The sequence below is a fragment of the Anabrus simplex genome, chromosome 1 (genome assembly GCF_040414725.1).
Source record: "Anabrus simplex isolate iqAnaSimp1 chromosome 1, ASM4041472v1, whole genome shotgun sequence".
Lineage (NCBI taxonomy): Eukaryota > Metazoa > Arthropoda > Insecta > Orthoptera > Tettigoniidae > Anabrus > Anabrus simplex.
Genome location: NC_090265.1, coordinates 896627874 through 896697402, shown reverse-complemented (window position 1 = coordinate 896697402; position 69529 = coordinate 896627874). Strand labels below are relative to the sequence as shown.

The window sequence follows — 69529 nt, the reverse complement described above, 5'->3', positions numbered from 1 at the left end:
GAAAATTCAGAGGCTGTGACTTAATTAAGGCCACGGTCACTGTATGTATGTATGGTCGGTATTCAGCCCGAAGGCTGGTTTGATCCTCCACAGCTATGCCAACAGCAGTCATAGATGGCCTAGGCATCACTGAAGAGGAGTACTAGGGAAATGAGGAGTGAGGTAGTTTCCCGTTGCTTTCCTCACCGAGCCAGAAGTTCCTCACCTATCAGTCTGCCAAGTCCACTGAAATGCTCGCACCAACCGACCCTATGAGTGATATTTCCATATATACCATTTATAACAGGGACTGGCTGCATAAGGAATGGTATTACTAGCATCGCTCATACCTCAGTCACTTCCATACTGTCAAAGCCAAGGATGAGACTGAGACAGGTCAGTGAAAGTAACAAATTTATTCTAGCCCATGCCAGAAGACATAGTGCACTGTAAACACTACATCTCACCAGCAAAGGCATACACGGTCACTACCTACTAAAATTGTCTCCACCATTTCGACTGCGCCGTCGTTCATTATATAACACGAAGATCATCCCTGATTTTTTGTCGGTATAATTTAGATACAAGCCGGCCCCGTGGTGTAGGGGTAGCGTGCCTGCCTCTTACCCGGAAGCCCCGGGTTCTATTCCCGGCCAGGTCAGAGATTTTTACCTGGATCTGAGGGCTGGTTCGAGGTCCACTCAGCCTGCGTGATTAGAATTGAGGAGCTATCTGACGGTGAGATAGCGGCCCCGGTCTAGAAAGCCAAGAGTAACAGCTGAGAGGATTCGTTGTGCTGACCACACGACACCTCTTAATCTGCAGGCCTTCGGACTGAGTAGCGGTCGCTTGGTACGCCATGGCCCCTCAAGGGCTGTAGTGTCATGGGGTTTGGTTTGGTTTTGTAATTTAGATACAGTACACTCTGTATCTCTAGTATGTAAGCATCCACTGATTAATGCAGGAAACTAAATTTTTAGGAAGAGAGCCAACAATTTTGTGTGTGTGTGTGGGGGGGGGGTGTTGGGAAGGCGTCAATTTTTACTTACTCCACTGGAATTAAGCACAGGGTATTGGGGCACATCGGTCAAATCAGTACATAATACCTTTTATCTTATCTTAACCTCGTGCACAATATGGGCCTTCGCGTTCTATTCTATTTTGACCGTTGGATGTGGGGTGAGTCAACTGTTGATGCATTTGACGATGGTAATGATGCAACTGGGATAAACATTCATACGTAACGTTATCAGCAATGTAAGTAAAGATAAGATTGTTTATTTGCTTCCCATAGTTATAATATTTTCACCAATACCAACCAATCCGTCCTGACTTTGAAGTAAGGAAATATTTCTGAAGAATTGCCAATAGTAATGGGAAGAAGCAGTTCACATCTGGGAAGTTCATTCACTCTCGCTCCCAAGAAAGAACTACTTCACGAACTACTTCCCGAACTACTTCAAAATGTGTAACTTTCCCGCCAGAGTACTCTGCAACCGCTGAAGTAGTTCGTCCGCGAACAAGTTCCTTCTCATTCCCTTCACACAAGGCTTCATCGCTTCGCGAGCTTTCCAGAACGAGGAAGTACACAAAGCGGACAACAGGTAGCACGCAGGTGCACTTCTCTATAACATTCGTAGATGCTACAGAGATGAACGTTCCTATTACCGGTTAATGTCAGTTCACACTCTCTCCTCCCGCCCCCAAGCCCTCAGGAATGTAAGCGTAGGAAAAATCTATTTCTTTTCAAAGATAATCAAAATTTCTGTTAAATACTGTCGACTTGAAAATGAGATGTTTTAAACGCTGACCTGTTATCGCAAGAGAACCCTTTTCTTGGTGGTGATTTTATCCCCTGACTGAAATTTAAATGTATAACATCTGAGCGTTGATCAACTTTTTCTCGCCGGTGGCGCTAAACATCAGACTCCAACACTCTCGCTCCCAAGTAAGAATTATTTTACGAACTACTTCGCGAACTACTTCAAAATGTGTAATTTTCCTGCCAGAGTACACTGCAACCGCTGAAATAGTTCGTCCGCAAACAAGTTACTTCCCATTCCCTTCACACTCGTGAAGTCCTACAGTTCGCGAAGTAGTTCTCGAGAGACGAGTAAACACTTCACAGTTCGTTGGAGTGAAGTAGTTCCCGAGAACTAGTTCGTTCGCGAACTACCCATCACTAATTACCAAGAAAGCTGAGAACAGCCTTTGAATACTATGTCATTACAAGAAACCTACCATCTAATACTACAAATTACCAGTGAATTCCATATGCAACCTGGAAACACTAAACAAACTAAGAACCGATGTGTCACAGTGCAGAAAGAACCCAACAGAAATGGAGCTAGACCAGTGACGTTAATATTCCCCCTGACCACACACACCATCGTGCAGCTTAGTTTTTTTTTTTTTTAATCGGGTGCGCTAATCACTCATAAGCCCATACTGCAATGACCATCCGGGATTCGCAGAGTGCGTTTCTATAGCTTCTATTGCTGCGGTTGGCCAGCGGATTCCTGACATAGAATTTATCCATGCAAAAGCAGAACCACCGGGCGAGTTGGCCGTGCGCGTAGAGGCGCGCGGCTGTGAGCTTGCATCCGGGAGATAGTAGGTTCGAATCCCACTATCGGCAGCCCTGAAGATGGTTTCCCGTGGTTTCCCCATTTTCACACCAGGCAAATGCTGGGGCTGTACCTTAATTAAGGCCACGGCCGCTTCCTTCCAACTCCTAGGCCTTTCCTATCCCATCGTCGCCATTAGACCTATCTGTGTCGGTGCGTCGTAAAGCCCCTAGCAAAAAAAAAAAAGCAGAACCAAAACTCGATGTGTACGGTATCTTGTCTACCTGTGCCTAATTGCTACCACTTATTTGTGCTAAGCTCCTCACTTTCATCTATCCTATGCGACTTACCTCGGTCAACACTTGTTCTTTTTCGACCCCGACGGTATGAGGTTTGCAAATCATAGGGAGTCTTTCGTTTTCACGCCCTTCGTGGTCCTTGTCTTTTTTTGACATATACTTTCTATTTTCGAAGTGTCGGACCGCTTCCATTCGTTTCTCTGTGATTAATGTTAATAGAGGATAGTTGCCCAGTTGCACTTCCTCTTAAAACAGTAATCATCATCATCACCACCACAACCACCACCACCACCACTCCACTCTACCTGGGCCTATTCAAAGAAAACAAGATTTAAAATGTCACACACACACACACACACACACACACACACACACACACACACACACACATGTGAGTAGTGTTAAGCAATGTCCTGCCTGACAGGTGCCAGCTACCTTTCCATAAAACGGTAAAAGATTTGACTGTCCTTAATGATGAAAATCTATCAAGGAACGAGGAGATATTAACTGTTCGTAAAACCGAGCTCGATAGTTGCAGTCGCTTAAGTGCAGCCAGTATCCAGTATTCGGATGATAGTGGGTTCAAACCCCACTGTCCTCAGCCCTGAAGATGGTTTTCCGTGGTTTTCCATTTTCACCCCAGGCACACCTTAATTAAGGCCACGGCCGCTTCCTTCCCACTCCCAGCCTTTTCCTGCCCCATCGTCGCCATAAGACCTATCTGTGTCGGTGCGACGTAAAGCAACTTGTAAAAAAAAAAAAAGTTTTTAAAAAGATGTAGAGCTGCAAACATTCTTTGAGCAGGAGATTTACTAAGCAATCCTGTTAACACTTGCTATGTGAATCCCTTTACTGTTGCTACTGCAAGGCATTGGAACACATTACCTGAAGAAATACGTTACCGTACAACAGGTGTAGGGGTAGCGTTCCTGCCTCTTACCCGGACGCCCGGGGTACGATTCCCGGCCAGGTCAGGGATCTTTACCTGTACCTGAGGGCTGGTTCGATTACAATTGAAGCTATCTGACGGTGAGATGGCGGCCCCGGTCTAGAAAGCCAAGAATAACGGCCGAGAGGATTCGTCGTGCCGACCACGTGAGACCTCATAATCTGCAGGCCTTCGGGTTGAGCAGCGGTCGCTTGGTAGGCCATGCTCTTCGGGGCTGTTGAGCCATGGGGTTTGGTTTGGTTTTACAACAGGTGCGTCATTCAAGAGGCAGTAGGCCTATAAGAAACATTTGTGTAATTGAGGATAATAATAATAATAATAATAATAATAATAATAATAATAATAATAATAATAATAATAATAATAATAAATAATAATAATAATAATAATAATAATAATAATAATAATTCTTGTACCAATTAATGGGTGTGTAAACTGGAATTATCATTACGTGTCAGTACTTTCTTTTTGTACAACTTGCTTTACATCGCACCGACACAGATAGGTCTTACGGCGACGAGGGGACAGGAAAGGCCTAGGAATGGTAAGGAATCAATCAATATTATTTGCTTTACGTCCCACTAACTACTTCTACAGTTTTAGTAGACGCCGAGGTGCCGGAATTTAGTTCCTCAGGAGTTATTTTACGTGCCAGTATATCTACCGACACGAGGATGACGTATTTGAGCACCTTCAAATACCACCGGACTGAGCCAGGATCGAACTTGCGACGTTGGGGTCAGAAGGCCAGCGCTCTAACGTGTGAACCGCTGGGAAAGAATCGGCCGTGATCTTAATTAAAGTACAGCCTCAGCATTTGGCTGGTACGAATATGGGAAACCTTGGACGTGCCATTATTATTACTACTAATAGTTTTATTATTATTATTATTATTATTATTATTATTATTATTATTATTATTATTATTATTATTATTATTATTATTATTATTATTATTATTATTGTGGGTTATATATAAGCTTATTTCGGTTGGTTATTTTAACCGATGCGTAAATAAATGCTTTGTGGTATGTAAATGAGTATTAATTTACAGTAAATACTGTATGTGTATGTATACGTATATACTGTACTAGCAAGGTACCCGTGCTTCGCTACGGTATTATACTGAAATTTATAATTGAATGCTTGTTGTTTTAGATATATAATCCGCCGAAATTCGCGATCTGACACGTTTTCAGCGAGAATCCACCAAAATTCCCGATCTGATTCGTTTTCTATTAGATTACGGCACGTTTCCTCCCATTTTTCAATCTTCCTTTCCAGCAATCGATTTCGTACTTCCCGGGCTAGGCTCAGGTATTCTTCCCGGTCAGTTGGGTCCGTAAACCTTTGCCATACTGTATTTTCCTATAATCATTTTTAATCTGGATAAAATCCTTCAGGAGATCCGGCGTGGTGTCATATTGGGTGCCTTCGCGGCACTGAACCCGCGGCCGGACTGCATTCTTAGTCATTACCCGTCCAGGAGCCGTTTCCAGCGCGGTCCGCACATTTGACGACGGTCCGGAACATTATTATTATTATTATTATTATTATTATTATTATTATTACTATTATGTGTTGCTGGGATGAATGATGACGGGGAAAACCGGAGTATCCGGAGAAAAACCTGTACCGCCTCCGTTTTGTCCAGCACGAATGTCACATGGAGTGACCGGGATTTGAACCACGGAACCCAGCTGTGAGAGGCCGGCGCGCTGCCGCCTGAGCAACGGAGGATCCTTATAAGTACATTAAGAACAGTAAAATCAATTGGCCTTACCTCCTTTTACACCCCACCGCCGTTAGGTTTTACTGCCAACCCCCCCCCCCCAAAAAAATTAAAAGAAGGCGTGTTTCTTTATGTTTAAGGGAGATTCCAAACACCAATGTTCACGTCTATTACCTTCAGTTTTGAGATATAAGTATCCCCATAAATATAATTTACTTTTGTCACTTCATTTCAAACTACTCTCCCCCCCCCCCAAGTGAATTTTCCCGTAAAAAATACTTGTTTCTTTAATAGTGAAGGATCTTCTAAATACCAATTATCACGACTCTAACTTCTTCATTTTTTGATTTATGTGTCCTCATGAAAGGAATTCAACTCCTTTACACTCCCGCCCCCCAAGATGCCCCCCCCCAAAAAACGCGTTTTTCTTTGTTTTTAAAGGAGATCCAAATACGAATTTTCACGTCTGTAACAACTTTAGATTTTTTTAGATGTATATATTCTCATACAATTAAAGTCAATTAATTTTTCAATTCTTTCACCCCCCTCCCCCCGCTTCATTGGATTTTCCGAGAATACGTGTTTCTTTACTTTTAAAGCAGATTGCAAATATCAAATTTCACGTCTGTAACATCTTCATTTTTAAGATATCAGTAGCCTAATTAAAAGAATTCAACACCATTTTCAGTCACTTTTACCCCCCTCCACCCAAGTGGTATTTCCGAATTTAAAAATACACGTTTCTTTATGTTAAAATACCATTTTTCACTTCTGTAACATGTTAATTTTTTTAGATATACTGTAAAAATTCTCATTTTAAAATTTCACCCCTTTTGGGTTCCCCTTAAGTGGAGTTTCCAAAAACAAATCACCTATGTTTCTTTACATTTACAGGAGATTCCAAACACCCACTTTTTACGTCTGTAACATTTTACGTTTCCAAGATAATCTTTCAAAAAATTCACCCCAATTTGTCACTTCTGTTTAACCGCCATTAATAGGATTTTCCAAAAACTAAAAAAAAGTACGTGTTTCTTTATTTTTAAAGGAGATCCCATATACAAATTTTCAGTTCTGTAATATCTTCCGTTTCTGAGATATATGTATCCTCATTAAAGGGATTCAACCCATTTTTCACCCTTTTACACCCCTCCTATTGGGATTTACAGGAAACAAAAAAATGCGTGTTCCTTTATTTTTAGAGGAGATTCTAACTACCAATTTTTACATCTGTAAATTTTAAAGTTTTAAGATGTAGACACATTCATTTTAAAAAATTCACCCCCCTTTTCACCCATCAACATTTGGATTTTCCTAAAACGAAAAAATACGTGTTTCTTTACATTTAAAGTAGATCCCAAATACCAATTTTCAGGTCTGTAATATCTTCAGCTTCTGAAATATAAGTAGCCTCATTAAAGGCATTCAACCCATTATTCACCCTTTTACACCCTTCCTATTGGGATTTTCAGAAAACAAAAGAATACCGGTTTCTTTATTTTTAAAGGAGATTCTAAATACCAATTTTTACATCTATAAACTGTAACAGTTTTGAGATATAGATACACTCATCTTAAAAAATCACCCCCTTTCACCCCCCATTAATTGGATTTTCCAAAAACAAAATAATACGTGTTTCTTTATTTTTAAAGTAGATCCCAAACACCAATTTTCAGGTCTGTAATATCTTCAGTTTCTGAAATATAAGTAGCCTCATCAAAGGCATTCAACCCCTTTTCACCCCTCCTATTGCGATTTACCGAAAACAAAAAAATACGTGTTTCTTTATGTTTAATGAAGAATCTAAATACCAATTTTTATAGCTGTAAACTTTAAAAGTTTGGAGATATAGATTCACTCATTTTAAAAATTCACCCCCTTTTCACCCTCCCATTAATTGGATTTTCTAAAAACAAAAAAAAATTCGTGTTTCTTTATTTTTAAAAGAGATCAAAAGTACCAATTTTCAGGTCTGTAATATCTTCAGTTTCTGAGATATAAGTACTGGTATCCTGATTAAGGGCATTCAACCCATTTTCCTCATTTTCACCCCTTTTCACCCCTCCTATTGGGATTTTATGAAAACAAAAAAATACGTGTTTCCTTATTTTTAAAGAAGATTCTAAATACCAATGTTTACATCTGTAAACTTTTAAACTTTCGAGATATAGACACACTCATTTTAAAATTTCACCCCTCTTTTCACCCCCTTAGCGAAGGAATATCCAAAAATCCTCTCTTAGCGAGCACCTACATCTTAATATGAATATATCCCCAAAATTTCATTTCTTTACGTCCAGTAGTTTTGGCTCTGCGATGATGAATCAGTCAGTCAGTCAGTCAGTCAGTCAGTCAGGACAAGTTATTTTATATATATAGATATGTGAGTGCATGTGTGTGTGTACAGTAAATTTTGAACAATATTTAAAATTGACTAAGTAAAAAACAAGGCTTTATAGCATTCAGGGCTCCAAGTAAAGGAAGACATTGTAAATAAATAAATAAATAAATAAATAAATAAATAAATAAATAAATAAATAAATAAATAAATAAATGTCCACCCACAACACGGGTTCGATCCTGCAAACCAGGTCATAGGAGATGAGCGAGGAACCAGCTATTCCACCCTTTTCCTCTAGTGAAGGCTGAAATTGAAAAGGGTATGAAAAACGCTGGAATTAAAATAGATACGATAGAAAACAGAACAGGATTCAGAGAAGTAACACGTAAGACAGGATTTCAGGAGAGAAAAATTAAGAACTGGAAGAAAATGGACTCAATAGGAAACGAAGAAAGTTAAATGCAAAGAAAAGTAACAAAGTTGATTTATCGTACTCTCAAAAGGGTTATTCGAATAATAATAATAATAATAATAATAATAATAATAATAATAATAATAATAATGAGAGTTTGTAGCTTTAAGTGACTTAATATCGTGATCTTTTTTAAAAAAAAAATTATATTTGTTTGTGGCGTCGACCACTGTAGATCTTTTGCCACTTCTTTCATCATATGACATGAACCTGCGTGTAAGTGTAATTGTGGAAGTGTAGAGTGTTGAATGTGAGGAAAGAAATGTTAAAGACTACACAAACACCCAGTACCCAGGCCAGGGATATTAATCATTACAATTAATAAACCCTGACCCGGCCGGGAGGCCGCCGGGTGACAGGCGGACGCGTTTCCCCCTAAACCGCGGGGCCGGATATCGTGATCATGGCACGGGATCTCCAGTTTACGTGAATATTTCCTTCCAAAAATCCAGGATTCGAACCGAGGCCACCTTGGTGAGCAGCCAGTAACTTAGCCTCTCGGCTATTACAACTCAAGAAAAGAAGTCCTAGAAGGAATACTGTAATGTCAAGAAGAATGGGCTCAAACATTACGGAGCAAGCGGTGTCAAAGTTTCATCAGATGACATGTTCATCAGTTTCGCGTTCGACAGATTCACTGCAGACCACAGAAGGACGAACTCCTGGTGGTGGGGGTCACATGACTTGCACAAATATTTCCTTTTAACAACCTGATGCAGCCTTGCTGAGATAACACCAGTTGGCTCTCTCAATCAAGATAGGACAGAGCGAATTACTCTCTTCTCACTATGGCTTCGTGAGTAGCGATTTGTTTATATTATCTACTAGCTATACCTGCGTTTCGCTCGCGTGGATTTCAAGGAAACGTGCAGGAAAATGAACCGTGCGTCCTGATCTGGTGACGGTCTGGTCAGTCCTACCATTGTGCGGTTACTTTGTAGGTTTGGTACTTGATAGTTTCTTTCAGTAGGAAAGCTGGATTCACCTGGCCCACTGAAATAAGCTTAGTTGATCCATCGACACTCCACATCTTCACATGGCTATTAAGGTGTTGCTTTACGGAAAACTACTGTAGCATACAGAACATTGGTTTGACCACTCTTAAGAATGAGTTCAGGATGGGAGATCCATAAAAAATCGAACACCGACAGAGTAACACCTTCGGTTTTCGAGATATACGTATCGGTATCGTCATAAAAAACTACCAGTGCTTCCCTCCTTTTCACCCCCATTCAGTATATTTTCGGAAAATAGTGACACACGTGTTTCTTTATTTCTAAGGGAGATTCCAAATACCAATTTTCATGTCCCTAACATCTTCAGATTTTTAGATACCGGTACTGCTATGGTCATAAAAATATTCCAACCACTTTTTCAGTTCTTTTCGCTCCCCTTAAGTTCGGCTCCAGGGATAAATGGTTAGCATGTTGGCCTTTGGTCACAGGGGACCCGGGTTCGATTCCCGGCAGGGTCGGGAATTTAAACCATAATTGTTAATTCCGCTAGCACGGGGGCTGGGTGTATGTGTCGTCTTCATCATCATTTCATCCTCATTACGACGCGCAGGTCGCCTGCGGGTGTCAAATCGAAAGACCTGTATCTGGCGATCAGAACTTGTCCTCGGATACTCCCGGCACTAAAAGCCATACGCCATTATTATTATTATTATTATTATTATTATTATTATTATTATTATTATTATACTCCCCTTAAGTGTAATTTTCGAATACAAAAAAAGTACTTGTTTCCTTATTTTAAAGGAGATTCCAAATATCAAATTCCACATTTGTAACATCTTCAGTTTTTCAGATATGAGTATCCCTATGAATAGATTTCAACCCATTTTTAAGTTCTCACTTCCCTTAAGTGGATTTTCTGAAAACAAAAATACTTTATTTATTTTTAAAGGAATTCCAAATACCAATTTTCATGTCTGTAACATGTGAAACCTTTTAGATATACTTATTTTAAAAATTCACCCGCTTTTTCACTTCTTTTCTCCTCCCCCGTAAGTGGATTTTCGGAAAACAGAAATTACGTGTCTCTTTATTTGTAAAGGAGATTCCAAATACCAATTTTCACTTCTGTAACATCTTCCGTTCTTGAGATATAAGTATCGTCGAAAGAAATTCAAACTCTTCACTTCTTTTCACTCCCCTTAAGTGAATTTTCTAAAACAAAAATAATACGTGTTTAGTCATTTTTAAAGGAGGTTCCAAATGCCATTTTTCACGCAAGTAACATGATAAACTTTTTTAAATATTGTAGATATACTCATTTTAAAAATTCTCCCCCTTTTTCATTTCTTTTCACCCCCCCCCCCCTCCAATTAAGTGGATTGTCCGAAAAAAATACGTGTTTCTTTATCCTTAAAGGAGATTCCAAGCACGAATTTTTACGCCAGTAACAGCTTCAGTTTTTGTGATGTAGTGTTCTCATAAATATATTTAAATCTTTTTCACTTATTTTCACCCTTTAAGAGGATTATCCGAAAACAAAAAAAATACTTTCCTTTTTATTTTTAAAGGAGTTTCCAAATACCAATTTTCATGTCTGTAACACCTTCATTTTTTTTAAATATAAGTAACATAAAAGGAATTCAACCCTTTTTCACTTCTTTTCACCACCCCCCGCCCCAAGTTGATTTTCCGAAGAAAAATACCTGTTTCTTTACTTTTAGAGGACCGAGCTCGATAGCTGCAGTCGCTTAAGTGCGGCCAGTATCCAGTATTCGGGAGACAGTAGGTTCAAACCCCACTGTCGGCAGCCTCAAGATGGTTTTCCGTGGTTTCCCATTTTCACACCAGGCAAATGCTGGGGCTGTACCTTAATTAAGGCCACGGCCACTTCCTTCCCACTCCTAGCCCTTCCCTGTCCCATCGTAGCCATAAGACCTATCTGTGTCGGTGCGACGTAAAGCAACTAGCAAAAAAAAAAAATAAAAAAAAAACTTTTAGAGGAGATTCCAAGCACCAATATTTACGTAAAGTGTTCTGTTCTTGAGATATATATATATATTTATTTAAACAGCCCAACTCTGCAATGTAACGGTTAACGCTATTACGTGTCGTTCTTGGAGTCAGACTGTATGTGGTTCGAAAGATGCATGCAACTCAACTTCCCTGGAGGTGTAGCTAATTACAGAGTCGCACCACCTCGGGTAATGCGAGTACATAAAGTTTCTTTCCTGTAGAACTTCTTGTCTGGCTTTTTTTTTGGCTGAACGATCAATGCAGTGGCTTCGGTACAGAGAGTCGGGGGTTGGATTCCCGATCGCCCGGGGATTATAAACACATCTGGTTAACCTTCTATGTTTGGGAGTGATAGAATACATCGATGGCATCCCCTACATGTTGTAGGAAGTGACTAAAGAGGGGACCAGCGACTCTAAAATTGAGCGTATTTTGGCAAGGAAGGTTCCGTAGCTGAGTCTGGTATGTTTTCACTTACTTGCGTCAGGCTCCTCACCTTCATCATTCCTATCCGGCAGTAGTTTAAATTCCACTATCGTATATTCTAGAGGAGTTTTAAAATAACACTTTCAGTTATCCTACCATTGATTTAAAAACCCATTGTGAGGTATCCTAGGAGTAGTCTAAAATCCCATTGTCGGATATACAAGTTCTTTGGTCAACTGATGCTCCTTTCGAATCCCGAAGGTATTAGCCTGGCTTCTTACCAAGGCTGCCGCGGTTCGAATCCCAGCGGAATTTTAGGAAAAAATTACGTCCCAGTAGTTCCATTTCATGTAAAACTGGTGGTCGCGTGACTGTGGTTACGATAGCAATAGGCCTAATCACATTAAACGACGATCTTGCTTCATTTAATAATCGATGTCCTCTGGTCTAAGCTAAGCTAAGCTATGTGTCTGGTATGTTGTCCTTTTATTTGCTCCTCGAAACATCTATCCCTTTACTAACAATTTCTCAGTTCTCATTTTGTGAGACGCACTGTACACGGCACTATTTAGTCTGGCACAGTTCCCAAATATCTGAGCTCTGTTATTCTCTTCTAATTTCCTTCGTCAACATACCTCGCTTAACTCCAGTACATTTTTCACACTGATGGAACCAGGTTTATGAAGACTAGGGATTTTTTTTTCACTTAAGCCTTTCTTTGGTTTTCTTGGCTGGCCTGGGTTCGACTCTCTGTTTCTGCTACGAATTTGTGGGACTGGAATAAGATGAAGTTAACGTCAGCCGCGCTAACATAATTGAGCAGAGAAGTAGTTCATAATCGCGTTGTCAGACATCCTAGAAGCGATTTAAAATCCCAATCTCTATTATCCTAGAATGGGGTTAAAACCCCGTTGACGAATACCTAGATAATGTTCTTTAAAATCCCACTGTTAGATATCTTGGAAGTGATTTAATATCCCATAGCAGGATATCCTAGAAGTGTTTTAAAATTGCATTGTCGAGTATTCTAGGTCGGGTTCTTATCTCATTGGCAGATGTCGTACAAGTGTTTTAAAATCCCATTGTCGACATCCTAGAAGTAGCTAAAAGCCGTATTGTCAGATATCCTACAAGTGGTTTAAGTCCCGCTGTCGTATATTCTAGAAGATGTTTAAATTACACTTTCAATTATCCTACAATTGATTTAAAAACCCATTGTCATTTATCCTAGAAGTGGTCTAAAATCCCATTGTCGGATATACTAGTAATAGTTTAAAATACCATTGTCAGATATCGTAAACGTGGTTTAAAATCTCATTGCCGGATGTTCTTCCAATTCAAATCTGGCCGAATTGTGGTGATACTGCGCCCTGGTGGGGAGTGTGATAGGCGTCATTCAATTGTAATTAATTATTGAGGAATATATACACTGACTGACAGAGCAAATGCAACACCAAGCAGGAGGGGTCAGAACTTTATGCCAATTGCAGGGTAGACTGACGTCACTGAGGTATGCTCATGATGTGAAATGCGCCGCTGTGCTGCGCACGTAGCGAACGATAAATGGGACACGGCGTTGGCGAATGGCCCACTTCGTACCGTGATTTCTCAGCCGACAGTCATTGTAGAATGTGTTGTCGTGTGCCACAGGACACGTGTATAGCTAAGAATGCCAGGCCGCCGTCAACGGAGGCATTTCCAGCAGACAGACGACTTTACGAGGGGTATGGTGATCGGGCTGAGAAGGGCAGGTTGGTCGCTTCGTCAAATCGCAGCCGATACCCATAGGGATGTGTCCACGGTGCAGCGCCTGTGGCGAAGATGTTTGGCGCAGGGACATGTGGCACGTGGAGGGGTCCAGGCGCAGCCCGAGTGACGTCAGCACGCGAGGATCGGCGCATCCGCCGCCAAGCGGTGGCAGCCCCGCACGCCACGTCAACCGCCATTCTTCAGCATGTGCAAGACACCCTGGCTGTTCCAATATCGACCAGAACAATTTCCCGTCGATTGGTTGAAGGAGGCCTGCACTCCCGGCGTCCGCTCAGAAGACTACCATTGACTCCACAGCATAGACGTGCACGCCTGGCATGGTGCCGGGCTAGAGCGACTTGGATGAGGGAATGGCGGAACGTCGTGTTCTCCGATGAGTCACGCAGACGAGTGTGGCGTCGGCGTGGAGAAAGGTCAAATCCGGCAGTAACTGTGGAGCGCCCTACCGCTAGACAACGCGGCATCATGGTTTGGGGCGCTATTGCGTATGATTCCACGTCACCTCTAGTGCGTATTCAAGGCACGTTAAATGCCCACCGCTACGTGCAGCATGTGCTGCGGCCGGTGGCACTCCCGTACCTTCAGGGGCTGCCCAATGCTCTGTTTCAGCAGGATAATGCCCGCCCACACACTGCTCGCATCTCCCAACAGGCTCTACGAGGTGTACAGATGCTTCCGTGGCCAGCGTACTCTCCGGATCTCTCACCAATCGAACACGTGTGGGATCTCATTGGACGCCGTTTGCAAACTCTGCCCCAGCCTCGTACGGACGACCAACTGTGGCAAATGGTTGACAGAGAATGGAGAACCATCCCTCAGGACACCATCTGCACTCTTATTGACTCTGTACCTCGACGTGTTTCTGCGTGCATCGCCGCTCGCGGTGGTCCTACATCGTACTGAGTCGATGCCGTGCGCATTGTGTAACCTGCATATCGGTTTGAAATAAACATCAATTATTCGTCCGTGCCGTCTCTGTTTTTTCCCCAACTTTCATCCCTTTCGAACCACTCCTCCTTGGTGTTGCATTTGCTCTGTCAGTCAGTGTAGTTCAGTTTCAGAAGCAAGAATATCTTACTTGACATATAGTAAGTACAGAACAGGCCGAGATGGTATTGTGCAACCTGCCACAGACTGTTGTCTCCACTAAGATTAAGAAATACAATAGACAGCAGAATTAGAATCCTCAGAAATGGTGACGAAGGGGGAAAGAGAGAGGAGAGAATTGAAGGGTATGGGGAAAGACAATGGTAACCCTCAAATTTGAATATTTCAAGCTAAGTAGAGTAATACAATGGTAACCCATATCTACACTAATTGGTGCTACGAGTTCGCCTTATTGATGACAGATGGCAGCACAATATTGGTTTGTTTCTATGGGAACCCACACTCTCTAGTGAGAGACAATGGTAACCCACAATTCAAAATGGAGGCAGCAGCTAGCAGTAGTAAGGAAAGTTGTGATATTAATGCGATTTTAAGTGAATTGTCTAGTGATTCCAGTGATTCTGGCTGTTTTGATGATGACATTAATGATCCAGACTTCAGTTTACAGAAGGAGATGGAAGATTCTACTAATATTAATTCTAGTACAAGTGAGGTAAGTTTTGTTTTCCACCATATGTTGTTATTTGCTGGTTACCATTATCTTTGTGCGGGCTAGTTAAGCTGCGTTTTTATTCGGATATTGAACTATTATACAAGATCATGATACTGAGATACAGTTAATATGCATTTTCATACAACTGTACTGTAATGTATAAATCATACGATGCTTACAAATGTAGTATACTCGTATTTGTGGATTACCATTTTATTCATCATTTCATTGATGAGGTTACCATTTTATTGATGTAACGGACCTAATAATCTAAAATGCCACTTTCTATACAATATCATTTTGTTACCAGAATGAAGAGGACCACAACAGGATTGGCCCTCAGAATAAATACATCGCAATGAAGACATCAAGAAAAAGTAAAAGGAAAGCGAACAAACAAAGGAAGAAACTTGCAAGGAATAGTGGACTTGAGTACACTACAAAAAAAGGTACAGTGATCCAGGTGGGAAATGTACCTGGTGCTTCTTTTAAATGTGCTAAAAAGTGTTTTGAACGGACTGGAGAGGGACTTATACAGAATATAAACAAGTCATTCTGGAACATTGCGGACTTCAACAGACAAAATGCTTATCTGTTCGGTTGCATGCGGCTAGAACCCATAAAAAGAAGATATACAGGCAATGAGATTAGTAGACGTAACAACACTGTGCGATACAGTGTAATAAAAGATGGCAGAAGCACTGATGTCTGTAAAGTTACATTTTGAAGCATCCATGGTTTACAGCACAACAGAGGTAGGGTAGAAAATATACAATCAAAAATGCAAACAGGGGCTACTACTCCACCAGATGATAGAAGAGGCAAACACAAGCACAGACCACATGCCTACTCAGATGAAGACGTGCAGTTAGTTAAGAAACATATAGAAGGTATTCCAAAATACAAAAGCCATTATAGTAGAAAAGATAATGATGATAAATTCTATGTGTCAATGGAATATTCTATACACAGTTGCTGATATCAAAGCAAATCCTGTATCTTTCGATAAGTATCATTGCATTTTTATTGAAGATTTCAATATTTCTTTCAAATTGCCCAAATCAGATACTTGTCCAACGTGCGATTCAAATGAAATTGAACTGATGGCTGCGAGAAATGACAACATGGAAAAGATAAAACAAATAAATGTACAGAAGGATTACATCTCAGAAAAAAACCCGGCAGGCCAAGATAATCTAAAAGTACAAACACAGCAGGTTTTAGATAAAGATATCCATGTAATAACTTTTGATCTACAACAGGCATTGCCCACTCCTAAACTCTCTACAGGACCAATGTTATATAAGAGGAAATTGTTGACATATAACGTTAGCATTCAACCCTGTAACTCCTCAACCTGTCATTTTTTTTGTTTGGGATGAAACAGTAGCATCCAGGGGTTCAGATGAAATAGGCAGCTGTTTACTGAAGTATTTTGAAGATCACGATATAGGGGGAATAAGTTGATTGCAATTTCAGACAGCTGCTCCGGGCAAAACAAAAACTGGAATATTCTGTATGTTTGGATGCTGCTTATTGCAACAGGAAGATTTTCCTCCGTTGAGCACCACTTCCCTCTTTCTGGACACTCCATGTCGCCAAGTGATCGAGACTTCGGTGTTGTGGAGAAGTACGTTCGTCGACATGTGCAGTATGTGGGTGGACATCTTGAAGAAGTGTGCTCAAAAGAGACCGTTTGGTGTCCATGTTATGAGATCAGAAGATTTTGTGTGCTGCAGTGACATGAGATGTTTGTTTAGTCAGAAGAAGGGCACAAGGTGTTACTCCGAGATAGTGTACGTCTCATCCTCACTGCAGACGAGCCAGGGATCATGTTGGTATCAAATGCTTTTAATGGGGAAGAATGGCAGAAAGTAAACTTAAACAAACGAGGTCGTCCTTCAACCTTACGAAGTACCAGGCTTCGAAAGAAGTATTCTGGATCACTTCCAATCGTTGCAAAGAAGAAACACAACCTCATTTCTGCACTGAAATGGATACCTCCAATTTACCACGACTTCTACAGGGCCATAAAAAACTTAAGAAGACATCTATAATTGAGGATGAGTATGTAGATGCCTCTGCAGACGAGATGTGACAACATTCAGCAGCCTTGTGCTAGTTGCAGGAAAACAATGGTATGCCACAAATTAAGTTGCCAATTGAAAGAAAACAGTATAATTTGTTCATTATTAATTCAATGTTTATATTTTTTTCTATTGATTTGTATGCTTCAGGCTTTGAACAGCAAATACCAGTTGCATTACTAATAAAAGTCAATAACTTTTATATGAAATATTTTTTCAAACCTTTCCAATTGAATATCTCCATTCATAGCCAATGTGGGTTACCATTATATTTCCCCATACCCTTCAATTGTTGACAAGTTAGGGGACACATTCATCGCCCCGAGCGAAAGTGGTAGTGGCAACAGCGTATAGAATCGTGTGCAAAATTCCGAGAAAAGATGTCAAAGGAGTTCCAAGTTACTAGCAGAAGCTGAGCGCAAGGCTGGCACTTGAAGGAAAAAATATGAAACTTCTCTGTCCCGCGCTAGCATGGACCAATCGTAAAATTCATAGACCAGTAGTAGGTACGCCAACTTCGTATTGTAAGAAGCACCGTCAACATTAACTCCACGGATTAAATTTATAGAAGGGAGTGAGTTATAAATTTGGAATAAGGTGGAGTTTAGAAGCCTAACCAAGTAATAGAAGTTATTAAAAGTCACTAACAGAGGGAGATTGATTGGCGTAATTCTGAGAATTCATGGATGCTATCCGTTGATTGGCTGCAGGCAAAGGACGCTGCAAAAGAGCGCGAAATCCCAGGCCGGGATACAAGAGCTAAATTCGCAATGATATCAATTACCAGCGAACGATATTAGTTGAGAATTGGCATGGAGCCTTTGAGAACATAATTACATCATTGTATCCCATATTTAAACCACTGGCAAAGGCGCAAATAGTCGTATGAGGATATCGGGGCTGCGCGTCCTAAGATGACCTCCCGTGAACTCGAGTGAGAGGGGAGTCAAATATAAATATATTGTCGTGGAGACGGTCTTACTATCTTCTGATAATGTGTTCGGGCTGTTACCACGCCAGGGGTGCGTACCTTACTTGTGAAGATTCCTTGCCGGTACTACGCCAGGGAGCATGTGTGTATTTACTCGTGCAGTAGTATTCGAAGTGTTAGAATGTTACGTAGCAGAGTGATTCGTGACGTTAAGTAGTTCATATTACAGTCTTGAACAGCAGGAAGAGTTCCAATATTTACAGAACTCATTAAATTAAAACCTACGGATAGGAGTGTGAGATTCCACAAAATAAATTAGGGAGTACGTGGTGTGAGAACGATCACGGGTGTTCGACGTATTTCACCCAGTAAGCAATCAATCATCAACTGATACCTGGTCAGCTGCGCGAATATGCGACGGGAAATCGAGTGCGCGCCAGGGCCGTTGTAAAAGGGGATCCCGAGGTATCCCATGTTCCTAGTATCCGGAAAAGGAATGGAGAATGTATATTTACATTAAGTGGGCCAGATAAAGGGCCGTAAGTGTAAAGTTTCAGTTCAATATTAGTGTGTGTAAATTTATTAAAATATTAAAATTTTAAAACTTGAAAATTAATATGTGTAAATCTAAAAAGTGCATTGGATTACATCTTCAAGCTGCCATGAAAACCAATAGAATGCAGGGCTAGGCTGGAACGGGGGCTATGCTCCTCGTCCAGTTTAGCAAACTACAGGCTGAGATGAGTAACCACTGACATACATTTGTAGATTGCTATCGTTAGCGGGAGGAAATCATATTCCTTCATTATGATAACTTGATTGTGAAACGAGCCGTTTCCGGCTCGTAGAAATTCAAAGATAGATAGACAAAGGGACAAATTAATATGTACATAATTAGATCAAGCACTCATCATAATTTTGATTATTTAACAGAGTAGAGTAGGGTTGATTTGTTTATTCAAGTGCTTGAATTGTTTGAAATTATACAGAGCACGTTTTACGTAAAGATAAGATAAATATTCATTTTATAAGTGCTCAAATGTGTTTTCCGTTATCGGAAACTTTATAGATATTAAGGCATGTTGTAGGAGTATCCAGAGGTAGAGGGTTGCCGAGTGATTTTTGTTCTTGTGGGACGAAATGAAGTCCATTGAATTCTCTAAAAATATCGATTATTATTCGTGCAGCTAAGTCCGCCAGTGGACAGAAACATAATAATCAGTAAAAGCATCGGAGTGATAAATGAACACGGGTAATGTGTAAATGCGTGTTTATTTCAATGCTTTGTGAACAATGGCACGGGCCTAAGTTGATGGAATCATTGCAAGTTAAAGTAATTTCAATGTGGAGATAACATGTAGAGTGAATATTTGATTCGGGCAGTAAATAGGATTACCTTAATTGTTGATTTAACGGTTTTTTGGACTCCATAATAATCAAAAATATTTGTTTAGAAGTGATAGAGGCACATATATAGGGTGGTCACGATATGTTGAAAGCCCAGAGTGGTTTGAGCCCATTTTTGAGATCGGAAGTCGTGCGGGACGGAAATCCGGCACGAGATGATAGTGAATTGTACTGATGTTGATGAAGAAATAGGTGGATCTTAAGGCCGACATTGAGGTCGTATGCCGAGACCGGTGTTATGAGTGGCAGATTAGAGTCCACGCATCGACGGTTAATTAATTAAATGTTTGACGAGTTCCAAAAAAATGGACTTCAAAAAGAAAATGGATAGAATAATTTAGCACTTGCAGAGATTGGATGTAGTTGCCCAACTGCGAGGTGTTATGGGATTTGAGATTTGTCTTAGGAGGACATGGTCTCCATGAATTAACGACAGTACGACAATAAGTTTGCGGGTTCAAATAGCGTTATTATGTCCCGACCGATGTGAAATCGGATCTGGGTGGTTCATATTTGGGGGTTAATATAAATATGTGACTAAGTTCTAAAGATGGGAAATAAAAAAATAAATTTTCAAACAACTTTAATAATAATATTTGAAGACTCAGAAAAAGATTTTTTTTATTTTTATTTATGAACACAATAATGATGGTGGGAATTGAAAATATTGAAATTTTCAAACTACTTTAATAATAATAATAATAATAATAATAATAATAATAATAATAATAATAATAATAATATTTGAAGTATAAAAAAGAAGCTACTTTTTTATTTCAGATGAGAATAATAAGAGCGAGAAGTTGAAGTATTAGAGCGAGGATGATTACGGGTTACGATAATCACGATCTCCACTATTAATAATAATGTTAATAATAATAATAATAATATTTTTTGTTTTTTATTATTATTTCGGATGGTGATGATGAATGATACTAGGGAAGTCAGCTGGCGAATTAACGTAATAATGTCACGTTGTTGTAAATAATAAGTTAATACTTGTAATATGAAGGCAAATCCCTACATCTGAACCATTAGGTTAGAGTCGCTTTGTTGTTTCCTTCAGTTAACGATTAGCATATCTTGGTTAGGAACCCGGGGAGAGTTTGTAGTTTCCTGGGTTGGTCTCATCTCAATAAAAGTGGAGGCAATGACAGGGGTCATGTGATCGCGCCCACTTGGTCAACAGGTAATTGGTCCGTGACCATCAATGGTCATTGTGTTAACGAGGGTAAATCTGATACCTTCAGATCTCAACGGTTCCACCACCCAAATGGATGGGTAGTCAAAAGTGTAAAATATTGTGTAAAAAGTTTCAGGAATAATTTACCAATACCGGCAAATTAAGGATCAACAGATTTTGGTTGTGTGTAAAAAATTATTTTGTTTACTTAAATAAAATGCTCCTTTAGCATTTGCAAGGAAACAGTTCCAGCTTCTTGTTCTTGTAGAATAGTAAACCCTTGGTGACCGTTTAAATATCCGTCCCCATTCCTAGGACGGAGCCTTCAGATTTTTCCCTTTGATCTGATTTGATATAATTTTTTATTTTTTTTATAATGAGTCTTAAAGTTAATGATTAGAGTGTCCCGTTCAACCCTGTAGTACTGATTGGATGGCGCCCATACATTTAATTGAAGATCTTATATCTTCATAAATTTTTTTAAATTGTTTATTAGTTGCGATAGATTCGGACCGTAACACTCCCCGAGATAAATGCTGGTTGGGACTCAGGCTATGCGCGGGTACAGTACCGTACATACAGATCACGACTGCGTCCTTCCCTGTTGTGGCCTCAGTTAATATTATAAATACACTTACCTCTACATAAATCACATTGACATGGGTTATTAGAGAAAAATCTCCACACACATTAAGAACAAGGGATTGGCGGTGAAGGCCTAACCCCTGAAAACAACAGTTCAAGAGTCTAGTTTCCCATTCTCTCTTCTTATCCTCTATGCCAGTGGCTCATAAACTGAAACATCAATCACTCACGCCCATTCGTCCGGCTGTTGCTTGTCTTCAATTCTTAGAGCTAGGAATCCAGTAGCAACGACTAGGTGCGGGGGGGGGGGGGGGCGGTCGAGAGGGGCACTCGCCCCTCCACTTTCTGGAGAAAATATTACATTTTTATTCCACTTTAGCCGTCCGAAACTAGGAATTATAGGAATTATTAAAAAAGAAATTTGTTCAAGCCCTGTTGCCTTATCAAATAATTCTTTCCTTTATTTAATTTAATTATTAACAAAATTCTTGGCGGAAATACGCACAAAATGTCGTTTGTCCCGGCTAACCGATTTCTATAGCACCATAGCAAGTAGCGGAGAGTTCGGATGTGCTGTGAGGAAGAGTAGCAGTTTTTTTCAAGATCACTAACACTGAGGTACGGTTCACCCGCTTGCCGCGTGCATTCGTTAGTCTGGCAATCTCTTTAGTGTCTGTTAGTCTTTTATTGTGTAGCCAAATAGAGAATAATTGTATAATCACACTATACTTTTTCTAAATGTAATAAATGAGCAATTTTGTTACTTTCGTGAAAGTTTTACTGTACAGTTTAGAATTGAATCAAAATCTCAAGAACCTCTTATTACCGCACTGAAATTGGTAAACTGTCATCCTTTACCTCTCTGTCGAAATTAGCTCAGAGAGCATAAAAAACTTACCAATTTGTAGGTTTTTCTTTTTCAGTTTTGATTTATATAAACCCCCAGTCGGCTATATCCTACAAACCCGTGTACTGTTTTTGTCTGTATTTTTTTTTTTTGCCCCCCGCACTTTTAATTCCCAATCGCCGCTACTTTAGATAGCGAATCGTGACGCAGTCGGCTGGCGGAGCGCCCTAAAATAGGAATTTCTTGAAAACCCGTTTGCCTGGTAATATGTCAGCATTCTGGAGTCCATTGAGGACGACAGTAGTTGAAGGGACGATAAACGTTCTTCAGCGGCGCCGTCAGGAGTTAGTAGTCCGTAGGTCTAGAAGACAAGGAGGATGTATGAGTCATAGCTTGTGTTGATGTTACCGAGGAGAGAATATACAAGGTGGATCTGAAGCATACACCTCCCTATGTCTTCGACGTTCAACATGCTGGCGCCAGATTTGAAAACATCCACGCATCAATACTCCTCCAACCGAGCTCGATAGCTGCAGTCGCTTAAGTGCGGCCAGTATCCAGTATTCGGGAGATAGTAGGTTCGAACCCCACTATCGGCAGCCCTGAAAATGGTTTTCCGTGGTTTCCCATTTTCACACCAGGCAAATGCTGGGGCTGTACCTTAATTAAGGCCACGGCCGCTTCCTTCCCACTCCTAGCTCTTCCCTGTCCCATCCGTCGCCATAAGACCTATCTGTGTCGGTGCGACGTAAAGCAACTAACAAAAAAAAAAAAAAAAAAATACTCCTCCCGCCATAGCTCTACATCTGAATGTGCTCGTGCATCACTGAATGTGACTGCCTACGACCAGCTGTGTATGCTCGGTACGTATTAAAGCACAGGACACACATTTAAGTATCTTCATGTGTTCCTAATTGTTTATTTTTATTTATTTTTTCGTTTAAACCGCCTAACGCTGTTTTCAAATAGTCAGAAGATATCTGAGATGAAAAATTCAAGTGGGCCACCCTGTATGCCAAACAAGGTATTATACAATTATATTATATCGCTCTCTTGTTTTTCACTCCCTGTATATTATGATCGACTTAATGATGCTTATACAGTGAGTTCCATATAAAATGGGTAGTATATTTTTGCTCATACCAGAGGAAATCTGGTGGTGTTTGTTTGAATGATACTGGAACTATGGGAGTTTAGTTCTGTGAAATATCCGAGTGGTGTCGCCATAGTCGATGCGTTACTATTTCTTGCCCCAACATTTCGATATCGAAATCCATCACTGCTGCATGAAGGACGTTCCGAAGGTATAGTGCACGCATTCCTAGGAAGAAAGGGACTAATTCTTGGTCTTAGCAAGTCGGAAACAACATAATAAGCGATACTCGCAAGCAGTGTTACCAACTAAAACACAGAAGTAGCTAAACTGTATTACAATTATAGCTAAAATGGCTAAAATTATAGACGAAAATAGCTTGAAAAAGAGGCCAGATGAAATCTCTTAATTATTAAAAAATATGGCCTCCTCGTCTGCTCTTCATCTCCAATGGCACTGGTAGAGGGAGCAGAAAGTACAAGCAGCAGTATTAGAAGCGCGTACGGAAGAGTATGCTGCTGCGGTGCCAATTTTTTTTTTTTTTACAAGTTGCTTTCGCACCGACACAGATAGGTCTTATGGCGACGATGTGACAGGAAAGGGCTAGGAGTGTGCCTTAATTAAGGTAAGCCCCAACATTTTCCTGGTGTTAAAGTAGGAAACCACGGAAAACCACTTTCAGGGCTGCCGACAGTGGGTTTCGAACCCACTATCTCCCGAATACTGGATACTGGCCGCACTTAAGCGACTGCAGCTATCGAGTTCGGTCCAATTATTTTAAGCACACCCATGGGGAATTTATATGAATAGCAACAGCTATTGGTTCTTTTGAGGCCAAAACGTACAAGCAGAAAGGCATCCAATGTTTGTGTCATCTTTCTGTTTCTTGATTTTGATTTGACTGTATCAATTTAACTAAAGACACGCCCTACATCAGCATTAGATTATAGTAGAATTAATATAGAAAATGCCAAGGATGACTTTCTCTACTAGCATTCCTGTATTTATCTAGCTCAACCCAAAGCTCCATTGTTTTAGAAGTACTTTCCCCTTTTGGCTTGAGTGATAGTGTTCCATGTTTTCAGAAGTTACACCAAGGTCACGTGCGATATCAACAATTGTAGGTTTCAGTACTTTCAGGGATTCCAAACAGAAAACATACTTTTCATTTTCATAGTATGTAAATAGTGTGGAAGGCGTGACCTCAGTTCATCGATCAATTTTACAGTAAAATTTGTACATATATTATCATTTAGACATTCACGGCCCGTGTAACTAAAATTTGTACATCTTTAGCGACTGTTAAACTTATGTCGGTTGTGATGCTATGCCTGTGTTTATTTACAGCTGACTCAAAATCAGAACAAAGGTGTGGTTTTGGGTCAAAACAACCTTCAACTGAGGTGACGAATGGGTCAACTCTTGCTGTAGGAATCACATTCACCCCATTTAAGTTTATACACTTCCGAGTTAAGAAATCTATCAACAGGGCTGACTGAATGATAGCCTGTAATGACGCAATGTAGTGCTGAGACCATAGTGTAGTGATTGTTGTAATTAATAACCGTTTCCCCATTTCATCAAAGGTCAATCAATCACTACTGTTCTGCATTTAGGGCAGTCGGCCAGGTGGCATTTTCTTGGATGATTTCAAAGAAATTGGAAATTTATTGAACATCTCCCTTGGTAAATTATACCAATCCCTAACTCCCCTTCCTATAAACGAATATTTGCCCAATTTGTCCTCTTGAATTCCAACTTTATCTTCATATTGTGATCTTTCCTACTTTTAAAGACACCACTCAAACTTATTCGTCTACTAATGTCATTCCAGGCCATATCTCCACTGACAACTCGGAACATACCACTTAGTCGAGCAGCTCGTCTTCTTCGCCCCAAGTCTTCCAAGCCCAAACTTTGCAACATTTTTGTAACGCTACTCTTTCGACGGAAATACAGAACAAATCGAGCTGCTTTTCTTTGAATTTTTTTTCTGTTCTTGAATAAGTAATCCTGGTGAGGGTCCCATACTCTAGAACCATACTCTATTTGTGGTCTTACCAGAGACTTGTATGCCCTCTCCTTGTATGCCTCTAAACACCCTCATAACCATGTGCAGAGATCTATAGGCTAACCTTTATTTACAATCCCATTTATGTTATTGCCCTAATGAAGGTCTTTCCTTATATTAACACCTAGGTCGCCTAGAAGTTGAACATGCACTATGACTCGTATGTCATTCTCCGCGAATATTAAAAAAAAAACCTTATATACTAAAGATAAACATTAAAAAGTGAGATAGCCAAATTAGCTAACGTAACGAAAATTAAAGGTAGAAATGTAGCTATTTGCTTAACTCAAAATTTTGTAGCAAATTACTTATCAAAATAGCTAGAACTAGCTATAAAATGGCTAAATTGGCAACACTGCTGACAAGCAGGCACATGTCGTCCGCGAAACACAATGGAAGATGTCCGGGCCCGTCTAACGCAGTGTCCCCGTAAATTATTACCGCCGTTAGTTTCAGGAGAATAATTTTTACACCACGTGTCAAACTGAAAGTTTTTTGATGATCGGCAGAAATATTTCACAGACGTTATGGCCTACCAGATCACCGATCTCATGCCACCAGATACTTTTTTGGGGGGTTACCTTAAAACTTGAGGTTGAGATAATGGATTCGAACCCCATTGTCGGCAGCCCTGAAAATGTTTTTTCCGTAATTTCCCATTTTCACACCAGGCGAATCCTCGGGCTGTACCTTAATTAAGGCCACGACCGCTTCTTTTCCACTCCTACACCTTTCCTGTCCCATCGTCGCCAAAAGACCTATCTGTGTCGGTGCGACGTAAAGCAAGTTGTAAAACAAATGGAGTTTTTCGTAATTGGCCAAGAACAATCGGCGATTTGAAGAAGAATACTGTCGATAGATCCAGAGGTACTGCAGCTAAGTACCAGAAAAGTGCAACGACAGGTAAGGACGTGTCTGTAGGGTAGTAGGAGATCTTATCCAGCTTCTACTTTGAGGGTAGGAATTCTCAAACAGATACTGGATATTTAGAAACTTATTGCATTTTTGTAGCTAGCACCAAACAGAAAGAAGACAGTATAAAATCCACCCGCTGTTAGCCTATATGAACCACCCTGTAGTTACACAACCGGTCTAGTTTCTTTGCTGGAGATCCGAAGGAAGAATACATTTCTAACGTTAATAACGAGTACGGAATTTAGGAATTCATACATGTTTACGATAAGCTTCCTTCTCGCTTTAACTTTTATATGATGAAAGGATCAGTTTTCTTATCGCAGGTCAATAATGAGTAGTGAAGTGTAAATCAACAAAGTGTTATTGAAGAAACGTAATGTTATCTCGTCCTTCAGAGAACTGATAGATAACACAGCAATAATAATTACAATAATATGCGTGCCAAAACGGTGTCATAGTTGTTGCGCGTTAACTAATTCTTCCTAACGAAATATATTTAAAATAATTCTAATTAGAAGAACATGAATGTTAGTTAATATTATTTCTTTAAAAATATTTACTTTGCGATGAAAATAATTTTAGTAACTAGCAGTAAATAAGGTAGATAAAACGAACAACTTATGTTTATTGTACAACTTTAATTAATGTTAAGTGTTCTTTCTTATAAAATAATGAAAAAAAAACCTTGTGTCAATAATATTAAAGATTTTTCTAAATAAAAGTTCAAGTCTGGAAAAAGTTATTTGCTCTTCAAAATACCGAATCCATCTGAGCTATAATCCAGCTATAATTCACTAATAAAGTAAGACAAAGAAACAATGGTACTTATTTAAATGATATGGAATTTTTATAAATATTACACATTTTACATTTAGTAGTACAAGTAGTATAAAAATTACCTACAACACTCTTCTCGCCCAGAGGTTTCTCTTCGAATTCTGGAATGAAGTTCTTTCAAATGCTCTTCCAAGAATTCAGTTTTTCTACTTTTTCTGGGAAGTTTCAATGCTCGAATGTCAAATGGCCGGTTTCCTTTCAACCTCAAAAATTAATTCTTCAGTATTTATGCGACTTTCTTTCTTATTTTTTCTTTATTTCTTTTTTTTTACCATCTGCTTTACGTCGCACCGGCACAGATAGGTTTTATGGCGGCGGTGGGATAGGAAAAGGCTAGGCGTGGTAAGGACGCGATAGTGACCTTAATTAAGGTACAGCCCCAGCATTTGCCTGGTTTGAAAACGGGAAATCGCGGAAAGCCATCTTCAAGGCTGCCGAGAGTGGGGTCAAACCCACTATCTCCCGAATGCAAGCGGATAGATAACGTGATCCAAACCGCACAGCCACTTGTTCCATAAATATTCGACTTTCAAACACTTTTGTCATCTCCTTCATTTGTTGTGCTAGGTTATTTGATGTTTCCATGTTCATTAAAAGAACTATCACAATATGGTAATGCACATGAAAGAGTAAATTATTCACTCCACTACCAACAAGTTAATGTAATAAATGGGTGGGGTAGAGATGGGATATTCCATTAATTTTACTGAATCGGTTCATTTGATTCCGTTCACGTTACTGAAAAGATACTGTGAGTCGATTCACATTCAATGCTTGATGCTGCCATCTGGTCTTCATTCTACGAACTGCTTTCCTATGTGCCATCTTGCTTTCAGATTCACGTTTATCTTGCAGGCACGTCTTTGCATCAGGTTTTGAGACAGCTCCATTAAATAAGTATATAGAGTTAGATGAAAAATATTTGTACACACAATCATCAATGATCTGCATTTAGAGCTGTCGTCCAACTGGAAGATTCCCAATCAATATTGTTTGCCTAGTCTTTTCTTAAATGATTTCAAAGAACTGGAAATTGCATTATATTCACGGCTAGTACACAATACAAAATACATAGTTAAAAATTGAAATGCAGGGAAAAAAATAGGTAGGACCTACTTGTGCAGTACTATACACGCTTATTATATTACAGCACAAAACTTAGGTAGTTTAATTAATAATAATAATGATTAGCATAACTCAAATTTTATTCACTACCTTATGGTTTTCCACAGTTCTCTGAAAGTCACAACTCTATTATATATACAGAATTAGATGTAAAAATACCTGTGTCCACAATAAGTAGCCTACATATTAAATATAAATAAAATAATTTGCCTTAATTAAGGTAAAGCACCAGCATTTGCTTGGTGTGAAAATGCGAAACCACGAAAAACCATCTTCACGGCTGCCGATGGGAGGATTCGAACCCACAATTCCCCGACTGCAAACTCATTGTTACGCGACCGTAAACGCACGGCCAGCTATCTCGGTCGTCTTTGAAAATGTCTTTTTCTATTAGTAGAGGATTTTTTAAATCGTCATATTTTGTATAGGCTACACGAGATGTACAGTAGCCCACTGGTTTTCTGATTAAACAGCATTTTATTTAAGCTATTGCATCAGTCAGCTCACTAACTGTCCACGTACACCAGTGATCTCGTGATTTGATTACTGAAGTATTGTGCAATGATGGCGACATACGAACTGAGAGAATACCGGACGGTTTTTCTCAATATAAAACAGGCAACTTCGAGTGGTCATGAGCATGAACATAGGCATAGGGTAGGCTAGATAATAATGTTATTGGCTTTACGTCCCACTAACTACTTTTACGGTTTTCGGAGACGCCGAGATGCCGGGATTTAGTCCCGCAAGGGTTATTTTACGTGCCAGTAAATCTACCGACACGAGGCTGAAGTATTTGAGCACCTTCAAATACCACTGAACTGAGCCAGGGTCCACCCTGCCAAGTTCGTGTGAGAAGGCCAGCGCCTCAACCGTCTGAGCCACTCAGCCAGGTGGGTAGGCTAGAGAGTTGAGTTAAATTAATTGTCGAATGTCAACTAGTTTTAAAAATACTGATTCATTAAACTAACACGGTAAATATAATAACCTAATAGCCTACCTACTTACAAACTAGGTACTTTGGAATTATGTTTTGACTACCTACCTTTTCTAACACTGCATATAAATCCATCTATTATTTAAACCTCCCTGTAAGAAGAGGACGGAGAATGAAAGTGGGTTTTTCAAATGAGCTGACCTTGAGAGTCCGTTAGAGCGTATGATTCTCTCAGTGTGCTATGGCTCTGTATGTCTCGCTGCAGTGGAAGGTCGGCTCCCCGCCAATGTCCAGTGTACCGATAATGAACCGGGTGTGCCATTGTATCTCACTGATCCGTGACTGCGTACGTTTCTTTCAGTGTATCATGGCTCTGTATGTCTCGCCGCAGCGGAAGTTCGGCTCCCCGCCAATGTCCAGTGTCCCGGTAGTGAGCCTGAGTGCGCCACTCAGCACTGTCTGCTGCGAGTCAACTGAATCGTGTGCCATGAGCTCGCCGTTCCTGTGAATCGATTCGCTCCGATACTTGAATGAATCGATACACTGCGTCGAATCATACACTCAGTAGCCAACACTAGAGTAGAGAGTACAAGCTCGAGTGATGTTCCGCATGCGCGCGCAGGTACATCGGCGACTAATTGCACCACTAGTCGCCCACGGCTTATAGGTTACATTTACTGCAATGCCCTGTCATGCATTTGAGCATGAGCCAGAGCAGTTGCCGGCTCAGATGATGGCCGGCGACTAGTTGCTCAGTTGCGTGACTCGCCAGAGCAACTAGTTACGCCACTATACGATAAGTCTTTTCAGGAGAGCATAATCCTGATGTAAACATGGTATGTCCACGCCTCCACCAAAGAAAGAGTTATGATTCGCTGAGCGTGTAGTACCGACCTCCACCCCGTCAACGCCTCGTGTTCGGATGTACAGGGCTCCGCATCGCATACGACAACAGTGCGAATATCTGAACTTCTGAATAAACGACTAAACCTGGATTCTGTTCACTTACTTTATTGAACACATTCACAATGCACTGCCTATGGTCACTTCTGAAGGGTTTTCCTCTTTTGTGCTTCACTACATGCGATGGTCCTACATCTTGCTCCATTTCTCTCACTATGAATACTGACACTGACTGCTGCTGCAACACGCAACACCTTATCTCAACGCTGTACAACTTGGGGCTTTCCCTCACTATGCGAAGACTTCCTGTAATACACCATGGCTTGTGCCTTCATTTCTCGTTATTTAATCTCTCTTTTATATTAAAAAACATATATACCGGTATATATGACAACCACATTTTAATTTGATTACGTACTCTTACAAACTCTCTAAATGTAATAAACTAAAATAAAATAAAATAAAATAAAGTTAATGCCACGTACTACTTTTCTTCGAGCTCGCATACAGTCGAGTGAGTGCGGCGGTTGCTTCTCCAATCAACTACGCCTATATCCACGTGTAAAGGCAACGCGCTCCGCCGGAATGTGGCCTGCAAGCACGAACTTCCTCTTTTGCCCAGACCGATCGGCTCTTATCTGCTCTTATCTGCTACACGAAAGCATTGACTCACACTTTGCAGTTTGCTGAATTACAACTGACAAGAGTGAAGAGCTGCCAGTAGAAGATAATATAAAGTCTCCTGGGTAGTAGCGGAGTTGCTATGGTAACCATTGCGTCACTGGCTCTGCTGGTGGGATCCCCTTCGCCCCGTGCCTCACCGGGCATGTGCATTCTTCTGATCTCCCAACAGTAGTCACGTGACTGTTTTTTAAAAATGTAATTAAGCAAGTTCAGAGGGTCCGGCTCCTGCAAGGTCAACGTCGAGGCCTTCAGAACTACAGAGGGTCCCAGGTTCAATTACTGGCTGGTCAGAAATGTTAACCTACCTGGTTAATTCCTCTAAATCGGGGACTGGCTGTTGTGTTCTCCAAATACACTCCACTTCATGCAAGCACAACACCATCGCAGAAACACCCAATAGTGAATATACCCTCCATATAAGTTTTGGACGAGGAAGGGCATCCAGCCACAAAAGAGGGGTAAATTCACACGAGGGACACAGTTAGTAACCACGACGCCACCAGAATGTGGGAATAATAATAACAATAATAACAACAACATTAATAATAATAATAAAACTTAAACACATACTGTACCCTGGGAAGCCCTTCAAGTGATGCCATTCTAATCCAAGTGATAGGGGCAGCATCCCTTTCCGACTACGACCTAGCTTCGTGCCAACAGGCTCGTAGTATGTTATAAATGTTATAATTAGTGTTGTCGCAGACTGAAAAGCTTTAAAGTTATATTAAGTTAACGCGGGAAAATATAACTTCAGACTAAAATATTTAAAAACATTTTTGATCCTAGGAAAATCTCAACATTTAGGCAAGAAGGACATATTATGTCCTACATACAAAACATACAAACATACAAAACAAAGGGAAAAATATCTAATACAAATAATACTTTGTTGGACATGAGTTACTTATTAAGATTCATACCATGATATTAGCAAAAAGAATAATAAAATGGGTGGTAAATTATACATTACAGCTGTAGACTTACAGAAAGCTTTTAAATTGGTCAGCAGATGTGCTGCCACTGTGAAGTTTTGTTGGAATACGGGTGTCAGAATGATTATTTCCATAGACTAACTATATACAGAGAGGATATCTACGATTGAAGTAAAAGATAACTTGACCGTAGGAGAGAGATATTCAAATATTGGAATAAAGCAGGGATGTACATTAAGATCAATATTATTCAAATATATTACTAACGACGTTTTATATAGTGAAGGGTAGGAGGAAAGGACACTCCTGTGTATGAACAAAAAAGAAATTCCTGGTCTGGTTTGCGCAGACGACATCCTTCTGCTCTCTAACATCAGCCGGTATGCAAAGCAATATTACAAAAACTGCTTAATATCGCAGGAAAAGGAATTTTAAAATTAACACTAAGAAAGCAAAAGTAATGGTACGTAAAATAGGAAAAAAATTAAAGAAAACAGGCAGTGTTTAGATGTATATAATTAGAATTTGTCAATAAAATACTTAGGAATTAATCTAACATCTAGTGGCATGGAATGAAAAATAAGACGAACTAAAATGAGAGGGTTGGCCGCTCTATCCAGCACAACATATTTGGAGAGGAAGATGACAAATGCTGAATATACTCTGCCGTGTGGTTAGGGGCGCGCAGCTATGAGCTTGCATCCGGGAGATAGTGGGCTCGAACCTTACTGTCGGCAGCCCTGAAGATGGTTTTGCGTGGTTTCCCATTTTCACACCGGGCAAATGCTGGGGGTGTACCTTAATTAAGGCCAAGGCCGCTTCCTTCCCACTCCAAAGGCATTTCCTGACCTAACGTCGCCATAAGACCTATCTGTGTCGGTTCGACGTAAAACCAATCGCAAAAAAAAAAGAGCTTGTTAAATCAAGAACATTATAAGGGGCACAAGTACGGGACACTGAAGTAGATACAATAGAACTAGATATAATACGTAATCAGTTATGGAGAATAACAGTGGGTCTACCAAAATATACAGATAATAGTGTAGTTAGAATGTTATGTGAAAATATAAGTTTACAGATATAGGCAGAAAGGTAATAAAATATGATGATTACTAGCTACAAGGTAACCAAATGAGTACTTCAGATATGGTACTATATTCGAAAAAATTGCCTTTAGTATATCCCCAGAAATTTAATCTATTCCAACTGCTTTCCTAGTTTTCAAATTTATGTCTTATCGTAAATGTCTTTTTATCATAGGTAAATTTAATTAGTTAGTCACCTCCTCTACCTGAACATTAGCCTTGTAACCAACTGTCTTTACATTATGCTGAGGGCATACATCTGCCCTTTGTAAATCCTCACATATCTCAAATATCTTCTGATCCGTTAAAGATATAGACTTACTGTTTCCATTTCTTAAATCGTTATGAGGGGCTCATACAATACTGTTTACTTCGTCTCCATCACATACGTAATTACGAAGAAACCGGTAGCAACATTGTTTCCTTAAATGGGATTATATTAATTTCACCCAACAACTAAGAATCGAGGGACAAGTTCAGAAATGTGTTCATTTTGCAAATCCAACGAGTAATTTTGGAGATATTAAAGGGTTGCATACGTGTACACATTAGGTAGAAAGCGATGTACCTCTGACTGTGATACTCGTGACTGACGGCTTGTTGATAGACACACACAGGCCTATTGCCAACCACTTTTTGACCGACTGTACATTTCCCTGCGCGATGGAAGTGGTTGAAAAGAGAGGAATGAAATAATGATACTGAAAATAAAAATACCTGCACTACATTGTCAAAGCAGCGGTGTATGCTAACATACCAGTGATAATTTATTCTCTACTCGACCGCTGTCTGTTGTATGTACATCGACATTGGCTTTAAGGAGGACCAAAGAGCCCAAAAATATCGTTATTCGTTAATTTTTGCATCCTTTGTTTTCCAATGACCGTGTCATTCATTGGATTTTGAAGTTGGGATTTCATTTCATGTGTTATGTACTCTCGAGAGGGGCAATTGATGTATTGCAAGCACTGTGTTATCTCGTCTCTTTCCGATTCAACGTCAATGAAACAAAAGTTTTGTAACTCCGAAATGCGGTGCCCGCTCGTGATAAGGGAGATATATACGTGTATATCAACAATATTCCTCTAAAAAGTGTCTTTATATTTAACGGATCAGAAAATATTTGAAGTGGACAACTTATTTGAATAACACTATGTACACTCCTCTTATTAATTTATGATTCCTGGAATGTCCTTGGAAACTCTTTCTGCCTTGAAGCACCTACATATACCGTTCTATTTTGTCACTAAAACTCGTACGGACTGACAATTATACTAGCTATCATAGTATCTTAAGCTGATTTCTTCGCCAGATTCAATTTTCTACTACAGTGTGTTATTTCAATTTCTCCTTACTTCCACAAACATTCCTAACTCTATTTCTCTCCAACCCGCAAAAACTTCTTATTCTCTTTACTTTATAATATAGTGAGTTTTACCAATCCTTACCACCTTCATTTGTTTTAACATTCCTCAACAATAGTTTCAAACCAATTCCATAGTGCGTTTTAAAATTTTATTTACCACTGGATGATGTACCCGTGCTTCGCTACGGAATTCACAACAAAACTACTGATCTGTATTTAGGGCAGTCTCCCAGGTGGCAGATTCCCTATCTGTTTTTCTCCTAGCATTTTCTTAAATGATTTCTAAGAAATTGGAAATTTATTGAACATCTCCCTTGGTAAGTTATTCCAATCTCTAACTTTCCTTAAAATTCTGTATACAGTGTAGAATTAGTAAGTTAAGTAGTGAACACGTTGTGAGTAAGATTATATGAAATTGCATAGCTCTTAACGTTACCCCAGAAACACGACGGGGAAGTCACCGTACGTCTTTCCTCGTGTGAAGTCTGTGTTAGGGAATTTTCGGTGTAATGGCAGCTATCTTGCCTACTGCCAGTTAGAATCGAGTTGGCAGTTTTCATTGTAACGGCAGATACTTACTCTCCACCTGCCTTTGTACATCCTCAGAAAGACATTGTTGTTTTCCCAAGTGCAGTCAACATAGGTCATTACACTGACGCCAGTAATAACGTCGCAATTAATAGCAATGGTATCATATGAAATACTCGACCAAATGAAAAACAGCACATTTTCTCACTTTTAACGAACAGTACTACGCTGCCGATCTAACAGTCCAAAGTTCCAGAGCTGGAATGACCAGCCTGCAGACAGCCGTGGACAGTCCTCTGCCATTATTCCATTAAGTGTGCACATTGCTCATTCCAATCAGTGCCTGTCAGTAGGGATTGAACAGATGGAATACTAAGATGAAACAGTGTATTGCGTACCAGTAGTGTCAGAAAATGTATGAACCAGAGGAAGAACATGCTCATTTTTATGAGCTTTCTATATTGTAGGCCTTCACATTTACATTTCTTCCGACTCCGTGATATTAGTGCATCTAATGTAAATGGAGTTCTCCTTTCTTTCATGACTTTCTCTAGTCTTATTCTTCAACATATCATTTTTATAACCATCTTCACAATTTTCCTTGTCGCTATGGACCGATGACCAGGCGTTTTTACACTTTAAGACCGTCATGACGGAAACCATCGCCAGTTAACACGATTGAACAATATTCCCATGTCAGCAATGCTCGGCGTTGATATCGACTAAGCAGCACAAGTCTAAATTCATGAATTCTCGTATTATACTCGTACCTCTGTGTGTGTGGGTGTAGGGGGCGTTGTTGAATAACACCCACGGTATCACCTGTCTGCCGTGAGGGGCAACTAAATGTGACCCCAGAATATCTGAAATTGGAATGGTAGTTTGGTGACCACGGGGTCCTCACCTTAGTCCTGGCATTGCTTCCACTTATGCCAGACTTCTCACTTTCATCTATCTTATCCGACCTTCTTTGGTCAACTCCTGTCCTTTTCTGACCCCGACAGCATTACGTATGGAGGCCTAGGGAGTCTTTCATTTTAACGCTCTTCGTTGCCCTTGTCTTTCATTGACCGATCATTATTTGAAGTGTTTGGCTCCCTCCATTTTTCTCTCTGATTATTGTTATATAGAGGATGGTTGCCTAGTTGTCCTTCCTCTTAAAACAATAATCACCTCCCCTAAACTACCATTTCAATCAGGGTGAATAAAATTATTTATAGCGTACGCTGTAGTTTCTTATTCTCCGACTTTACATACCGATGTGCATTAAATTCTGTTTACTCATTTTCTCGTGGCTGAGAGTTGATATGGACTTAGCAACAAAAATACAAATTCATAAATATGTCTGTTATCACAGCCGGTACGATAAAAATGAATAAGACATAAATGACCGGAAATGTAATACTATATACTTCTAGTTATGTAATATGTATCGATAGGATCACCAATAACATAAATATTTGAGAATTAAATTTTAGGCCTTCCTCTAAACTACCATTTCATTCAGCGTGAATAAAATTATTTATGGGCTAGATTATAGCGTCTTATTCCCCGACTTTACATACCAATGTTCATTAAGTTCTTTTGAGCCGCGTACTCGTGATGCGCGTACATACATACATACATACATACATACATACATACATAGAGAAATTACGGAAAATTAAAAGTGTATTTCTTTATTACTGTTGACACGACCGATACAGATACGACTTTCTTTTCAAATTCTGAGCAATGTACAGACAAAACTCTTATTTTATAATATTAGATTTGACACCGTTCATGATTACTTTTCAAAACCTCCCTCAGGCCTTTCATGTCAATCATATGCTCCTGCCTAATAATCCTACTTCTACGACCTTCCTTTCTATCACACTTACTTTTAAACACGACGAAAATGGCTTCGTGATACATCATCTACCAATGCAGATAGATACCCTACAGAACTCGTCTAGTTCTATCAGCACCGTGTCCAGAATATTCTTCCCTGTAGTTTGGTTCCATTACTTTCTGAATCAGCTGTCCTTCCCAGATTAACTTATGTAATATTGTTGATCATGCTTTCTGTGATTTGCATTACCTTCCTAATTGGCATTTGATAAATTAACATCGCCCGCTACAATCACGTTTCTTCCTGTGTCGTTTCCCACACAGCTGACTGTTTTATCAAATTTCCAGTTACTCGCGTCTCTGAAAATCTGGAGAATTAGTTAGTGGTACATCAAGTCAATAACATTAGGTACTATTAAAATCCTAGAACCCTCATCCTATGTTGATGCAACATAACGTCGCTGCCGGGACAAAACCTCCTATGTAAAATATTTTAGCTTAGAACTTTGGCCGGTAAGGGTCTGTCACCTAAGGTGCAATATTGTGTGAATATTGTCAAGGCATTCTCGCTCTTCATAATGTATGTGCTGCGGGTCAGTATATCTCCAAAAATATTATCACATAGGAGGTTTTGTCCCGGCAACGACGATATATTTGCGGACGTTCTGCAATAGAAAGAATGCACGTCCTCCCATCAAGATGCGCCCCAGAAACACGGAGTGCATATGAACTCGCACTGTCCGTCTCCGTAGCGTAAGGGTTTAGCGCTATTAGCTGCCATCCTCGGAGTCCTCTGTTCGATTCCCGGTACTGCCAGGTATTTATGAATGGTAGGAGGGCTGGTATATGGTTTAAATGGCACATGCAGGTCACCTGCATTAGGGGTGTGCCTGGTAAGAACTGCACCACCTCGGGACGAGGAGACGGGTTTACTTTTAACTCGTAATCAGTCGGCGGCATCATAAAGTAAGTTAATGGAAGGTTTTCACTCCCAATTTAGCGACTAATTGTTGGTCACCCTGTTAATATCAGAAGATGTATTCAACAGCGACAGGTCGATACGGAGACTCCAGTCGTTGAACTATTAGGAAGCCATTTAAAGGTGATACAAACATTGAGCAAAGGATACATTGCAAATCAACATTAGAGTGTTCAATCTTGTGGCTAATTATCAAAAGTACAATAAATAACTTAAAATAAATTCTTGTTCAATTTTGGGGACTATAAGTAATATAATCATGTATACATGCAATTCATGTTCACTAAAATATTCATTCAAAATTCGACTTGGCCTTGATTCCAATTATATCTCTGAAGAGACCCGTAGAAATGTTCGTCCATGAAACGGGGCTTGCCAGTACTAAATAGTCTGAGAAACACTGATCTATAGTATATAATCCAAAAGAAGTGAACCTGTAAAGCCAACTGTTTAAACAAACGTTCCGATGCCCTGTTTGGCTGCACTAATATAATTTTATTTCTATTCCAGATCCAACAACATCGTTGAAAGGGATGATGGCAGTTGGATTACAGACATCCTTCTTCAAGAAGTTCTTCGAAACATTCATCCTGCTCAAGAAATAATCATTGTTAATAAAGATATTCAACTTGCAGTCGGAAAGGGCGAAAATTATCTCAGTATAATTTATCGTGTAGAAGTCCAATACAAGAGGGGGAATACTGGAAATATTGAAAACCACCACCTCATTCTTAAAGGATATCCTGATGGCGATTTTGTCAGAAACTTGGTCAATGACATGGGCGTATTTGATAGAGAATTAAGTATTTATCAATCCGCTTTGCCAGCTATCTACAAGTTTGCAGAGGAAAGATTTCAATGTGATCAAATTCCATACATTTCTTCTAAATCTTTTAAAACTTCGCGCCCAGATACTATAGTTCTGGAAGATCTGAAATATCAAGGATTCAGAATGGCCAATAGAAAAGTGATGTTAGATCTTCAACATTGTTATACTGTGGTGAGAAATCTAGCTCATCTACATGGCATGTCAGGAGCTCTTCATAAACATAATCCAGACATATTAAGTCAGTATGATTGTGTTTTGTTTAGTAGGAAAAACCAACAGAATATAGATAAATTCCTACCAACGCAAACGAGGATTCTTTCAAAAGCCATTAAAACCTGGAGTGGTTTTGAAACGTATGCAGCTAAACTTGAGAAACTCATACCTACATACACCGATAAATTGGTGGATATTTGCACACCACAACCTGGTGGATTTCACGTCTTAACTCATGGAGACTGCTGGATTAATAATTACCTATTTAAATATTCGTCCGTGGGGGAACCTACTGACGTGCGCTTCGTTGACTTCCAGTTATCTTTCTTAGGGTCACCTGCCATGGATTTAACGTATTTCCTTTACAGTAGTTCCAAGAATGAGGTGAGAGCATCACATTTGGATGAAGTGTTGAAAATGTACCACACACAGCTCTGTGAGACTCTTGCAGCTTTAGGCTGTAGTACGGACGTGTTCAGTTTCCAAGACTTGAAGAATGAAATGAAGAGAGTAGCGATATACGGATTATTTGCAGCTAGCAATGTCCTCGCCGTTGTTGTGGCGGATGCTGAAGAAGCTCCAGATATGGCTGAACTCACGGAGGAAGATATGAGCAACGAAGAGACGTCTCCCTGGGAGAAGACTCTAAACAATCCTCGTTTCAGAGAAGCTTTGCAGCAGATGTTACCTCACTTTGACAAAATGGGAGTGTTTGATTAGCAACCTTCCTTTATCCTAATATGTTCAGAATGGTGTTATAATAATTTCGATGGCTCAGTTGCAATAGTGTTAAAACTCCTAAAATGGATTGTAGAGTACTGGGGTACAGATTTCATCAGTTGAAATGAAAACAATGATAAAAAAGTTTTCTCCCTACCATATTTTACCCGGTTTATCCTGCGCGTAGAAATATACAGTTGGCGGATTTTTCAGTACGTACTTGTTAATTCTATTGTATGGCTGTCGAACTAGCACTGACATACAGGTAATAATTCCTCATTTCATCAACAAGTTATTTGCCCTGAAATCCTCATTTGTCGGCTAAACACTTGCAGTTTTTACAATGAAAATATATAGACTTGGGACTCTACGGATACAAAGACCCAAAAATGACAATTTTAATTATATTTGGTTTAGAGAACCTCTGCTTTCTTCCAAGTAGAGAAACTGTTCTTCATTAACAATCTTGTTCTCAAGAGTCTCATTAACATTTAAGACAAGGCAAATTAAGTTTCATCCTACATCTTTCGATGATCGAAATATCAAAATTCATTGTGCTTCTACGATGTGCAACAGATACCTTAGACGGTAAATGATTCGTCAAATAAAATAGAACTCTAATCAAACAGATTTTCATTAGGCTCAAATTGATCTTTCAGTGCAGCTATAATGTTATGATCTATTTCTTCAGGCTTCGAATCACGAGTCCCACCAACAGTTAATGAACAGCCAATCCGTAATTATGGAGTATTTACCATTAATATTTACATTTGTACAAAATAATAAATATCTTAGGTACCGTTATGTATTTAATATAAGACTTCTGAATAATAAATAACGATTTTTCATTGCTTGTTTTAATGTTGTTATATCCTTAAACCGGTCACGTGAGGTCTCATTGACTCCCAATAAACATAAAACATTCGGACTTCTTTAATTAAAAATCTTGCAAGGAGCTGTAGTTTGTTACCTTCTTCTCTGTGGCAACACACTTCACTCCCTGAGTCAGGGTTAGCTCGCTACGCTCGGTTGAAATTCTCAAGTGGACCTCACGTCAGCAGTTACGAGAGCACTTTTGTCAATGTATAGTGCGTGGTCAGCGTAAGTAAAACATCTCAAATTACGGGTCTGTTGTCATTCTTAAACCCTATCGGACCAGCTGACGATATATCTTCAGTGACAATCCTTGCGAGAAAGACCAACTGACGATGTATCGTCAATGGTCACACTGGCTAAAAAGACCGGCTGGCGATATTTCGTCAGTGGAATAAAAGGATATCTGTAGGCCAAATATTTTAACACATGAATATTATGACGGTATATTGTCTTGAAGATCTTTCGTGGCTGTTAGATTAAAGTTTGATTGAGTATGAGAGCGAAAGCACGAAATATGTACAAGTACAGTGCAGCACGTCTAACGCATAGCACCACCTCGCGCTCGCTAGCCAGCGCTAATCTTATCGCCGCGCTGTGCAGTCTACTGTTCAACATACAGCAAACCACGTGTGGCGGCAAGTAACATAGTGTACTCTTCTCATTTTTATCGATTGATTGATTGATTGATTGATTGATTGATTGATTGATTGATTGATTGATTGATTGATTGATTGATTGATTGATTGATTGATTGATTGATTGATTGATTGATTGATTGATTGATTGATTGATTGATTGATTGATTGATTGATTGATTGATTGATTTTTCCTTATTTACGATAGTTCCTTTCCTGAAATCTGATAACTCTTAACAAGTCATCGTCAGAGTTCTTGTCGAGTTCTGCCTACAATTCACAACTTGTCATACTTTTACGAGAAACACTCATTATTTAAAAAGGCGATGGCTTATCACTCGAAACGGAAAACAACAATCAAAACAATTATCCACTTGGAAAGGAGATACCGTAAATAAGCAAGCAAACAAACAAACAAACAAACAAACAAACAAACAAACAAACAAACAATTGAAACAACTAAGAAGAGTGCACTAAGTTACTTGCCGCCTCACGTCATAATATTATTATTATTATTATTATTATTATTATTATTATTATTATTATTATTATTATTATTATTATTATTATTATTATTATTATTATTATTAATCCTTAGCCCTTATAGAACCAGCTGAAGAACTGTGTGTACTAGAGATTCATTTAGTAGAACCGATTCATTTGAACGATTCACCAAAATGATTCGTTCATTTGATTGCCACGTGACTGAGAGCCGAAAGCGAAACAATGCACTCAGAAGAACCATTCCGTTATGTTCCTTATAACTGCTACTGCTTTACAAGTTACAAGAAGTGAAATGTTGAGGGTAATCGCTAGCTTTTTAACAAGAGTAATATCCTTTTTTAGAAGTTATAGTCGTAAAATGCTACACCACTGTCCGACTGATCATTTCCAAACTGAAGTAGGTTAGGAACTGCCGATGCTCAACTGTGATTTTAAGAAAGTGACGTACATTGTTCAAAGCTACCATTCGAAACTATACCACAATCGAATTTGAAATTTATAGTAAATATGAACATTATTGTGGCAATTCGAAAGTGAATATTGACAGCAGCTCACCATCAGTTCTTTACTTTTAATTCCTTTTTTAGTGAAGAAATATTTTAAAATTATCTGAAACCAGATGTAAACGTGATCACCTGACTGTGAAATAATTAACTGTGACAGAGTAACTATTACATTTCGCTTTTTTGAACTTCGGTTGTTCTCAACAACATTCCTTACGATTTTCATTAGGTTCACAACTCACTCACTAGATAGCAAATTTAGGCAGGTCACTCACTCTCTGTAGTAGGCAGTGCAATAATAGGAAACAAATCTGTGTCAGGGCTGAGAACGAGAACGGGGAGGCTTCCGTGTTATACCAACGCCACCTAGGTGGCAATGGTTATACGAAGTGTAATTGGTTATACACGTTATTTCACAGTACTTCACGAGAACGAGAACGGGAACCTTGAAGTAAACTTAACGTAATATTTCGCAGCGAGCTCGAACTTGAGTGTATATTACAATTCTGTGAAGCGTGTGACTTGAAACGACGTGATAATTTATTGTTAAAAAACAATCCTGTAAAGTTAGGTTAGGATTATTTGACTTGTGAACCGGACTTTTAGTTCAGGTTAAATAAAAAATAACAGAGTCGTTCTTTACAAGTTGTCATTGATTCAAAAATGGTGGATGCCCGATTTGGCAATATGAATCAGAACGAACTAGGAACGAGGAACCAAGGAACGAGTTGCAGCTGCCATCTCTCGATTGAGCTTTCCATTCACTTCATACAGTGAATCGTGATTCAATCGTTCATTGCAATGATTCGTTCATTATGAATCACTCGTTCAGAATCTCCCCATCTCTAGTGTGTATCAAATGCCAAGAAAGATGCCATTGAACCCTTGGATTTACTATTCCATCGTTGGTCGGCCACAGCTGCTACAGTAGAGAAATACTGAACTCATAAATCTTGTGTCGTTGCGGGAAGAAATTCGGTCACGATCTTAACCAAACGATGGGGTTCAGAAGAGAGCCTAACTACATGAAGTGAGGAGCAAATATGTGCTTACTAACTATTATTAAATTCGAAACTGGCACAAAAACATTATTATTTTATATAAATCCTTGGAGAAAAGAAATTTTATAAGTTATTTATTATTGAATGTTTCAAACGCAGTCACATTGCATAGCGTTGATTTATTTCTTACAATACCGAAGAGTTGCTTCGGGGAAAGTAATAAATTAGTGGACAGCGAAACTGAAAAACTGAAAAAGAAAAACCTGAAAATCGGGCACCCATTAATCCAAACAATAACTGAGAATTAATCCACATTAATCCACACGATCCGTGGGAAATCTGACCTTCAACAAGTAGAATGCCTGATTTCCTCTCAATTAAGGTTATCCACCAGTCGAATACCCTTTCGGATACGGAACACCCGCCGAATGGACCCTTAATCGAACCAAATTGACTATCAGTTGGTTTGGATAGTTGCGAAATGTTATTGGAAAGCATGGTGTTCACTACGAGTTAACAGCAGCATTCACAATTGAAATAAAATTCCACCATGTATTTGTCATTCATGACACCCTTAAGTGATAAAATAATCCCGATACTAAACGTGCATCACCAAAACAGCTGTTCAGAAGGAACCAACAACAACACGATCCGCGAGGATCTTACGTTGCGTCGTTCTGAAGGAACAAAACTGCGAAATGCAGGAAACACTTATTCATCACGCATTTAGAAGAAATGCCAAACACTGAACTTAATTAAAAAGTGGTAAATCACTTGAAAAATATTATTATCAAACTGACTTTCAGGTTAGAAATGGTTACGTTACGCTTAATAAAATTACCAGTCCACATTGAAAAATACAACAAACTGAAAGTATTCTTTCGTTCTTAACCATGACTACCATCACAGATCCATCTACTTATTGTTTGTCCCAACACACTACCTACAAAGTTATCACTTGATCGAACGTATAAAATGCAGGAACGACAAAATTGAAAATAAAAATAATATTACTGGCTGACGAATCGAAACCGCATTCGCAACTCAAGTCTCACACTAATACATTGAGTATCAATATGCACACTGCCAAAGCAAAAATGAACACCAGAACGCCAAATACTTAGTTCCGTAAAATAGAATAAAATCGAAGTAATCTGAACTCAACACACATGGAGAACTGTAGTGAAATATTCAATAACCATTAGCTCGATATCCAATGTTGGACAACCCTTATTATGCACGCCGTCAGGGGTCCCGTAATCTTAGGTCAACACCTTCCAGCTGTTGAGGGTTGCGCGCAAGTTTGGCCTCATTATTACCAAGCTAACTCTCTTCATTTCGTATATCACTACAGGCACTACTTTCGGTCATGGCACTACGCAAAAACATCTAATCTGAGACTTGAGTATGTACAGCTGACATCCCAGACCTATCGTCACCGGGCGAGTTGGCCGTGCGCGTAGAGGCGCGCGGCTGTGAGCTTGCATCCGGGAGATAGTAGGTTCGAATCCCACTATCGGCAGCCCTGAAGATGGTTTTCCGTGGTTTCCCATTTTCACACCAGGCAAATGCTGGGGCTGTACCTTAATTAAGGCCACGGCCGCTTCCTTCCAACTCCTAGGCCTTTCCTATCCCATCGTCGCCATAAGACCTATCTTGTGTCGGTGCGACGTAAAGCCGCTAGCAAAAAAAAGACCTATCGTCGGGCTTACTTAAAGTCTGTACACCCTAACACTAATCTCTATGTACACAATACCTTCCTAATTCTATCGTCGAGCGTGAACTAGGACGTCTCATCATCAGTATACTCCTAGGATAACATGTGACGTCCTACTTCTATTGTCGGGCGGACATTGGGTCGTATACGCTTCCTCTGGCATATCAGGCGAACTAGCAATTTCAAACAAACCCTGACATTTCAGTTGTAAACCTGGTCAGACTAATAACACACAACGGAACAACGTCTCTTACCATTAAACGAACGCAAGTCGGAAAATGCAGTAAGTCTCTATCTCGTTACAAAACGTGAACTCGAAAATAAATATTGTGTGGCGAGCAATCCCCCAACTGAAACACGACCTCAGCATGCGCAATGAAGTTTTAGGGAAGAATAATAGTTCCCAACACACGTCTAACATTTAGTGGATGTCCAAAAATAATAATCATCACCACCGCATTGGAAACCCTCAAATCGCCTACCGTCATTTCCAAATATTTATATCCATGACTATCCAGTGAAACGAAATTTAATAAATTTACACGGTCAAACAACACCAACCGTGTATTCTAAATGCTCTTTTATCCTTGAGGTCACATTATCCTAATATTCATACTGACTTTACGTAACTGGTCGCTTGACTTTTACTACCAAGATTTTTAATCTTTACTAGAATCGTTTTCGTTTGGGATCTTACTTGAAATCTACTGTGCATCACACAGTAGTCGTCTCAATTTTCGGATTGTTAGCGGAATACACTACAGCCTGCCACAATACAGCCTGTCTCAAAAATTCTTCGCTCTTGACAACTATAGCCCGTCTCAAAATTTCATTCTCATCGCCTTCTCATGGCGGTACTACATGAAATATATATACTGTATACAGGCTTTCTCTGCCTTCAACATACAACTCTTATCTCCACATATATAAATTCTTTGCTCTCAATCAATTTTTCTTATATTTCAAGACCTTTCCAACTTCAATCCTCTCGTGAAAAAAAAAAATTATTTTTTAAAGAAATATATCTTTTCATTTTTTTGTTACTACAACTTTCGGACCTCGAGAATACAGCAACTACCGTGAATTTTCCTATCATCGACATACACGATGTCACAAAATTTTACTTCCCATGAATAAAACACAAATTTATCGGATTTCACTGGAAATTACTAAACACACGCAAACCTCGCAGAACATGCTTGTTAAATCCACTTTTTACATAGGAAAATTTTATCCCGCGGTAGACATTATTATTATTATTATTATTATTATTATTATTATTATTATTATTATTATTATTATTATGGTTATTTCGACAAAATATTTCTGAATTCAAACGATATTCGAAATTAAGGCATTCGCCACGACCACGTTACCATTATCACTTTCCTAATTTTCCTCAGTTCGGACGATATCTCAAAGAACATTAACACAATATTTAAACGTCGCATTTTATAGTTTCTTGATATGAATTTTACAACACTAGAGATTTTCACACGCTGACCGGAAATATAATACATTCGCATGATCATTACAAATTACCAACCCGACACACGCTTTGAAATTTGGTTGGGACAAACAACATTCTAGCTACAACATTTATTAAAAGTACAGACCTGTGATAGCCGCCATCGTCCTGGATTCTGGCTGCATTCAACCAGCAAACCTCGGGTATTTAGCCTGCCATGGCTAACTTTATCATCCTCTTCTCAAAATATATACACCTTAGCTTACACAATATTCTATAACACACTTTCGACACGGTCACCCTTGTGATGATCGCGCCCTTCAAATGGCGACTGACACAACTTTCCCAGAAGTCTACTCTCGTGAGGCCAGGTGTGCCAAACGGATAAGACACCAGACGCGCTGGCTAACTTCAAACTCTTCTACAACAAACACACGCAGAATACCGAGAGAAATATAATTACTTTTAGACCTTCAAAGTTTCACTAGCGGCAGCTCCAAAAAAAATTTCTATCACCTTCCATTAAATATTATATTTTAGCCATAGCCACAAACATGTACTAAGTTATATTGGAGATCGACTTTTCGCACTTTCTTTAAGACGAGAGTCGAGGGCTTCGCCACTCCGGTAACCAGACAGACACTGAGAAATATACAGTGGGGGTTTCTTTTATAATCTTATGGGGTGACGCCACTAACACCATGAAGCTTGATTATGCAATCTGCTAATTTCGCGTCCAATAGACCGATTTTCATGAAACTTGTTCCATAATTCCGGACAGACTTGCGATTTATTTAGATGTTAATCTCATAATTTTACCACACTCGCAACAGGTGAAATAAATTATTTCTGCCCGGGCGTTTTGCGGGTTTTCTCCATCTATTGACCTTGGCACGTGGAGCTAGTCCACTGATCGGGCGCAGATTTGTACCTAGGCTTAACTGCATTTATATTTATCCTGGGGGTTCTGTCTTCACGTAGGGTTTAAGAATAATTTAGATTATTTATTTCTGTATTTATTGTGTTGCCAAAATCTCTCCTTACGAAGCATTCCATGAATTTGGAGATTTGTTGAGTACTCGAAGTCCTCCGAGGCGTCACGGTATTTCTCGAGCTTGCGGCTCGGCTTGCCACGGGTGAGTTCGTTCCCACGCGACAGCGAGGCTCTTGAAATGCAACATGGCTGCTCTCAAAAATAAAAGTAGCTTGTTATTTGAAATAAATATTGAGAAAAATAAAAATAATGTTCTCATCGTAGAATTATTGGTTCACCATGGTGTGTGCATTGCGAATCATATTTGTAAAACCGAGCTCGATAGCTGCAGTCGCTTAAGTGCTGCCAGTATCCAGTATTCGGGAGATAGAAGGTTCAAACCCCACTGTCGGCAGCCCTGAAAATGGTTTTCCGTGGTTTCCCATTTTCACACCAGGCAAATGCTGGGGCTGTACCTTAATTAAGGCCACGGCCGCTTCCTTCCCACTCCTAGCCCTTTCCTATCCCATCGTCGCCATAAGACCTATCTGTGTCGGTGCGACGTAAAGCAAATAGCATATTTGTAAATAAGTTTTTGTAAGTGTGGAAAACAATTGAAAACATTTAAAAACATTACTGGGTGAGTTTCAGTGTGCTATATTGTAGGACTGCATCGATGTTATTCAGAGGTTCTGGCAGTAGTAGGGCTAGGAGAGTTCCGAATACTGGCGTCAGCATTTTTCTGTTGAGTCAGCACCCGAGGTCATTGACACCGGCCAAGGTTATTGAACCCATGACGTCATGACCGTGACGTCACGACCACGTGCTCTAGCTTGTAAACAAAGTCACGTGCTTTTTGACAGCTGTCATCTTGACGGACCCTAACCTCACTTTGGAGGACAACAGAACATTGCTAACCTCACTGCTGCCATCTTGACGGGGCCAAACCTCACTGTTGCCACCTTATGCACGTGGGGGCGCGGAATTTAAAATCCACGTGCTTTTTGACAGCTGACAAGATGACAAGTGCCATCTTTAATCACGTGGGCGTGGAATTTAAACAAGTAAACTTACTGATATCATCTTAACAGTGGCAAACCTCACTGCTAACAGTTAGGGAGCACGGAATTCAATTATCTTAGACTTAGCCACGCTATGAATTTTTTATCGATCCTAAAGCCAGGGGGCCTAACCACAGTGGAACAAGGCAAGCTGCCCTTCTCGACATGACACCACCTTGGAGGGGGTCTAAGGACTATAGTTTAAGGCAAGCCTCCCTGCTCGACAAGACACTTCCCCGTTATAGTTTTCATGCAAGCTGCCTTTCTCATTATGAGCCTTCCCGAGCTGCCCGTCTCGACATACCACCATCTTAGAGGACATAGTTTTAAGGCAATATGCCCTTCTTAACATACTACCATCTTAGAGGACATAGTTTTAAAGCAGCTGCCTTTCTCGACATCTTATGGCAAGCTAACCGTCTCGACATACTACCATCTTAGAGACTATAGTTTTAAAGCAATATGCCCTTCTCGACACTCTCAGACCCTAAACTCACGGATAACATCTTAACTACGTTGTCTACGGAATTTGAAAATTCCTTATCTTCATCCTCCTATCTTAGCTAGGGGTCTTGTTAGAAATTAAAATTTTGTTATTAATACAATTAACGAGCAAACTGATGTCGATCTCGCAGTCTTGTTTGCCAAGAATAACGAATAAGAGGATTAGACAAATATTACCTTTTACCAGATATACTTACGTTATTAAACTGGAAAGCATGGTGTACCACATTTTTAGTTGTTAGTACATTGCGATAGTATTGAACATGTAAATGGCTTACTACGCTTGAACATACGCCTCTAGCTTTTTCAGAGATTGTGAATTTCGGTCTCATAGGCATAAATGTTTGGTGCTAAACCAATATTCATACCACATTCATTTCTATAAGCCCTATGACTTTTTTGTTCAGTGGCTTAATGTGAAATTGATTACAAGGTGAAAAGGAAGAAGTGTCAAAGTATTCAGAATACTTTTGCATGACATCGTAGACGTCTGCATTCCGAATATGATAGATAAAACTATCTGTATCCATAATAAACAAAAGTTTAAGATTAGAAAACTGTTGCTTCGCAAACCCATACTGAAAACATACATTTTTAATTTTGAAAAATAAAGTATGGCCATTTCCAAATAAAGTGTGTAGCTAACATGCTTTCTGTTGAAAAGTATTGCAAGCCTCTCTCACATATAAACTTCTTTCCATTGTGCATTGAAAATTGATAACTTAACAAACGTGAAAGATTGGTTGTAAGACAGTAGTGGCTTGTGTTTTCATTGCAAGCATACAAAAGATGAAGATGGTGTGGTTTTCGAAAAGAAGCTGAATAAAGTGGTCCAAAAATACTCTCTCCGTTGACACCGTACACATAAAATTAAAAATTAGGATTGTTTCTCTCGAATTTCGAAATGTTTGTTAAGTCCATTGGAAAAGAAACAGCGTCAAAATTTAACGTCTGTTGCAACTCAACAAACATATCTTTATACTGTGTAGTTTTTGTACGATATGTGTTGCTGGTTTTAACGCCATTGCGATACACCATAGAAAGCAATAGTTATCATTATTCTGAATATTGAGAACAGCCTTTTTATCTTCAATGGCTTGCGGAAGTTCGATCTATTGTCTACCTGAATTTAATGGATCTAATTTACAGACATTAATCTGAAGATGAGAAATACTTTGAAGTGCTTTATTGCTGGCACTCTCTTCAAACTTTTGAAATTTGCAAGCAATTCATCTACAACGTGTTCCCGAAACCATTCTGAAATATTATCCGAACATAACAGGATTTTTATATTAAGCGCAGTGAGCAAAGAAGACAATTTTTCTTCAACGACATTATAGCAAGATAATAAAAAAGAAATTTGATCTAAAATATTCAATGAATTTCTTATAATACCTCTTAGTATACGTGACGAAAAGCATGTTGCCATGTTAATAAAAGTTAAATATCAACGAAACTAATGAAACAGGTTTTGTTTTCTATTCCATGGTATATTATGACAATTGATCGTTGATTTATATTATCTAATTCTGAATCTGACAACGCATTAAATATATTGCGTAAAAATAATTGGAATTCTTCACAGACGCACAATATTCTAACACCAAATCTTGTACTTACTTTCCGAAGCGAAATTATTTAAAATTGTTGATTAACTGGAAAATTACTGAGTCGTCTTGTAGTTGGCCCTGTAAAGTGTCCTAGTTGGTTAATCCTTTCCATTTTTCTGCAAAAAACTAAAATACTATTTTTAGAGATTTTACATTTACCTAATTAACTATTAAAAATATAAAACGTAGCTTTAAATAATGTACGCGTTGAATGTCCTTTCTCCGCAAATAACAACTCCCTTCTGCGATATAGCAGTGAATCACCTCCCTAGTCCTTTCAGTGTGTTGTAGATACAGTCAGAGTGTGGGAAGAATTGCTTGTTTGCTTATATACCGGCGTATCGATCAAAGTTCATTATCTGTCAGCATTGTTTACTACACTGTAAGATTCTGCTTGCATGACGTTGACATGTGACATCGCAAGTGTCAAACAAAGTTCAAATATCTGTCAGCATTTTTTCCACACAGCAAGATTTTTGCCTGCACGTTGCGGGATGTTACTTTGCACTTTTACACTTCTAAGCAGAAATTATAAGTAGGGGTTGAGGTAATACTTTAATTTCATAGCAAACACTTCTAAAGGGTCTCGGAGACCACTGCTCAAACCCGGGATTTACTAAACTAACACCCTCAGCGCCCTAAGGCATGCAGTTGATGACTACGAGGCACATAGCTGAGTCTGTCGGTTAGCGACTACAACAGTGGGGACCGAACCCGCTGCAGGTTAATAGCTACATGCAGTGGAAATAACCGTAGTCTTATTTAAGATAGACCTGCAGCATTTGCCTGCTGTAAAATAAAATAATAACGAGAAGGGCATCTGCCTGTAAAACCTAGCATTTGTTGCAGGTCTTCGGGGTAATATTTTATCTGTTAGTTATTTTTATTACACTGACTCCCTAAATGCATGCAGTTGACGACTACAGGGCACATAGCTGAGTCTGTAGGTTAGGGACTACAACAGTGGAGTTCGAACCCCTATTATCCTCGAATGCAACCTAATAACTACGCGCAGTAGAAGCGACCGTGGTCTTAATTAAGGTACAGCCGCAGCATTTGTCTGGTGAGAAACCATGGCAACCTGTCGTTTAGGCTGTTGACAGTGAGGTTCGAACCCGCTACAAGCTAAGAGCTACGTTACCTAAAACTGTGCAGTAAAAGTGACCGTGATCTTAATTAAGGTACAGCCGCAGCATTTGACTGGTGTGGAAATGAGAAACCACGGAAACCTCTCTTTTGGGCTGCTGACAGTGGGCGCTACAAGCTAATAGCTACGTCACCTAAATCGGGCAGTAGAAACGACCGTCGTCTTAATTATGGTGCAGCCGCAGCATTTGACTGGTGTGAAAATGAGAAACCACGGAAACCTATATTTTAGGCTGCTGCCAGTGAGGATCGAACCCGCTACAAGCTAATAGCTACGTCATCTAAACCGCGTAGTAGAAGCGGCCGTGGTCATAATTAAGGTACAGCGTCAGCATTTGCCTCGGAAACCCATCTTCAAGGCTGTCGACAGTGGGGTTGAAGCTGATAGCTACGTGACCTAAACTGTGCAGCTACTTGCTCAGGATTATCTAGAGACCTACTCTTTGTTGTAAGCTCCTAACCGCACGGCTATATGTGTCGTTTAAGACAGGCAGAAAGTACTTCCAAGATAATGTACGCTGACCACACATAACCTCATAATCTACAGGCCTTCGTAGGCTGAGCAGCAGTCGCTTGGTAGCCAAAGTCCTCCGTGGTTTTACGAAAAGCTAAATAATAGATTGCTGACAGTTGTATTTCGTTACTTACCATAGGCAGGAAGTACTTCGAAGATAGTTACCTCTTACAACAAGCAAGGGATACACAAGTTGAGACCCCGTCTTTTGGATGTTACGATAGGCAGGGGATACTCAAGTTGAGAATCCATATTAATCGTCCTTTAAAGCAGGCAGAGAATACTGCAGGTACTTGCATGAGCACAAGCAGGAAGTGCTCTCAAGATAAGAGCGCCCCTTTTAGTTGACACTTACGATAGGCAGGAAGTGCTTTCAAGATAATTAGTCACCTCTTACAACAGGCAATGGATACACACACAGACATCGATGCACTCGGCTTTCGAACGCGTTGCGGTGTTGGAATATTTGTAAAATCAATAATCACCATAACTATTACACTGCACTTTACAAACTTAGATCATAAAATTACACGCACGCATAGGCATTTATTAGGTTACCTGGGATTAACAATACTTACATATAGAAAGGGAAATTAATCCCGATTATAATTAATTTTGCAATTAGTAAATAAGAACAGAACTGCATTTAACACACTGTTCAATCGAAATGATCATTTGCTCATGGCGAGCTAGCCGCACGCTTCATGCAACAAGAAACGGCGTGTTAAATTACTGTGGATGCAGCAATGCTCACGGTTCGTGCCTCACGGAGGAATAATGTAAAAATGTATTCACATAATGTTCTATCGAGATGATAGTATTAACTAGTAGGCCTGCATAATAAAATTCTGTTACCACAACGTTATCTGACTACAGAGACAATACGCAACACTTACGGATTTAGCCTTGTTAAAATGGGAGACAATTCGACAGTGGCGCTCCTAGTGACTTGACCTGAAAAGTCGCGCTAAATTCAAATATCAATGGAAATGCATATACGAAAATGGATAAATAAATTACGTCTAGAAAGAAAGTATTATTGAGATATTAACTTTGAAGTTTCTAAAGCAATTCTGGATAAATGAATGAAGAATTATTTAAAATATTATTATTTAAAGACTGAAATTAGACATATAAACAAGATGTGAAATGGACTGCTATGAAATGGCTTGATCTTTCATTTATGCATTACTTTTTTCTTTAGCATTCCTGCCTGTACTTTTACGGTTAGATTTATCTTTCTTATTTAAAAAACATTGCATCATCACATTAAAACACTTGTCAATAAAAATATCGGCACATTCCTTACACATGACACAATGAATTAACATTTAAAAGCTGGACAATTTTCCTCTTAACATGAAGCCTACTAACAGAAAGAAAATCTATAAAGTCCCGGCTTTGATATGAGAAGATGGATAAAAGAAAGAAAGGTATGAAAATGTTGTCGGAAGTGGTGCTTTGAGTAATATTTACGTACAATTAGAGTAAAAATGTAACGTACCCTTGGCTGTATAGTCGAGGATTTCTAAAGTCGCTGACCTGGAAATGATGTGAACTGATCTTATAATTCTTATATAAGCGTAACGTCCCTTCTTTCTTGTACTCCTTATCCAAATCACTTCTGTGACATTTCAAAACACACAGATCACACCTACAACACATCGGTATTGAAGGTTAACTGCTGCATTATACAATAAAATATGCGTATTATATTTTAAGCCAGTTAAAATACGGGTCGAGCAGGTCAGAAAATTATGAAATACTGTAAAAATATTTTTGTCACTGAAATAATATATATACAAACGCAATATTATTTACATTTTCTTGTCACGAGCGAAGTGAAAGAAAGACCGCGCATTCTTCTCGACTTCATAGTTACTGCAGCCAAACAAAGCACATACCTTCCCCCTCATGTTGAGAGGAGATATCAAGGAATGACACCCGCTACTATTTATGTCAACTCACTGAAAACGCATAAATAACACCAAAAACTTCACACACAAATACACGTGCTCTTATGACAAAATCAGTAGTTCTCAGGTCTACCTACTAGAGAGAGCTCTAATAGCTGTCCCTCGATATCTCGCTGAGTGTCGCATATTGTCTCTACTGTATTTGCTACAACATAGCCTATTCGACCGTGACATACTCATAAAGGCATTTTCTACTTTGACGGCCTAGGGGCGATTGCGCAAAATGGTGGATATATCCATCTTCCTTGTGCTACCGGGCTGTGGCCGTTAAATGACAGACCCTCCGATGGAAGCGGGGCTGGCTCATCACCTTGATAAATGAACAGCGTTGCAGTTTAGTAGGTCTCCGGGGTTCAAATCCATAGCAGGATAATAGTCATAAATCGAACTCGGACCCTGTCGGCCTAGGGAGTAATGCACGAGATAGCGGCTATATCCATCATCCTTGTGCTACCGTGCTGATACCGTTAAAAGGCAGACCCTTCGATGAGAGTAGGCTACCTTGCTGAATAAACAGGGTTCCAGTCTTCACTCTCCGGGGTTTACATCCATAGCGGGATAATAGTCACAAATCGCACTCGGACCCTGACGGCCTAGGAAGTAATGCATGAGATAGCGGCTATATCCATCTTCCTCTCGCTACCAGGTTGACACTGTAAAAAGGCCGACCCTCCGATGAGAATAGGCTAGGCCTTATTATCACATCAGGGAATTGCTGGGAATGAGTATAGAAGCAGCTTTTGTAAGCGTACTGGTGTGTAATTCAGAGGGCTGCGGGTGTTTTTAAATCTTATTGCACTTCTCTTCGTACACGCAATATTGAATACATCTAGGAAGAGCATCCGGTCATACAACGTTTACAGTTCGAGGATAGTGATGTAAACATTACAGTAGGCAATTAAATGTGTTTAGTGAACAATTCTATAAACTTCAAATGTTACAATCAAACATTCTGTGTTCTAAACACATGATATAAGAGTCGACTAAAATATTTACCGAAAAATAACAACAGTATGTTCCATGTACTCTGTAATACGATTAAACCTAAGGAGATTAGCTTTATTCATGGCTAAGAGGCTGCTTTGGTGAGGGCCACGGGTTCCATCAGACCGAAAGTTTAGCTCGGGGACTGTATTTTTAACACATTAGCCAAATGCTGATCTGGTCTGTGATTCAGAGGGCCGCTGGTTCTAAGTTTAGCTCGGAGACTAGGTGTTTTTATCTTATCGCACTTCTCTTCGTACACGCAATATTGAAAACAATTAGGAAGACCATCTGGTCAAAGACGACTAAAAGGGATTCTCAACTTGAGTATCCACTTGCCTGTCGTAAGTAACGACTAAAAGGGGTGCTCTTATCTTGATAACACTTCCTCCCTGTCGTTGAGCATCTTATCTTGTAACCACCTACAGTATTCCCTACCTTGTGTAAAAGACGACTAAAAGGGATTCGTAACTTGAGTATCCCCAGTACATAACCCCTTCGCGAAATTTCATATCGAGAAGGGCAGATTGATTTAAATATGTAATCCTCTCCCTAAAATGATGTCGGTATGGAACCATGTCGAGAAGGGCAGCTTGCTTAATCCTCTCTCCAAAATGGTGTCGGGAAGGGACCGTGTCGAGAAGGGCAGCTTGATTTAAAACTCTGCTGGGAAGGGTCATGTTGAGAAGGGTAGCTTGCATTAAAACTATAATGGGAAGGGTCTTGTCGAGAAGAGCAGCTTGCATGACATCTACGGCGGGAAGCGTCTTGTCCAGAAAGGCAGCTTGCATGAATATTAAGTCGAGAAATGTCTCGTCGAGAAGGGCAGTTTGCCTTAAAACTTATACCTCTCCCAGTAGCTAACGGGAAGGAACATGTCGAGAAGGGCAGCTAGCCTAAAAACTCTGAGATTAGATGCCCTGGCTTTAGGATCGTTCAAAAAATACGCAGCCTGGCTAAGTCCTGTAGAGATCATTCCAATTCCGCGCTCTTAGATGGTAGCAGTGAGGTTTGGCGCTGTCAAGATGGTAGCACTGAGATTAGCCACGTTCATTTGTTTAAATTCCGCGTCCGCGTGCTCAAAGGACCTGACAGCTGTCAAAAAGCTCATGGATTTTAAATTCTGCGGCCCGTATGTCGTTAAGATGGTAGCAGTGAGGTTAGGGTCTGTTAAGATGGCAGCACTTAGGATAGCCATGTTCACTTGTTTAAACTCCGCGGCAAAACAAGTGCACGTGGTTACGACGTGACAGCTGTCAAAAGGCATGTGGATTTCAAATTCAGCGTCCCTATGTGTATAAGGCGGTAACAATTGAGGTTTGGCCCCGTCAAGATGGTAGCACTGAGGTTAGCGATGTTCTGTTGTCCTTAAAAGTAAGGTTAGGGTCCATTTGACTGCTGTCAAAAGCACGTGGATTTTAAATTGCCCACCACCACGTGCATAAGGTGGCAACAATGAGGTTTAGCCCCGTCAAGATGACAGCAGTGAGGTTAGCGATGTTCTGTTGTCCTCAAAAGTAAGATTTAGAGTCCGTTTGACAGCTGTAAAAAAGCACGTGGATTTTAAATTCCGCGCCACTACGTGCATAAGGTGGTAGCAATAAGGTTTAGCCCCGTCAAGATGGCAGGAGTGAGGTTAGCGATGTTCTGCTGTCCTTAAAAGTTAGGTTAGGGTCCATCAAGATGACAGCTGTCACCTTGACAGCTGTCAAAAGGCACGTGGCTCTGTTTTCAAACAATGTGACGTCACGGTCACGTAGCCATGGCGTCATGGGGTCAATGATTCCGGGGTCAGTGACCTCGGGTGCTGACTCAGCATAAAAGTGCTGATGCTAGTATCCAGAACTCTCCTAGCCCTACTACTTCTGGCTTTGTATCTACAAAATGTAGGGGGAAAATTTGTGCTTACTGCTGTGCTGTTCTTCTTAGACTTCAGATTAAGTTGACAATAAAAATATTGTGTTAATTAATTTCAATCCGAACTACAATCAAATTTATGATACAGTAATACGGAAAATGAAGTATAAAACGTAAATAACACATTTGCCACACATATATTTTTCTTAGTTTAGAAGATACACATATTTCATTTCAACATTTAAAAATCATTTTAGTGTATATATAAAATAGTTTATTTTAAACTATTATTTTGTCCAAACTGCCCTCGTTTACATGTCATAAGAAAGAGCGTTGTTTTCTCAAGATTTTGAAAAGAGAATAGCGAAGAAACCTTTATTACAGACTAAGTTATAGGTTTCTTAAAGAAGATGTGAAAAGTATGCCTCGAACACCTTGGTCTTTTTCGCCATACCACATGCTAAAGAGCTGGTCTTCTTAGGCGCGCCCACCTTGAATACGCCCGGTCCTAAAAGGATTAAGAACTATAAATCCTCCGTTCGAGGAGTACATTAGAAAACTAATGAAAAATGTAGTGATATGATATTTCCTTTCGGCTATAGGAGATCGCAGTTTGTAGTGCTTTCGTGTTGTTCAAGTTGTGCCATGAAAGCCCGGAAATAAAAATGGAATTCTTGAAGGGTTTAGCATCTGATCAGGTGAAATTACATGTCAAAGAAGAATGAAAAATGAGCGAGTAACCAGAGAGATACGAGCAGTTATAATGAACATTTATCACGGAAGATTCGGAAGAAACGGATATCTTGTCGTACATGTTCAGCATCCTTGAGGAGAAAAACAGCATAAGCATGTTTTAACGGGGAGTTTTCGGTTTGTTTGCAGTCTGCCAAAATAATCTGCAATAGTTGCAGCGAGGACGAATGGATATAGCACCATCAGTGCAGAACTTCAGTGTCGGAATGGTAGGTTCCAAATTGCGCTGGGCATTTTCATTTATATGATTATTTTTGTTTACGCTTGTGTTCTGGATCAATGAAAAGTGATCTCTTTGGCAATTGCGGTGTATGATTTTACTGACGAAAACGATCAAGCTGAAATTTAAGACGATGTCTGCGTACTGTAAATAAGAAAGAAAGGGAAATATTTATCTAATTTCTGCATTATTAGATCGTACATACACTTAAGAAAATGGAAATTGCAACACTATGAAGGCATTGGTCGTTTGTGTTGATCTTCAAGATATGGAACGATGCCAAGTAGGTATGTAAACGATCAAAGTTTTAGACCCATTGGATTGTTGCTACAGGTCTCCCCACGTGATTGTTCGCGGAGGAATCAACTCCAGTATACGGACTCTGGTGTAGCGTAGTTGACTTGCAGTCTGTGCAGTGAAGTGTTCCCCGTCAAAAATGCTCGACGACAGAGAAGAGCACGCTATCAACAACTGTCGCCGTTTGAGAGGGCTCGGATTATTCGGCTGTGTGAGGCTGGATTATCGCTAAGGACTGTCACTGCACGTGTTGGCCGAAAGGCATCTACGGTACAACGTGTATGGCAGCAGTGGTCACATGAAGGTACCAACACTCGTAGACCTGGCACAGGCCCAGCGCGACAGACAGCTGTGAGAGAGGATCACCGCATCATTCGGATGGCCCGGATGGAACCCCATGCAACAGCAGTGCAAATTCGAGCAGCTGTGGCATCCCACGTTACACAACAAACAGTTGGTAATCGCCTGCATGCAGCTGGCTTACGAGCCCGTGTCCCTGCAGAAGGTGTTCCATTGACTCCACAACAGCGACGTGTAAGGCTGGCCTGGTGTCGAGAAAGATGGACGTGTGTCGACGAATGGCATAGGGTCGTTTTTAGTGGTGAATCACGCTTCTGTCTTGCCCGCAGTGATCGCCGGAATCGTGTGCGCCGACGTACCGGGGAGAGGGGCCGCCCAGATCATATTGTCGAGAGGCACACAGGGCCAACACAAAGCATTATGGTCTGGGGAGCTATTGGCTTTAATGTGAAATCACAATTAGTGCTTGTTGAAGGCACTATGACTGCTCGACAGTACGTTGATAGGGTACTATGATGGCGAACATTGATAATGGAATGTTTCAGCAGGACAATGCCCGGGTTCACACTGCACGCATCTCCAGAGAAGCTCTCCACGACGTCATAACCTTAGAATGGCCCACCAGATCCCCGGACCTCAGTCCTATTGAGCATGTGTGGGACATGATGGGTCGACAACTGGCCAACCGTCCTCAGCCACCCACAACTCTGGAACAAGTGGGGAACTGGCCCGTGCAGTGCAGCAAGCATGGGCCACAATTCCTCAGGAAGCGATCCAGAGCCTTATTGACTCCATGTCTCGACGAATTCATCAATGTATTACAGCTCGTGGTGGGCAAATCCTGTATTGATTGTTGTCCAAACTTGCGGTCAGAGGGACCTGAAAGTGTAATCATCGAATGAAAAACGAACACTCGTCCTGCATGTTCAATTGCAGCAACGTAGCACCACTCCTTCTGGGTGTTGCAATTTCCATTTTCTTCAGTGTATATTCATATTATGAGAGATATTACATGCTGAATCAGATTGAGAAGACTGTGTACATGTTTGCCAACCATTTTTATTATAGAAAACTTCTGCTAGTAAAAGTAACTAGATATTACTAAAATAACCCCAAAACATTTGCGTAGAGACATCTATTTTTTTTGCAAGTTGCTGTACGTCACACCGACACTGACAGGTCTTATGACGACGATGGGACAGGAAAGGGCTAGGAGTGGGAAGGATGCGGCCGTGGCCTTAATTAAGGTACAGCCCCAGAATTTGCCTGGTGTGAAAATGAGAAACCACGGGGCTGCCGACAGTGGGGTTCGAACCTACTATCTCCCGAGTACTGGATACTGGCCGTACTTAAGCGACTGCAGCTATCGAGCTCGGTAGAGACGTCTCTTGGAGGACGAGAGATACTAAACATGACGATATCTGTACTGTTTATTACCAGAGATTATAAATAAATTTCCGCAAACTCATTAAAGTTAACAGCGCAGTTAAAGTTACAAGCGCATTTGGCTAACTCCTAGATTACTGTGGTGTACCAGTAACGGGCCGTAGCAGTTTGACCGAGTGGCTAGTTGTGAGCCAACGCGAGCACGGGCTTACGAGGAACTGCAAATGGAAACTTGTATGCAACCTATAGAGCGTTCCAACCTTAAATTGCAGTACAGCGTAGATGGAGCGCGCTGTTGCGAAATCGACTCGTGAAGATCACGCTCGAGTGTGACTCAAACAGGGCGTCACAGTTCCACATTTTTCGTTTGTAATTTTGTAATTTTAAGTTCATTCATTCATAAATTAATATTTGTAGGATGGTAAAATAAATACAACGTACCTTAATCACTGGCGTTGCTCTCAGACATTGGACGTACACCTTCTATCCTTTCTGCAAGGCCTGATGTTCCCGCTTTGGATGAACGGGGTTCAGGAGATGAACTTGAGGATGATCCGGACGATGAAGAAAGTCGTATTAAAAACTTTTCATAGTCGACATCGTCCTGTAATTCGTCTGCTTTCCACAAATCTATCATTTTTCTTTACTTCGTTCACGTAATTTGCCCAATTGTCTTATGTTTTTATGGCAAAAAAAATGTTAGTTCAGCATTTGGAACAAAACCATGTTCATTACCCGCGTGGACTAAGGCAAATCACGGTCCTCGGCTTTTCGGTGGCCTAAGTCTCAAACTCACCCCTTCAATGGCGGCCTGCCGTGCACTATTCACTGTCGTATTCTTCCATTCTTTTGTCACTGTCTGCCCAATATTTACCCACGATTCATCTGTGTAAATTATAGCTTTATTTTGTGCCCTCAAACGTTTTATCTCCCTGAGATATCTGTGCCTCCAATTAATAATTTCATCGGTTTCAATGAAAACTGCTTTATTACCCCCGTCTTAAATAACGGAAGCCTATATCGTGTAAGAAGCGATACAACGTAGTTTTGGAAAATCGTGGCAAAGAATCTTCTCCATTTACCCGACTCAAAACCACGTTCAATGTCGGTGGTATGTTAGCAAATAAAAGAGAGTGTACCATCCGACGCACTCCACTTCGCACAATTTCATCATATTTAATTTTCCTTGCATTTTTCTGCTGTCCTTCCCTTTTTAGCTTTTTTGAGTTCGCAAAGGACCATGTGTGTGTTCCTTCCTTATAGCATAGATTGTTCTTTCGGAACAACCTGTAGCTTTAGCTGTTTCACTGACTGCGCTGCTCATATTCATAGCCTTTAAAAAATAATCCAGGACACTCATTATAATATTGCGTTCTTTTCCCCCGAGTTTACCTACGGAACGTTTCTTTTTAATTTGACGATCTAATGTACATCCTTTTGCACTTTTTCTTCGAACTAAGAACCCCCCGCACGAGCACGAGCATGAACTGACAACTACACAGACTACACAAACACAACAAATACAATCCACTTGTCCTGAAGAACTATAAATTTATCATTGATCTTGTCCGGCCCCATGGCTTAAATGATTAGCGTGCTGGCCTTTGGTCCAGAGGGCCCCGGGTTCGAATCCCGGCTGGGTCGGGGATTTTAACCTTCATTGTTTAATTCCAATGACTCGGGGGCTGGGTGTGTGTGCCGTCTTCAGCATTAGAATTCATCACAGGTAGGGCCACATTCTTATAGACGCGCAGGTCACCTGTGCGGCGTCAACTCGAAAGACCTGCACTCGGCCTCTTCGGAGGCCACACGCCATTAAATATTATATGTATATCACTGATCTTTATTTAATCAATCTTATAATATTAAATGAACACCAGTGCACACGGCTGTCAGTATATTTAAAAGCTCAGCCAGCCGAGTCACTCGTGAAACGTAAACTAACGAGACGTTCTCCCTGTCATAAATTAAGAGATAACGAGGTAAGGACTTGAGGTATGATTTAAAAATAACTTCCATATCCGAAGACCGTTTGCTCTGCTTTAACCACGCCCTGATCCTTCTGTACTTTTTCTTGGAAATTAGATCCCCACGCACGAGCACGAACTCACGAACCACACAAACGAAATACACTTTCCCTCAAGGATTGTACATATGTCACTGATAAGTATTTAATCACTATTATACATACTACTGACGAAATAAGCACTGAACTGCATGCGACTGTCTGGAAATGTTAAAAGCGCATGTTTGGGAGATCATTACTGGTACTTCAGCTAGCCAGACAGATAGCCAGCCGAGTCACGCGCGAAACCAAAATTCAAGGAGATATTCTTCCTGTCACAAATTAAGAACTAAGCAAGATAAAAACTTCGGGATTGTTTTAAAAATAACTTCCATATCTGAAGACCATTTGCCTCGCTTTGACCCCCCATGCAAATTCAATAGGAAAGACGCTGGCCAGCGACTGACTTTTTCGTGCCTGCACATAAAATTCCCTGAACATGACTGAAAATAAACGCATATACTGCATTTTGTTATTATTTAAATTTAAAAATAAACTTATCTACATCGAACTGAAATGTTTCTTTACCAGCAGTGAAAAAATTAGGAAAATTACGAATATAAAATAGGAGTTATGACATTATAAGTTCTATGCAATGAAGATTTCGCATTTGGCGAAACTTTCCATTATATTACCATTTTCACACTAAATTATTTGTTTACATTTTATTTGTTAACGGCATCAAATGCGCCTTGAAATTCTGTATATAACACGATATTCACCCATTTTAACCGATAACATTTTGATTTTCGGATATTTGGCAAACCCGCTGCATTAGAGTAGGACAGCGCTACCCGCAAAACATGGGAGAAGGAAAGAGACGGAATTATCCCATTACTGCTGTACTGCAATTTAAGGTTGGAACGCTCTATAGGTCATTATCGTATGGGTGGAAGTGTGTGCTGCTGTTATTAACTGAGTGCAGGATTAGGATAAGTGCTTTGGTACTCGAAATGCGGTACACCTAAGCTTTTCCCTAGAATAGACGCGGAACCACGGGGAATAACCACACAGACAATGGCCGGTGCAGGCGACCAGATTCGAGCTCTAGGCCTCCGAAGAATACGAAGAATAAGGACCTTAACCAAAGACGTAAGAAAAATTGCTCAGTACTTACCCTGTTATCATAAATCAGCACCATGCGCACCCGCTGCAGGGCTCTAAGTGGGTTCGAATCCCCGTCAGGAAGTCGCAAAATTTAAGAAACGAAATTTCCGCTTTCGGAAGTGCATATGGCCCTGAGGTTCCCTCAGCCTACGCCAGAAATGAGTACCAGGTTAATTCCTGGGGAAAAAGGCGGCGGGGCGCAGAGCTAACCACTCTACCCCATCAAGTGCCGAGGTTACGAATAGTGGAAGCCTTTACCTTCCACTACTCCAAGGTCCTTCATGGCCTGTACGGAGACCACTTTGCTTTTTATTGTAGAACATCGGTGAAATCAGTACATAATACCTTTTATCTTATCTTAACCTTGTGCACAATATGGGTCTTCGCGTTCTATTCTATTTTGACCGTTGGATCTTGGGTGAGTCAACTATTGATGATTTGACGAAGGCAATGATGCAATTGGAATAACCATTCATACGTAACGTTATCAGCAATGTGAGTCATGATAAGGACAGCGTGTTCTCTGCGACCAGATGTTTGCTTCCCTTCCATACAATATTTTCACCAATGCCAACCAATCAGTCCTGACATTCGAGTTAGGAAATATTTCTGAAGAATTGCCGAGAAAGCTGAGAACGGCCTTTGAATACTATGTTGTTTAAGAAACCTGCCATCTAATACTACAAATTATCTGTGCATTCCATTTGCAAACTGGAAACCCTAGGCAAACTAGAGAACCAATGTTTCACAGTGCAGTAAGAACCTAATAGAAATGGAGCTACATCAGTGACGCTAATCCCCCCCCCCCCTGACCACACACACGATCGTGCAGCTTAGTTTTTTAAATCGGGTGCGCTAATGAGTCGTATACCCTGACTGCAATGCTTATCCGGGTCTCGGGGAGTGTGTTTCTCTAACTTCTGTTGCTGCGGTTGACCAGCGGGTACCAGGCTTAGAATTTATCCATGGAACAGTAGAACCAAAACTCTCTGTGTACGGTATCCTGTCTACCTGTGCCTAATTACTTCCACGTATTCGTGCCAAGCTCCTCACTTTCATCTATCCTATCCGACTTACCTTGGTCAATTCTTGTTCTTTTCCGACCCCAACGGTATTAGGTTTGCGAATCATAGGGAGTCTTTCATTTTCATGCCCTTCGTTGTCCTTGTCTTTCTTTGGCCGATTCCTTCATTTTTCGAAGTGTCGGGCCCCTTCCATTTGTTCCCCTGTGATTAGTGTTAACAGAAGATGGTTGTACTTCCTCTTAAATCTGTAATCACCACTACCACGACCATCTCTCTACCTGGGCCTATTCAAGGAAAACAAGTTTTAACATATTACACACACACACGCACACAAACACACGAGTAATGTTAAGCAATGTCCTTCCTGTCATTATCATCTCTGGTACCAGCATACCTTTTAATAAAACGGTAACAAATGTGATTGTCCTTATTGATGAAAATCTATCATGGAACGAAGATGTATTAACTGTTTTAAAAGGGTGTAGACCTGCTCACATGCTTTGAATTGATTGAGAAAATGTTTTTCCTGGAAAAGTACAATCAAAGCTCATACATACTTGAACACGAGATTTACTAAGATATCATAACCTTAAAAGTCGTTTTCAGAATAACACTCACCTAGCTATTCCTTAACACTAAACATCTTGCTTGCTGCTGCTGCTGGTGCTGAAAAATACGTTTACTTTACAGCAGGCACGGCATTCAAGAAGCAATAAGAAGAAACATTTGTATAATTTAGGATATTATTATTATTATTATTATTATTATTATTATTATTATTATTATTATTATTATTATTATTATTATTATTATTATTATTATTATTATAGTAGGTTAAATTTTAGCTTATTTCTGTTGATTATTTTAACTGATGTGTATATAAATGCTCGGTGGCATGTAAATCTGTTTATATACACCGTGATTCTGTCACCCCTTCCAATGTAGTATTATGCAAACCCCAATACTCATTCCGTCCTGAAAACATCTGCTCTGCCGGTATGCTTAGACATCACAACTTGATATCTTGGTATTTACCGCCTCACCATGATAAGACGCTTTAATGTTTTACTCGTATTAAACACTAGAAGACATGCGTGTGTCTTCTAGATCATATGAACCTGACACGCTGAAGAAACACTAAATTGATATTGTGACATTGTGACCGCAGTAAACCTAATACTTGCTATAAGCTGCCCAGGGTGCCGTACGGAACCTCAGTGTGGTTGGTAAAGGAGTCGCGGAGCGGGCTTGCCTATCAGGTGGGATGACCGTGGGATGTGATGACCGTTTTGGTTTATGCACATTCCAGCCCGGTGTCCAATAGATCGTCTTGCGCGCTGAAACATTCCAGGTGTAATTGCCCGGCAGGCGTCCGTAATGAGTTGCCGGAGCTGATCTAGGTTTTCCGGCGCTTAAGTGTAAACGACGTTCTTCATATGTCTCCACAGGAAGTCTACCGGCGTTAAATTCGGTGATCTGGCGGGACAAGAAACAGGGCCTCCTCGCTCTATCTATTTCCCTGGCAGTTCCTCGATCAGATGGTTACGAATGGGAAAAGTCGAATGTGGTGGAACTCCATCCTGTTGCAACCACATTGTCAAACGATCGTGCAAGGGCACAACCTCCAGCAGCAGTGGGTGTTACTGACGCAGAAAGTGCAGGTAGCGTGGGCCCGTCCAATGGCCCTCAAAGAAATAAGGTCCAATCAGGCGATCCCCCAAGATGGGGGCCTTGATGGGCCACCCGTCGCACTCAGTGAGGATTGTCCTGATTCCAATAGTGCACGTTGTGGCGATTGACGTTCCCATCATTGTGGAAGCGCGATTCGTACGAGAACAGGATATGTGATACGAATGCTGCATCAATGTCCAGCCTGCCTAATAGCCATCGACAGAACTCCATTCGACCTTCGAAATCCCACTCATGGAGCTCTTGGTGTAGCTCAAGATGGTATGGATGAAATGTATGTTCATGCTGTATTCGCCAGACGGACGGCTGGCTGGTGTTCACCTGTCGCGCAATCGCCCTTGTACTAATGTATGGATTGTTACGAGCTGCCTCCAGAACGGCCTCTTCTGTTGCAACCGATGTAACGGGCTAATCGCTGACTGATAGGTGGTTGGAAATCACGCCTGTTGTCCTTAGGTGTCTTTCAACACGGCGGAATGTCGTAGTAGCCGGGTGTCGCCCTTCGGGATACCGTTCCTCGTACATACGTATTGTCTCGCACGCGTTTTTTCTTGCTTCCCCATAAATGAGGAGCATGTCAACATATTCCTCTGTGGAAAACATGCCGAATGACAGCAAAAATTACAGTACATTCAGGCCCTGACTAGCGGAGTATGCGCAGGACACAAGATACATAACAGCGTCATTCTACTGCCTGAATGTGGCAAACGTGAGCCTGTGTTTACGTATTCAAGCATCACACCGATGCAAAAATATTTCAACGATGCTGTGGATTCGAACCGCCGCTCGCACATTCCGTTGGTTGCTAGGCGAACGCCAAACTACAGTACACGCGCTACGCTACACTGCTTTCAATATGCTGGTAGTATGACGAGAGGAGAGTACATCCGCCATCCGGTTCGGTGATTAAGACATTCATTACTGCACTGTTATAGTTGGGGACAAAACATGACGACCTCAGTTCTTGGAAGCGAGCTGGAAGCCAGTAGTCAACCACACCCTGCACCCTGCTGAGTTAACGAGCTCTAAGTGATCCTTGTTTGTTTTGGAGAGGCTGCCAAATCACTTTCTTCCTCATTCTCTGCAGTATTTACCCTTTCTTCATGTAGAGTGCAGTACCCGATTTGGCAACTCTGGCTGCAGTAGAGGTAGTAAATCCTATAAGTCGCTAATAGACACAGAGCTGCCGCTGGAAAGTAGTGGTGTGAGGCGAGGTCGTCATGATTTGTCCCCAACTATACCTAGTGTTATGCATTGATTCCCCTCTCCGTTACATCCGGTCACGAGGCACGGCACATTAACATACTTACATGGTAAAAGGAGGTAGTCCGCCTCTGTGGTGTAGTGGTTCGTGTGATTAGGTGCCACCCCTGGAGGCCCGGGTTCGATTCCCGGCTCTGCCACGAAATTTGAAAAGTGGTACGAGGGCTGGAACGATGTCCACTCAGCCTCGGGAGGTCAAATGAGTAGAGGTGGGTTCGATTCCCACCTCAGCCATCCTGGAAGTGGTTTTCAGTGGTTACCCACATCTCCTCCAGGAATATGCCGGGATGGTACCTAACTTAGGGCCACGGCCGCTTCCTTCCCTCTTCCTTGCCTATCCCTTCCAATCAATCCATCCCCCACAAGGCCCCTGTTCCGCATAGCAGGTGAGGCCGCCAGGGTGAGGTACTGGTCATCCTCCCCAGTTGAATCCCCCAACCCAGAGTCTGAAGCTCCAGGACACTGACCTTGAGGCGGTAGAGGTGGGATCCCTCGCTGAGTCCGAGGGGAAAACCAACCCTGGAAACTAAATGGATTAAGAAGAAGAAGAAGAAGAAGAAGAAGAAGAAGAAGAAAAGGAGGTTGCTACTTGATTTCAAGGCGTCATGTTTTGCGATCGGATGATATAACATTTCGCCAGGGTTCAGAATCGAGTGCGAAATGTGCTCACTGAACATTAATACCATACAGTACGCCTGCAGGGGAATAGCACCCCTATAACCGTGTGCACGTTAGTTGGGCTGCAGCATGCGATATTGGAAGGGGCTGCTGTATCGCACTGTATATAATTATGTGAGTGTGTGTCCGCCTCTGTGGTGTAGTGGTTAGTGTGATTAGCTGCCACCTCCGGAGGCCCGGGTTCGATTCCCGGCTCTGCCACCAAATTTGAAAAGTGGTACGAGGGCTGGAACGGGGTCCACTCAGCATTGGGAGGTTAACTGAGTAGAGGTGGGTTCGATTCCCACCTCAGCCATCCTGGAAGTGGTTTTCCGTGGTTTCCCACTTCTCCTCCAGGCAAATGCCGGGATGGTACCTAACTTAAGGCCACGGCCGCTTCCTTCCCTCATCCTTGTCTATCCCTTCTTAACATTCCTCCCCACCAACGCCCCTGTTCAGCATAGCAGGTGAGGCCGCCTGGGCGAGGTACTGGTCATACTCCCCAGTTGTATCCCCGACCCAATGTCTCACGCTCCAGTACACTGCCCTTGAGGCGGTAGAGGTGGGATCCCTCGCTGAGTCCGAGGGAAAAACCAACCCTGGAGGGTAAGCAGATTAAGTAAGTAGGCCTAAGTAAAACTACAAACTTTCAATAGTATTCTTCTTCCATGTGAGGACATCCAACACTTGGTTAATTTTTGGTACCGGTAATAATAATAATAATAATAATAATAATAATAATAATAATAATAATAATAATAATATGGCCTCAGGTACCGAACTGTATACTTCCTGAGTAGTGCCATCTAGGTGGCCTGCTTACCAATTTAGACATTCCGATTGTGCTGATTTTCATCAAAGAAAGGAGAATACTAATGGACGATTTCCCTAGCTGGGCTAATTTAATTTTGTCTGGTGACACGAAGTACACCAGCAGAGATGTCAACAACAATGATATTAAGTGTCCAGGGTTTTGGAAAATCGACGTCAGCCAAGATCGAACCCCGTGGACTTCGGATCATGAGTCGGACACACTACCACTGATCCCATGAGGCAGGTGGAATTTCAGTCTTCACAAGAGATGAAGGGTAGCATAGATCGTTCCTCACTCATCTCCTTCCAGGATGGCTGAGGTGGGAATCGAACCCACCTTTACTCAGTTGACCTCCCAAGGCTGAGTGAACTCCGTTCCAGCCCTCGTACCACTTTTCAAATTTCGTGGCAAAGCCGGGAATCGAACCCGAGCCTCCGTGGGTGGCAGTTAATCACACTAACCACTACACCACAGAGGCGGACAAGTTTGTTGTTTTACGTGACTTAACATCGTGATCATTGCGCGGGATATCCAGTTTACGAGAACTCTGAACATTTCATTCCATAAATGCCATACAAATTGGTCGGGATTCGAACTGCACCAGCCTTGGTGAGAAAACAGTAACTTTCTTCTCGGCTGCTACTGTACATCTCAGAAAAAGAAATCCGATGTAGGAATACTGTAATATCAAGGAGGATTATATATATATTGTAACCGTACAACAGGGTTACAGATTCCATTCAGTATTTATTATTATTATTATTATCATTATTATTATTATTATTAGTATTATTATTATTATTATTATTATTAACCCGATTCATTAGATTTTATATATTCTGTTTCTCATCAATTAGACTGTAATAATTAGGTATCACGTATATTATTGTATTTCATCATAGGTTAAGTGAATATGTTTGTAATTATTCTGTATTGTAGTAAGTGAGATTTGTTGGTTTCATATTGTCATGCTGTGGCTTGTAACTTTGGCTAGATGAGCTGGCATAGTATTTTGCAATCGAGGCTATGTTTAACTGGGAATGTTGTGTACAAGGAGATTTCCCGGTGACGCATTCGGTATAGTCATTCTCGGACCGCTTGGGTACGCTTAGACGACACATGACTGATGACATCAGTGCGTGGACACGTGATTGCGACCAAGTGTCAGTATTCGCTAGCTACTGTATGTTGAAGTGGAAGGGATGAACAGTGAGTGGGGAGATGAGTCGTCATCGCGAGGTGATATAAGGTGATGCTACGGTAGGGAGAGGTACTCAGTTCATCATATCTATTCAGTTGATAGTACTCAGTTCATAAGCAGTTGAGATCGTGCAGATCATAAGTAACAGTCAGATGTATCAAATGGAAGAAGTGGTCTTAGTGTGATGGTCAGAGCTAAGAGTTGTGTTTGAAGAAGTAATAATCGA

At 40.5% G+C, this 69529-nt stretch overlaps 1 protein-coding gene across 1 annotated transcript; it reads left to right on the top strand.

Annotated features, from left to right (window-relative positions):
• The first annotated feature begins 9009 nt into the window (after positions 1 to 9009).
• Positions 9010 to 40047, top strand: LOC136857721 (uncharacterized). Its single transcript, XM_067136596.2, has 2 exons — positions 9010 to 9135; positions 37946 to 40047. Exons 1-2 carry the CDS (start codon positions 9128 to 9130, stop codon positions 39195 to 39197), a joined length of 1260 nt encoding a protein of 419 aa, XP_066992697.2. The 5' UTR covers positions 9010 to 9127; the 3' UTR covers positions 39198 to 40047.
• Positions 40048 to 69529: the final 29482 nt, after the last annotated feature.